This window comes from Mytilus trossulus, chromosome 8, assembly GCF_036588685.1.
Source record: "Mytilus trossulus isolate FHL-02 chromosome 8, PNRI_Mtr1.1.1.hap1, whole genome shotgun sequence".
NCBI classification, from domain to species: domain Eukaryota; kingdom Metazoa; phylum Mollusca; class Bivalvia; order Mytilida; family Mytilidae; genus Mytilus; species Mytilus trossulus.
In genome coordinates, this window is record NC_086380.1 from 59,490,131 (window position 1) to 59,562,219 (window position 72,089).

The window sequence follows — 72,089 nt, forward strand, 5'->3', positions numbered from 1 at the left end:
ACCTCTTAATTATTTAATTTTACCTTAGATCACCTTAAAATAAAATCTTACTTGTAATCGTCGTGAAAGCCACAGCCAAAACTAGCAGTGCAATGTTTGACATTCTGATACAAATGCTACTTATCTGACAGTTTTCAAAGAATGATCTAAACGACTTGGTTTATACCATAAAAGTGTGGAAATCTGTATGACAGTGGGCGAATTCAGATGATGTGGTTTTCGATGGTGTTTCATTGGTCTTCGAATCAACGAAGTGTACGTTGCATTTTATTTATATTGTTAAGACGCATTATATCGATTCATTGTGCAAATAAAACTTCCGATTAGCAACATATGTTAAAAACGTTCATAAAGTTAAGCAATACTTTGGAAGATTGCATAAGCTGTTTTTACATTAAAATCAAGATATATCCCGCTTTCTATTCAAAGTCAGTATTCGCTACATACACGTTTGCGGGACATTGATCCCTTTAATAAAGAACATACATGTGTATCTATAGAATACGTGTTATGCTGTTGAACCATTGGTGATTGAGCGCTTGTCTGTGCGAGGTTTATTCTGTATGTGCACAACAAGGAGGTGGCTGTCGGTGTTATTTGTCTATCATATTCGTTTATCTAAGATCTCGACAAAAAGATAGACAAAGATAGTTTTACTATTTTGATTTTAATATTAGGGTATACAACATTTTCATACAGACGAGAAACAGTCAATTACATAGTGCCATGTTTTGCTTCTTTGTTACATGTTTTTTTTAGTGTTAAGTATTTTATTACTGTTGACTACTGTTTTATTGAAATTTGTACGTATTCTTTTTTTTCACGTATTGGTGTCAATATAATGGAATTTAATGCGACTGTCAAACAAGTGAGAGGTTTAGTTAGCTAAAAAACAAGGTTCAATACACCATTTAAAAATGGATGTCAGGAATATGAAAGTTATTATCCATTCGTTTGATGTGTTTGAGCTTTTGATTTGCAATTTGAATCGAGACTTTCCGTTTTTAATTTTCCTCGGAGTTCAGTTTTTTGTGACTTTATTTTTATTATAGTAGGAAAAAGTACTTTAAATATTAAATTAAAGTTTTTTTCTATAAAAAGTTCTTTACGAACTGAGATGAATATAATAATGATAATATGAAATCATAAACGAAAATCTTGGAAAATGTGTACCTTTAGAAATATGGCTTTCACCTTTTGTTGGCAAACATTTACCAAATAGATCGTTGCTATTCGCAATGTTCGCCTATTGGACTGTTAGTCCTTGCTGCTTTATGCATAGGGGCCTCGGTTGCCGAGTGGTTCTAGTAGAAACTACTGTAATCACTAGCCAGTCAACACTGAGGTTGTGATTTCAATTCAAACCGTCCTCGTGACTGTACTAGTTTTCCCATCTAAGGTCAGCGGTTTTCTACTGGCACTCCAGATTCCTCAACCGATACAAGATGCCACGCAATTTTCCAAAAGCGGTGCCTAAAGGTAGCGTTGAAACTATATAAAATTTAAATAATTATCTTACGCCTACGCAGATCAACGGAATTTGTCGTCAATAAACTGAACGACGACATTTAAAATATTTGAAACATTTTTTTTAATTTTTTTTTATCAACACGGACTTTTGATAGATAGAAATACATAGATGCAGTATTGGACATACATTTTAGTATTGATTAATATGTTAAAAGTGTATTTACATTACCGTCAGCGTGTATTTGAACCATCTGTCCGGACATCTGAATCAATAGACAAACAATTATCTTGTTAATATGACAATGTTGACAACTTTTAAATCAAATTTTTAATCAATGTTGAATAAACTTGTCAGCCAAATGTTACACATTATAAACTTTCCATTGACGGAATAAACTGTAATATCTTGACTCGACTGGATTAGATTTTCACCTGCTTTAAATAATCAAAGCCTGAAAGGCTGTAAAAGCAATTGATGCCATGTTTATGTTTTTGGGACTTTTTTTTCAACCACATATATTTAAGAATTAAACATGACAGGAGTGTTGTCTAGTGAGAATTAAGAAGGTTTTAACTTTATATCAATTAAAGACTTTAGCAGAAAGTCATTTTTAATATGTTTTATATTTCACAAGGAGACAACACGTTTGCCAGGCTAAAGTTGGGGTCAAATATACATGTGCTGAAACATATAACTCCAAGAGAAATTATTATGGATTATCCCCTAGTAGTGTTTGTAACTGGGCAATAATTTCCTTTATTGATTTAATTTTCATAATTAATATAAATTTAACACTTCAGTTAAAACATTTCAACTTTCCAGACGCAAATGTTGAAAAACGGGAAAGAAACAAAATATTTTACAAGACATAAACATGTAAAAAATAAATATATATTTCAGCTGACTAAAAATATTTTCATAATGTTACTTTGTCATCATTTCTTAAAAACTAAGTCCCAAACATTATTGCTCAGTTGATATGTGTCATCCTCATGCGGTACGAGATAACTATAATTCTCATGCAATCCCGAAAAGAGGGGCCATCACAGACAAACATGACATTAAATCGTCATTATACGAACAAGAACAAACAGCTCTAAATTGCTTTGATATTTATCCAATTTTCAGGAAACATTGTGAAAATGATCTTCAATATTTCGAAAACATGTGAAATAAAATTGCAAACACGGTGGACCGTCGAGGGTCAACAAACGTAGTAGACTCGTCCATTGGAAAGATGAGGATAATGGTTTCATCATTTGTCATGCATACCCAGTTTTGAATATGATATCCAAAAAGGATGTACTTTTTTTAATCTATGAAACTAGAAAATTCCAAATTGTAAATATCTCTTCATCTGGACTTGGCATCTATCACGTTTGGACGGGTCCATTTCATTAGTAAGGTGATCGATAAATCTTACGGAGTTATGACAAAAAAGGAAAACAAACTTATTGTTATGTGTTTTTAACAAGGGTTTCGTTCCTCCAAATTATTTGCGCAAACAAATCAACAAAATAGGTCAGTTAACTTTGTCTATTTTTAGATTACAGGTAATCATTTGACACTACGTATAACCTGATAACCTGTGTAGTGATTTTGATTTTACGATAAATTTATGAATGAACGACAATTTTATGAATGAACAAGAGCACCTGACCTCTTTCTTAAAAAAACACCAATTAAACATATAAAACCCGTATATTATAAAAGATAATTCAGTCAAATTTTCAATACTAAATCAACAACTGAAATGATTCCATATTTTGTTGAAACATCGTACGAACGGAAAACGGAATCGCAGGTATAAAAATGCATTTTTTCACTCGGACGTCTATGTTTTTTGATAGTCAAACGGTTGTCCCCCTAAATACAAAAATACATCTACAAGAACGTATGCTGAAACTTCTTAAATCCACTAACGTTTTTCAAAAGTTTCAAGCTATGTATTGCATTAGAAAACATACATTGGTGTTTAAGAATGACAGACCAGGAGCCTGTTTAACAAAATACTATGGCTTGATCTGGGCGGAGTCTCTGATCTGGGTCACAAAGATGGCCATACGCGACGGCATGAAAGCAATTGCTTTAAAAACCATTCATGCTGACATGGCAGTATGGACTTTGCACATTATCAAAGGTCGCACGGTGACCTATAGTTTTTTATGCCCCATCTACGATAGTAGAGGGGCATTATGTTTTCTGGTCTGTGTATCCTTTCGTCCGTCCGTTCGTTCGTCCGTCCCGCTTCAGGTTAAAGTTTTTGATCAAGGTAGTTTTTGATGGAGCTGATGTTCAATCAACTTGAAACTTAGTACACATGTTCCTTATAAGTTGGAAACAAATGAAAGTAATGATACATACGAATTTTAAATCACAATGCACAAATAAGGAACCGTAGTATTCATTCAATTTATTCGTCTAAATTATAAACAATGGAAATCAACACTGTATATTTATATAAACGAACAATCGTGTAAAACAAAAACAAAATACGTAGACGCGGTGTGTCAGTGTAAGATCATCCCGATGGCCGGAGGCCAGAGGGTGATTTAACACTGACACACCAAGTCCGAGTGGGATAACTATTTTACATCCCAGCTGTTTTAGATTAAACGAAAAAACATTTACAATTCATAAAATCTAGTTTAGAACGCCACACAACCATTATAATATACTTTATATATAACTATGTGATTTATACCCTTTATGACCCCAAAACACGATGTGTAAATATCAAACAATGTCAACTCGCCCCACTGGCCAATCGACCCACACTTTATCGCCCCACTATTGTGTACCGACTCGCACTTCTTTTGAAAAAGTGTAAAATCAAATTGAACAATATTCATTGACAACTCATTTATTAACGAAAAGGGTTTAAAACCCACTGAATAAAGGTCTACCAACTCTCCCCGCTTATAAAGATATCTTATTTCATTTAAGTATGTTAAATTGCTGACAGTTCGTATCCAGTCGTCCTGGTGTAATGGTATGTGTCGTAGCTTGATATGCTAAAGATCTTGAGTTCGTATCCCAGCATATACACTGAATTTTTCTACGTGAATTTTGATAATAGTCATTTCCGTAAAATTGTATATTTAATTATAAGTTTTATAGTGGATTTGACATTCCCTACAAAATGTTACAGAACAAAGAAAAGCATGCATAACAAAGAAACTCAAACTGGGGTGAGCTGTTAGTGGTGATCCGGCTCAGACCAACCCTGTAAGAACAAAGGAGCTGGGATGTAAATAAAAGATTACATAACATGTTTAATTGGTCCAACGGTTATGATTTGAATACAAGACAAATCATAGTTGTCTTTTGTTTGAATGCAAGTACAAATAAGGAGATTTTGTAGTATTGAAAATGCGACAAATATCCATGATAGTAGGTCAGTTTTGTTGAAAATTGCGTTTTATTTCGGGAAACGCAAGAACAATATTTTGTCTAAGTACCAGCTTAGGACGAGAAATTAACGATCCCATACTTGTTTCACCCCGTCATATTTTTTCCTTGTCAAAAAAAAGTCCCAGTAATGACGGGGCTGCTGTATTATATATACACCTATTGACTGGATGTGACGGTAATAGCAAGTTTGTTGTCCCTGAGGCACCAACTATTGCTCGAGGCAAAGCCGAGAGCAATAGTTTGTATGCGAAGGGACAACAAACTTGCCATTACCCGCATAACCAGTCATTATGTGTTTTATTATACTGAACAACACAGTCATTAAGTGTTTTATATATATATATCAAATAACTATTTTTTTAAAAGTCTATAAATATATCCTATATCATCTGAAAGAAAAGAAAAATGTCACATAACTTTATATGCACATGATAAAATATACATTTTTCATAATTCGTTTTGTATTTATAATTATTTCATTAATTTCAATCAAGACTGTAAATACTTGTTAAAATTTCTGTGCTAATAATAAATTCTAGCTAAAGTACACCACACGCAAATTCACAGGATCTGTGCTTCTTGTGCGGATTTCCATATGTATATTTGTAACGATGTCATAAGAAATGCTGATGAAATGTTGCTTCGCATGGTGGTAACTTGGCCAGTCTTGCTTCTTTTAGCGTTGTCCGGCGAACTCTTACTTTATTGAGACTGGAGAAATATGTTCGCAATTTCGTTTTGACGAAAAGACTGACAACAAACTCTCTAGCAACAGACAAAAAATCTTCGACGTTACCATCACCAAATTGAACAAAATCACCTAGAATCTTAAAGACTGTTTTCCCTATACAAAACAGTGATGTTGTATCACATTTCAATTATGCATGTGCAACTGGTAAAATTTGACAAAGAACAGGGTTCAAAGAGTTCACTATTTCATGTACTGGAATAAAGCTAAATCCCTTAAAGGTATACTTGAATCTGTCTGAAACCACAGTTCTGAAGTATGTTTGAGGGATTAAAAGAAACGTACAGCAAGCAAAAGAACAACTGTGTCAGGGGACCTAATGATTATTCGACCTCTAATATGTTTATTACAATTTTTTTTATCAGCATGCGTTGCATGAAAGATCATTCTTGTATCAGCTTCTTCATGGGAACAATGAAGGCATTCAGTGCCTTCACATTCTGATACCCCATTGGTAGATATTCCCTTTACCCACAATGGATCAGAGAAGATGCAAGCAAGGTAAAGTTCGTCACCATTCGAAATAGACCTAAAAAACTCACCACGATTTGAACAATAAAGTCGCCAATAAAACGAAACAATGCTTGTTTGTTTTTCGTAACACTCATTAAAGTCTTCCAGTCTCGAATAGATCGGCCTTCTATAACCTGGAAAAAAATTGTAGCGTTCGCAGTAAGAGATCTGTTCAGTAGCTTTGATGGACAGTTTACCATTATATCGGTCAAATACGTCAATAATGAAACAGTTACTTGGAAAACAAGATAACTGTGACTGAACGAAACTTGTTGCCAAATCTGCGAATGTACGGCAGATATTGACATGCATTGACTGTAGTAATGCCATTCCATCTCGTATAAGGACAGTTGTTGATCTATAAAATTGTTCCAGAAAATGTCGAATTTGGGACCTCACACTCAAGTTGGAGACATAAATCTGCTTCACAAATCTGCCGCATAGCAGCGTCATCGTGAAATAACGATATGTGAACAGGACCAAAAGGAAACGAAAGAACTTCCAACACCATCGTGACTGTTAGCAAGAAACATAGCATGCCTTAACACAACCTCATGATTTATGTTAACATTCATAGTTTCGCCTGAACGACATGTTAGGGTTTTCTCCTTTGTCATGTCTTCGAAGGATTTATTTTCAACGCGGTAAAGGACTATAAAAGTGACCATTGTTACTAGCTTGGAGTGTATTCTTGATAAATGTACTTCATACCATCGAAAAAAGAATGCCAACCGCAGTGCACTTAACTTTAAAAGCAAGCATCAAACCTCTTACTCCTCGGTAAATCTGTTTCCTGGCTAACATTGGTCAGTGGTGGCAGATGAATAACAGATGAATCAATTTGTAGATCACTAAGTCCAGCATCACCCCAGAGTTTCCCGATGGATTATATGAAATAAGACTAAATGTATAAAAAGCCAACCAAGCGAAGTAGGTGAGTTTTAAAGTATTCAGGCCTGGCTTACTCGACTTGTTAGGCAATTACATACAACTGCTGGTCAAGATTGTGTATAGAATGGGACTGGCCTAGAGCTGAAGTCATGTCAGAGCATTTTTCATGGCATTGAAAACGGTTGTCATGTCACTTGTTTTGGCGTCAATAATTTGTGCGTAAGATACTACAGTAAATATAGGAAACAGTAGTGTACCGCTGTTCAAAAGTCATAATTTGATAAAGAGAAAACACATTCGTGAAACAAATTAAATCCCAGGAAAACACGCAAGTCACAAAAACACCAAAAAAACAACAAAGAATTACAACTTACACACATATACACTCTTGTTTTAAATATGACGAAATGCTATTATAACCAGTCCAAAATATAATATGTTGGTCCGTTTGTAATTGAATTGTAGGACGAATTATACCTCGTGACAAACATCTCAACAAAATCCAGAGAATTTCGGACTCATTGTTTACCTTTCTAGCACAATCAAGTATTTTCACAGCTGCATTGGGAACACGTTTTGGTGTACACCTTTCCTTTGGTTTTTGGAATGGTAAACAGCTTGACAACCGTGAAGCACTCTTTGTAATTTCAAGAGACATGTCTTGACATCATTAGACTCTCATTAGACGACGGCACGACTCAACAGACGTACAAGGAATCTGAAAAACTGCTCTTGTTATTGAATGGAAGGTATCTGTATCATCAATAGTCTCAGTGTTTAGATCTATGTTATCGGCACCTCCCTGAATGAACCATCGCGTTCACTTAAAGGGATAATTCCATCTGATACCTAGTTGGTTCGTGTTGTGCGATGCTGGTAATGCAGCCACAGACTTCCTCGTATGACACGTAGTTAGAATATAAAGTATCAACCCAGAGCCTTGAATCAAACTCATGACAAAGCTGATCAGCATACCTGTGAAAGAATGGTGCAACTGCTTTTGAAATTAAATCATTAGAATCAGAATAAGGGTGTAAAATTTCCGCCTATTAAAGCATTTTATGAGAGAGGAAACAATTGCATTTATCTGTTAGTACCTATGATATTAAACTTAGCACGAGTATTTAGACTAACATAAAGTAACATCAGAAATTGTTAAAATGCACATTACAACGCAAAACAATTGCTACAAGAGAAAAATTGTCCTTTTTGTTTAAAAATAGGGGGTATTTTGAGAGTTTATATATATATAAAATAAAACGAGAATTTTCTATTCAATTCGATCTATTAACTCAACTTAATGCCTATTTGATTATGAAGATTTTTTAATCAATAAACGACCAAGCGTAATAGATGTGAAATTTTAGTTTACTCAGTAGTTTTCTACACATTTTCCAAACAGCAGATTATAGAATGCGAGCTGAACTGGCAGCTTATTTGAGGTAAGTGAAGTATAATTGATATTATATGTCTTATATACACTCTGAAACCAAAATGTCAATGACTTGTGTGAGTATTGTCATTGACCTGATTTTCAGACGAACGGGATGAATGCCGGAGCCCGCGGAAACATGCATGTAATATTTGAGTTTGTTGAAATTTCTTTTATCATTTCGGTTTATGTTTTTTTTAATTTTACACTGGCTTTCTGAAATTCCATTACTGTTTTAGTGTGATTATGTGTTCCTTTTGGTCACATTTCAGACTTAATCTTGCTCAATGTCAATGCACGAGTAAACAGATTTTTTTTTCACATGACAGTTTGTTACGAGTATAGTGAATCCACCCGTCTGATAAACCATATTTAACTTCTGTATTTCATTTAAATAATACTAGAAAACACCCGCGAAATCGCGGGCATATACAGCTTGTGAACTGTTGTAGGATGATTTTTTGTAAAAGATATTATGTATTGAGAATTACATAAAAGGTATCTCCCTTTGTCCAAAGTCCGATATTTGTTTCCTTTCTGTTAAATTCAATTATATTCGTGTTTCTGGTTTCTTCTCCTTTGTCACAATGCTTCTTTTGGTAAAAGTCAAATCAAATTAAAAATTTGCACCGTTTCAAACATGAAATAAATGTAACTGCTTATATAAAGACCATTATTAGTCTAAAAGATATGCTTCTATGACAATCCATCAGTGCTTTTTTTTAGAGCCTTATTAATATGCCAATGGTAGGATTTGAATCATGTATAAATGACTAATCATCTGACTAAGGCTAATTTGAGGGGTTGTCGATCGGAGGGGTCCTGATCCCGAAATCCCGGGCTTAAAACCATGAAATCCCGAGATGCAGAATTTAAAGAAATTCATATCCCGAAATCGAAAAATATATTCCCGGATCCCGTAAGGATCAATCCCCAAATCCCGAGCTTAAAAACACCCGATCCTGACGCCCCGAAAAAGGTCCTGCCTCCCTCTAATCTCTACCTTACTTTCATTTTTGTCACATCACTATTTTCACTTTTAACAATAAATTATATATAGAAATTCCCTGACAGAATACAGAGTCTCTATATATTAAAGTAGTATAATCGTAGTTTACATGTAGATAAACGCAAAAAATATTTGAGGATATCTAAACACCGTGATATGGAGAACGCTCTACGATTGGTTGTACTTGTGAAACATGTTTTACTAATTTTAAAATAAATGCAACTGGTATGACCCCCTGAATAGTAAACATTTAAGAAAAAACATTAGACAGAATACAGAGATTCTCTATAAATTAAAGAAGTATAATCGTAGTTTACATGTAGATAAACGCGAACAAAAATTGTCCTCTCTAAGGAGGTATAATAGTTGTGGTTCTTGCAATCTAAACACCATGAAATGGAGAACGCTCTGATTGGCTTATCTATTTTTCTTTTTTGTTATCTATCATACGATTGGTTATATTTGTGCATTTTTCAAACAGGAAGTCTTATCTATGACTAAAAGTCAGTCTGATGACGGAATCATTTCCGGACTCCTTTTTTGTCGTTTTTCTTCCAAAATAACTCAATCTGAATAATCATAAGAATGGATGACAAATGCGACTATGCATGTTACCTATAGGACACAGAGGCATGATGATTGATTTATTGTGGAAGGAAGAGAAGCGACACCAAAAATGAGGTCTTCTCGTTTAATAGTATTGTCCTCTCCAAGGAGGTATAATAGTTGTGGTTCTTGCAATCTAAACACCATGAAATGGAGAACGCTCTGATTGGCTTATCTATTTTTCTTTTTTGTTATCTATCATACGATTGGTTATATTTGTGCATTTTTCAAACAGGAAGTCTTATCTATGACTAAAAGTCAGTCTGATGACGGAATCATTTCCGGACTCCTTTTTTGTCGTTTTTCTTCCAAAATAACTCAATCTGAATAATCATAAGAATGGATGACAAATGCGACTATGCATGTTACCTATAGGACACAGAGGCATGATGGTTGATTTATTGTGGAAGGAAGAGAAGCGACACCAAAAATGAGGTCTTCTCGTTTAATAGTATTGTCCTCTCTAAGGAGGTATAATAGTTGTGGTTCTTGCAATCTAAACACCATGAAATGGAGAACGCTCTGATTGGCTTATCTATTTTTCTTTTTTGTTATCTATCATACGATTGGTTATATTTGTGCATTTTTCAAACAGGAAGTCTTATCTATGACTAAAAGTCAGTCTGATGACGGAATCATTTCCGGACTCCTTTTTTGTCGTATTTCTTCCAAAATAACTCAATCTGAAGAATCATAAGAATGGATGACAAATGCGACTATGCATGTTACCTATAGGACACAGAGGCATGATGATTGATTTATTGTGGAAGGAAGAGAAGCGACACCAAAAATGAGGTCTTCTCGTTTAATAGTATAGATATGATACAGGATAACACATAATATGTTTGTTATTGTTGATCAGTATAATCACTAAAAAATATATGAAAACTGAGTCAACTGGTGTATATAATTTGCTTTCGACTCATTACCGCCACAAACCAGGCTGACCTTAGTTGACTCAGCCATACATATCATTACTTTAAAAAGGTAGTAGTCATATAACGGAATAGTGTAAGTTGCTGATTGTATTAACTGTTTAAAATACTATGAGCATACATAAAAAAAATGTACATATACATAATAATAATACTAATGTTTTGGTTTTTTTTATTCTCAGGAATGAAAAGAAGGAGGGTTAAGCAGTCTTGATATAACATTGTAAAAAAATCAAAATATAATTGAAGAAAATCAACCCAGCATGTCAAGTGGATTGTTTCTTGTTGGAAAAGGGAACTATTCAGTTAAGAATATTAACAGAGAATTAAAAGGAACCTTGTGGATGGTTTTTTTTGGAATAAATAGCGATTCATAAGAATAGTGAGGTAAAATATTTCGTGAATTGGCTTGCTTTTTAAAGTGGTAATTCAGACTGAAAGTTTTCATCTGCGACATTTCTACTTGCAAAGAGGAGTACATATTTCTACAATACATGTACTAACCACTGACATAATCACATCGAAATTGGTGAGTCTTATGTAATGTTTCAACATAATTACAAGAAGTATAGAATAGACGAAATGCTTAGTATTCAGATGGATTCGTGACTTACTATGACATCATATACCGAAAATAACGTCTTACATGTATATCGGAATTGGCTACTGCACATGACCGAAAGTCACGTGGTCGGAAGTGGATTCAAGTGTCTTTGTCTTAAATCAACTGCATACAAATTCCTGTTGCAACATTTTTTGTAGTTGGTTCAGTTTCGAATTCACTGTTTCAACTTTTATAGTTGTAGCAGTCGGGTTAAAACTGTTACAAATTTTTGAACCGTTGTTGCAGTTGATTTAAGACAAAGACAAAGGTTTTAAGGGTTGTGACGGGTCCATAGTAAGTGGCTCAACGAAAAACAGTCATCACAAGTCTTATAATGTCTGTTACTGGTATGAACAGTTTTTTTGTCAGTAGTGACAGTTCTCCTGGCAGATTCTGACAGAGTTCTAGAGAGTTGTAATTGATCCCTATAATCTTGAATATAATGAATCCAATCTATACCTAGATATATATAATTCATTAAAGACAATAATCTTCAGAGATGCCAGGCTTATAATAGTATATGTCTAGCGCGTTTCGAATACAAACACTGCAGATTTTTACTACATTTATACTGTCTCAGACTTAAGTTTTTTATGTTGTGTTTTGTGTACTGTTGTTTGTCTGTTTCTTTTTTTGCCATTGCTTTGTCAGTTTATTTTTTAACTTATGAGTTTGAATGTCCCTTTAGTGTCTTTCGCCCCTCTTATAGACTTTTCCTTAAAGTTATTCCTTGTTAATCATGCATGTTAATCATATGTGAATATGTAGTAAAAAAATTGCAGTGCATACAACTTTATTATATTTAAGTCTTTACTGTCCTTCCACGGGGTTCCTTGGTGACGTGTGAGTGTTTACCCTTTAATTGCGCTGAGTTATTATTAGATTATAGGTAATAAAATTCCCATATTCTATTTGTACATTTCCGAGTCACTGGACTGCTTTTAAAAGGTATTGAACATTTTCATTTAATTCTGCCGGTTGGTTTTTTTTTATGATAAAGACAAACCAACTTGACCAAATTCGTACACAATGCCAGGTAAGAAAGATATCATTCGAAACTTATTATTTTTTTTAAATTCCTTAACGTTATGCCTTGGTCCACGAATCTGATCATGGTTCACATTATATTACAAAATAACTGGAAAATAAAAGTCTTTCAATCGCAAATATTATAGGCTATTTATTTAGCTAAATGTTCAAAGTGGTGGTTTCCGAAATTATAGACCTGTGGATATTCCACTTTTTTCTGTACTCAACTTTAAATCAGAGTCATAATATTTTCTTATGTTCATAACCAGTGTCCTTTTTCGCTTATTTAAACAAGTACCAAGTAAAGTTTTTATAATAAATTGCTTTTATACTATTCAAAACAACAACCTGAACACACTTATCCATTTTGTCATGCTAGTTGCAAGTTTTAACGAATAAGAAAAACATACAATTTTTGGACACTGTTATGCACAAATATTTGTTCACAAAACTTATCATTATGTTCCCTGTGTGAAAGATCAAATACTGCAATCAGTTCCAAGTTGAAGTAATTGCGTCAAATTATATCACACAACAGCTTTAAGACATGGCAGATATCTTTAAATGAATAAAATCATGAATACAGGCAACATAAAATAAACGTTCATAATAATATATCAAAGTTTGGCGTCCATTGTTATGAACAAAGATTTCCTCAAATTCAAATCAATTAAACTTTACAGATTTCAGGCAATTTAAACAACTTTTGATGTTACAATGATACAACTGAAATTTTCCTGAATTTTATTAATTAATTTATGAATTTATTGCTTAGAATTACAAATGAGAAACTAAATTATCATTGTTCATAACGACGGACACAGAAATATTGGGACACCGTTATGAACAGTGATGATACAAATATTGAAAATCTACCGTAACTGCCAAAAGTATAATTTATGTGTGACATAATAAAAATAAATCATAATTTGAAATGTTTGAGATTTTGTTGAAAAGGTGCTTTTGTAATCCATTAAAAAGTATATTAAACGTTTATTACATTTGTTCATACCATCCTGGACCATTCTGGTGTCTGAGTTATGAACGCCATAATCCACCTGTTCAAATGAAGTTTATTGTCTTTGAACAAGTTTGATTTCTTTGAAATGTAAAAAAAATATTTTGTTCATAACTATAGACACCGTGCTAATTTCTACCACATCGGGATAAAAAAGAGAGTTTGTGTGTTTTGCAAAGATGACAACCCATCAAATCACATTAATTTTATTAAATAAATACTATGCTTTGCTATGATCACTAAATGGCATGCATCCTTTTTATTAAAATCTTGTAAATTACAAAAAACTAGCTACTCTATCTTTTCTTCCGTTCATAACTTTTGGTGGACACCGTTGGGGTGCACGTGATCACAGCTCAGTGTGTAGTCATATGTAAAAGAAAACTGCATCATAATTTTGTGTGTACCGGAATGTTCCATTTCATATTTAGGGGAGTACATGTACATTGAATTCCTAAGAAAAAAGTTATCACTCTTTTTTACGTTCATAACAACTGGACACCTCAAAACCTGTTGTAGACAATTATGTTCAGGAATGCTTGTCTTCACGTACATGTGTAATTCAAGCTGCCAGATAGATTTATAATCATTTCTAAAAGACAATACAGTGGTTGTAGCTCCTTTAAAATTTATACAAATGATGAAATTATTGACTTTTTTCTTTCAACTTTTGATGGACACCATAGGTTATGAACAAATTGTATTTTTTGACGAAGGTTTCTGATTAACATGTACGTTGGTATAGGAAATTTATACTTTAATTTGTTATTCTTAAGTCAGTTGTGTTTATTTCCCTCAAAAGATGTGCATTATTTAATTGAGTACAGAGCCATTTCAATATCAGCGATGATAGAATGTAACATTTCCGGTCTGTATTTTAGCCATTTTTTTGGGGAAAATTTTAAAATTTAATATAAACCGATGTTTCACATCTCACATCTCTGGTAATAGTAGGTTCCTTGTTTAATCATCTGTAATGTAATCATACAGTAGTTAGTGTAATAACGTAGCAACAAATAGAAATTTAGATTTTTTTTAGTCACTGGTAAAAATGTACCCATGATCAGATTCGTGCACCTTGTTAATCACATGTGAGGGGGGCAAGGGGTATAACTGTTATGCTGTTATGGGCCAATTTGAATCTTTGTTATCTGTTATTCTGTAGAAAAAAAAATGCTGTTATCTGTTATTGACTATTTCTGTTGCTGTTATAGGACTTTTACTTTTTTTGTTATCTGTTATTGTAAGAATGTATTTTTGTTAACTGTTATTGGACCACCCCCCATGCCCCCCTCATATGTAGTAAAAAAAATTGCAGTGCATACAACTTTATTATATTCAAGTCTTAACTGTCCTTTCACTGGGGTCCTTGGTGACGTGTGAGTGTGTATTAACTAAGTTTACCCTTTAATTGCGCTGAGTTATTATTAGATTATAGGTAATAAAATTTCCATATTCTAATTATACATTTCACTGGACTGTATTTAAAAGGTATCGAGAATTTTCATTTAATTCTGCCGGTTGTTTTCTTATGATAAAGACAAACCAACTTGACCAAATTCGTACACAATGCCAGGTAAGAAAGATATCATTCAAAACTTATTATTTTTTTAATTTCCTTAACGTTGTGCCTTGGTGCACGAATCTGATCATGGGTCACATTATATCACAAAATAACTGGAAAATAAAAGTCTTTCAATCGCAAATATTATAGGCTATTTATTTAGCTAAATGTTCAAAGTGGTGGTTTCCGAAATTATAGACATGTGGATATTCCAGTTTTGTCTGTACTCAACTTTAAATCAGAGTCATAATATTTTCTTATGTTCATAACCAGTGTCCTTTTTCGCTTATTTAAACAAGTACCAATTAAAGTTTTAATAATAAATTGCTTTTATACTATTCAAAACAACAACCTGAACACACTTATCCATTTTGTCATGCTAGTTGCAAGTTTTAACGAATAAGAAAAACATACAATGTTTGGACACTGTTATGAACAAATGTTTGTTCACAAAACTTATCATTATGTTCCCTGTGTGAAAGATCAAATACTTCAATCAGTTCCAAGTTGAAGTAATTGCGTCAAAAAAATCCTACAACAGCTTTAAGACATGGCAGATATCTTTAAATGAATAAAATCATGAATACAGGCAACATAAGAATTAACGTTCATAACAATATATCAAAGTTTGGCGTCCATTGTTATGAACAAAGATTTCCTCAAATTCAAATTAACTAAACTTTACAGATTTCAGGCAATTTAAACAACTTTTGATGTTACAATGACACAACTGAAATTTTTCTGAATTTTATTAATTAATTTATGAATTTATTGCTTAGAATTACAAATGAGAAACTAAATTATCATTGTTCATAACGACGGACACAGAAATATTGGGACACCGTTATGAACAGTGATGATACAAATATTGAAAATCTACCCTAAATGCCAAAAGTATAATTTATGTGTGACATAATAAAAATAAATCATAATTTGAAATGTTTGAGATTTTGTTGAAAAGGTGCTTTTGTAATCCATTAAAAAGTATATTAAACGTTTATTACATTTGTTCATAACATCCTGGACCATCCTGTTGTCTGAGTTATGAACGCCATAATTCACCTGTTCAAATGAAGTTTATTGTACATTTAGAACTTAGTATTTCGACAAAATCTATGTAGTCTTTAATATTAGATATTTTTTCCGATTTTATCGTCTTTAAACAAATTTGATTTCTTTGAAATGTAAAAAAAAATATTTTGTTCATAACTATAGACACCGTGCTCATTTCTACCACATCGGGATAAAATAGAGAGTTTGTGTGTTTTGCAAAGATGACAACCCATAAAATCACATTAATTTTATTAAATAAATACTATGCTTTGCTATGATCATTAAATGGCATGCATCCGTTTCATTAATATCTTGAAAATTACAAAAAACTAGCTACTCTGTCTTTTCTTCCGTTCATTACTTTTGGTGGACACCGTTGGGGTGCACGTGATCACAGCTCAGTGTGTAGTCATATGTAAAAGAAAACTGCATCATAATTTTGTGTGTACCGGAATGTTCCATTTCATATTTAGGGGAGTACATGTACATTGTATTCCTAAGAACAAAGTTATCACTCTTTTTTACGTTCATAACAACTGGACACCTCAAAACCTGTTGTAGACAATTATGTTCAGGAATGCTTGTCTTCACGTACATGTGTAATTCAAGCTGCCAGATAGATTTATAATCATTTCTAAAAGACAATACAGTGGTTGTAGCTCCTTTAAAATTTATACAAATGATGAAATTATTGACTTTTTTCTTTCAACTTTTGATGGACACCATAGGTTATGAACAAATTGTATTTTTTGACGAAGGTTTCTGATTAACATGTACGTTGGTATAGGAAATTTATACTTTAATTTGTTATTCTTAAGTCAGTTGTGTTTATTTCCCTCAAAAGATGTGCATTATTTAATTGAGTACAGAGCCATTTCAATATCAGCGATGACAGAATGTAACATTTCCGGTCTGTATTTTAGCCATTTTTTGGGGGGAAAATTGTAAAATTTAATATAAACCGATGTTTCACATCTCTGGTTATAGTAGGTTCCTTGTTTAATAATCTTTAATGTAATCATACAGTAGTTAGGGTAATAACGTAGCAACAAATAGAAATTTAGATTTTTTTTAGTCACTGGTAGTGATGTACCCATGATCAAATTCGTGCACCTTGTTAATCATTGTGAGGGGGGCAAGGGGTATAACTGTTATACTGTTATGGGCCAATTTGAATCTTTGTTATCTGTTATTCTGTAGAAAAAAATGCTGTTATCTGTTATTGACTATTTCTGTTGCTGTTATAGGACTTTTACTTTTTTTGTTATCTGTTATTGTAAGAATGTTTTTTTTGTTAACTGTTATTGGACCCCCCCCCCTCCCCCCCTTTGCCCCCCTGATATGTAGTAAAAAAATTGCAGTGCATACAACTTTATTATATTCAAGTCTTTACTGTCCTTCCACGGGGTTCCTTGATGACGTGTGAGTGTGTAGTAACTTAGTTTACCCTTTAATTGCGCTAAGTTATTATTAGATTATAGGTAATAAAATTTCCATATTCTAATTATACATTTCACTGGACTGTATTTAAAAGGTTTCTGCCGGTTGTTTTCTTATGATAAAGACAAACCAACTTCACCAAATTCGTACACAATGCCAGGTAAGAAAGATATCATTCGAAACTTATTAATTTTGCACAATGTTTTCTATGTAGATCAGACAATAACAATCAAAACAAAGGATTAAACAAACACTCATAAAACCAAAAGACATTTACAAAAACAGTAAACAAATAAATAAGAAACAACACGAACTCAACTAAATACCTGGAATGAAATCGGGTGCTCCGGAAGGGTAAGCATTTCATGCACCGTATACCGTGCGGCACCCGTCGTGTTGTCACTTTCTTTGTTCAGTCCCGTAATGATGGAAGGTTATTATGACTGAGGAAGAATATCAGATATGATTTCTGACACAATTTTGTCACAATGGAAAATCACCTCATGATGGCGACCGTAAAATTTCTTGAGCGGTGAGTTTAATTTGATTGATTCATAGCCCTGTCCTATAATAAGGTATGGGAACGGTAAATGTGTCAAAGACACAACAACCACAACAAAATGTAAAAAACAGTCCAAATGCAAGGCCACCAATGAGTCTTAAACACAGCGAGATGGTTGCATATGTATATTCGACACATTACAATTGCCCCATATCAGTAAGTCTAGGTGCGATCGGACATGGAATAAATAGCAATATGACCCTACATAACGGTTGTTGATACAGCAATAATGTATTAGAGTAAAGATGACTAGTGCATACTATCAATTGAGATTTCAAAATTAAATTATATTGAAGTGTTACTAATGTACAACCCAATTGCTTTCTATTTCAAATTATACAATATTTAATATAGTAAAGTTATTAACAAGATTTTGAAATAAAAAGGGCATATTTGGCCTTGATATAATATAAGAAGTTTTGTATGGTCCTATCAGTCTTCAGGGAACCAGTATGCTCTTATATGCAATTAAAGGTATGTTGATGTTTTTCAGTACAACCCAAGAAAACGTTTAGTGAACCTTAAATTAACATTCAAAACTGTTTCTCCAGTGATTCTTAGTCGTTAAGTGTGGATTTGATACAAAAAAAAACAATGATTGTACATATTTATAAAGTTGTAGCTCTGCGTAGAAACTATTTCATATAAAATATGTACTTCGTTCTTGTATGTTCTTTCTGACTGGCCCTATAACTAGAGGTTTCATCCCTTATTTGGTAAATACTAAATACCGATACACCTTATCATTATAATACACTATCCAGTAGTCCGATGAGGCGCTAACCTTCGCCCTTAACCTGATACAGCAATATTACATTACAACAAGAAATAACGCACTATAAAATATCTATTAAAAATGGCTTAACCCTATCAAAAATACGAATTACACAAAATACAACCACAAGAACAAACACCTCGCGACAATGCACAAATACAACAGCAAAACGCACGTGCCCATAAAATATAGAGGTTACATTAATAATTATAAAAAGGGCACATGAAGCAACTGTCTTGACAAAATGTCAATAAATCACTTCGAGTTTTAAAAAATAGGTAAATCTAAATATAATAATTTTGGACGGAGACGTGGAAACAAAAATATATTCAAATGTTTTGTTTGCTTACGAAAAGCATTCGCTAAAGTCATACAACATGTATTATGTATAAGCTGCAACTTTGTAATACAATAAATATGACTAAAGAATATTGAAGTCTATGTATACTTATTTGTAAAAGTGGAAGATAACATGACAGATTAATTAACAGCCGATGTTATATCTAATTGTAATTTGTTACATGCAATTGTACTCTTTTGTTTTAGGTGGAATAGGTCCTCTTGCCGGGAACACGACTTCGCCACCACTACCCATACCACCACCACCACCGCCTCCTCCGCCAAATCCTATTGTAATTAAACCACCATCTGGACCGACCGGATTCTGTTAACACTGTTATTAAGGAAAAGACTTTGTCACATCATATATTAAAGAGTGTAAATTGTAGCTTCATTAACCTAACTAATATTTGATAAAAAAAATCATGTGAAATGTGGATAAGATTAAATGACATCACGGTATATATTTTAATATTCACATATATATCTTTAAATTTCATGAATCAATAAAGATTATATTGATATATGATTTCAAATGGAGTCATTGAAATGCTTTGACTGCCCACATATATTTTTGTGGTATGGGTACACGTGTCTAAGATAAACACATAAATACAAATCTTAGGTTGACAAGCTAGTTATTTTATTGCATAAAGATATGAATTGTTACATGTATTAATAAGAAAGACCTTCAGATTTCATTGTGCGATGTTAAATTAAATTACAATGTTACCATTTATAGGCGTACCCCAACGAACAAGTTTTAGGTCTCAAGGTGTAATAGTATATAACATGTGGGTATACACTTATCTATCAAATCACTGACAAATTATTGAAAAATATTACATAATTATCTAGGATGTTTTCAATTTCAAAAGCGTATTGTAGTGTTCCAATGTTGTGCTATATTGTATTATTCAGTTACAGGATACTTTATCAACATATAAACATGATTACAAAACCAACAGTACTTATCTTTTATCAACCATGTCAACGCTTTATTTAAACTTTAAATCTCTGACAAATTTATATTGAAATGAATGTTGTCTATTTATACAAACTTTATAAATTTTCAATGTATCGGACGCCTACTTAGAATCAACGACAAATTATTAAATGAATTTTGCATATTTATAGGAATTTTGCATATTTATAGATATGTTCAATATCTGTAACCAATACAAAAGTATGCTTATGTTTTATTTTTTCTCAAATTATTGAAATGAACGCATATTTATAGATATATGTTCAATATTTCCTCCGCTTAACGTTGTGACAGAATATAAGTTCCGCCATAATATTTGTTCCAAAGAACTTTTGGCATATAACAAAAGTTCCTTTAAGAACTTTCATTATATAATATTTTATCCAATGCTATAAGAAAATTTCCTTCTTAAAGGATAAAATATTACAATAAAATCGTTGTGTTATAAAATGTATAAGACATTACCGAAAAGTTTACTACACGGACCCTTATAACGACAACTACAAATGTGTGCCTATATGGAATAAAAATATAAGGACCGTATCAAAATGTCGAAATATCAAACAACGAATGACATGCACTTAATTCAATAAATCGTTATCATATCCTATCCCAGCACCCAACTCCATAGATCACTAGGTAATTCGAACATCTATTTAGACCAATTAGAATAAACTAAATCACCATGGCCATGTCCATCGCCAGGAGCCCATGCCATTATTGACACTTATATTTAAAGAAATACTGTGTTATATATATGGGGCTCGACAACACGTGATCTACTTGACCGAAATATAAAACATCGAATGACCTGTACATTTTGTAAAACCAGATATTATGTAAAGTTTTATTTAGAAACAGAATCATAACTAGAAACACGAGTTGCTGTCGTCAGCTATTGATTTGTTTACTTGTAAAAAAGTAGATAACACAAATACCGAACTCCGAGGATAATTAAAAAAATGAGGAAATCCATAAACAACTGGCAAAACAAAACGCTCGAACATATAAAAAACAGAACAACTGGAAAACGACAACATATATATGAACTTGAACTTTAATCAGATTGCATAAGAAGCATCAGTGACTTGCGAAAACAAAGTTATCAGGCCAAATGAAGAACGGATATCGTAGATCTTTGAGTACCCAAAATTAAGATTAAATTTTTTTTTACAAAAATAAAAACAAAACGTCATGCAGCGTTGAACTTCATGGATAAGGACGGATGCCGCTACAAACATTGTAGATTCACATCACATTATTTGTCTGTTCCTTATCGTAATACAATATTAAAAATATAACTCATATAGTAAAAATGTAAAACTTATATTTACATTGATATTTGAATCCTACTTTAATCTGTCTCGTTTCTAATAATATCAATTTAATGATCTATCAAAAAAGTCTGTATTATTCTGCCCTAAGGGACATTAGAGTCTAGTGTGTATTTACTAAATTTGATTGCATGTTATAGTATATAAGTATAATAGAGATCTACACGCTATGTAACCAGCATACATAGAAATAGATTAAGTGTCTGCAACATAATGAACGAGCTAGGATTGAAAAGCCTGCAATTACATAATAAGTGAGACTAAAACATGTTCGACCCTGTAGCCACAGAAAAGAACAAAACAACTGCAGATCGAAGCTCCAGTAGAAGTGGTTAGCGTTACCTAGTAGAACAAGCTACCAAAGACTAAAGGAAATGGTTGTTCATTTTAATAATGAAATGTCCATTAGAAGATGCTAGACATTGTTTTTCCCCGAATGTGACCTACCGAATTAGACTTATTACCGGGTTTGTACTAGCATGAGCTACATGACGCAGGTTACACATGTGGAGCAGGATCTGCCTACCCTTCCGGAGCACCTGAGATTATCTTGAGTTTTTGGTGGGGTTCGTGTTTCTCAGTCTTTTAGTTTTCTATGTTAGTTGTGTTTGGTGTACTGTTGTTTGTCTGTTTCTTTTTTAGCCATGGCTTTGTCAGTTTATTTTTTACTTATGCGACTGAACGTCCCTTTGGTATCTTTCGACCCTCTTATATAAAATCATAAAAGACATAATGTGGAAACTATTGTTAACAAACCACACTTTTGTAGCTATCCCTGTTACAATATTGTTAAAATGATGAAGTCAACACCTCCAAATAAGCCTAAATTTTGTGGTTGTTAAATACACCGCTGATTGAACATTTTACTCTGAACCCAGAGGTGTGCCTTAGAAAGGCAGAAGATTCATACAAGACAAGAGAAGACATGGTGAATTTGGGTGTATGCGGAATATTATTCCCCCTTTTCGACGAACGGAATGCATCCGTAATTTAGATGATTTTTGGCAGAGTTACTTCCCTGTTCAGTAGGTGTGACAATCGAAGACGTTACGACTTTTCTCTGCTGCCTAAGGATAAAGATCGAAGTATCCGAGCGACAAAGTGGAATTCCTTCTTTTAAGATTTATTGGTCAACAGAAGAATTAAACAATTTCCAATTATTTCACAAATAAAACCTCGTTTAATTTCATAGAGATGCCAAATGTACAAATTGTAATATGAAGCCAAAACGTAGGGAGTTTTCCGATTTCAACGATCTTCCATAAAAAAAATCTCGATAATGATTTTCTCAAATAAGATTGTTGATAAACAAGAAATAAATCTAGTAAGGTGTTGTTGATGATAAAGATCGACTGTTTTACTGACCAATCATACACTCAAATTGGAATGTCTGAGAGAAAAAGATCATTGATATTTTCGATTAGTTGTAGCCAAAAACCATTCTCTTAGCCAGTATTGACATCACATCATGACCCAAGACTCTATCCAAAAAGGAAACGAGTCCGTTCGGCGATTTAGGATGTATAGATATGCAGTCACGCTAGGTGAATAATGCTCGTTACATTCTGTGACTCGTGTATAGAAAGTGGCATTCACAATATCCCTTCCATTCATTACAATAAATCAATCAAAAGGAAAATGACATGTGTAATGAATGAAACATTGAACCTTCTTAGTATTTGGGTCGACTTGTTTTGGTTTTTTTTTATTTTGCAGAAGATAGTGTGGCCTAATCGTTGCAGTGTTTTGAGAATCGATTCAAGGTCTGGGTTTTTTCAACTGTTTTGTGTTGCCTAAATTGTTGAATGCTGATTTTATGGGGGCCGTTTTGTTTCTGTTTTTATGGGGCCGGGTTAACGGAACATTTTCCTGTCTACGTTAAGCATCTCCCCTATTATTGTTTAAGGATGATTCCAATTTTCCATTGTCTTACTTCATTTAAATACTATTACATAATTTACATTACAGTATGGTAAGTATTATTATTCCATGCAGTAGTTCAGGATCTGTACACAAAATGTATACCAATCTAACTTAAATTCAGATCTATAAAACTCTTACCTAGTACAAACTTTATATGTGTCTCTATGGGTGTGTGGGGGGGTCTATACTAGGAAAACCGAAATACAAAAACACTGAACCTTGGAAAACCAAAAAGGAATTAGTCTCAAAACTGGCAAGAAAAATAATAATTGCTCAGAACTGATTGACTGATAAACAACTGTCATGTTATTGACTGATAAACAACTGTCATGTTATTGACTGATAAACAACTGTCATGTTATTGTCTGATAAACAACTGTCATGTTATTGTCTGATAAACAACTGTCATGTTATTGACTGATAAACAACTGTCATGTTATTGACTGATAAACAACTGTCATGTTATTGACTGATAAACAACTGTCATGTTATTGACCTGCATGGTACATGCATTCTTGCTTTGTAGAACATCTAGGTTAAACCTGGTATTCGTCACTCATGAGTAATACGCGTGTGAAGTAAAGCATTGTCGACTTTTTAAATCATCTGCATTCTATACGTTGGAATACATTGAATCACTTTTAAAAATATCCTTTCAAATTTTTTTCTTTGATCAAATATTAAAGCAGCTGCATCACTCCCTAATTTGAAGATACGTTACTGTTATTTTTTTTTAAACATCTACTTCATGAAAGATCGTTACCAAGGTATTATGAATACAAGTACACATCTATATTACTAAACTAGAGGCTCTAAAGAGCCTGTGTCGCTCACCTTGGTCTATGTGCATATTAAACAAAGGACACAAATGGATTCATGACAAAATTGTATTTTGGTGATGGTGATGTGTTTGAAGTTCTTACTTTACTGAACGATTTTTTGCTTCTTACAATTATATCTATCATGAACTTTGCCCATTAGTAACAGAGAACTATATTTGGTAAAAATTTACATAAATTTACCAAATTAATGAAAATTGTTAAAAATTGACTATAAAGGGCAATAACTCCTTAAGGGGTCAATTGACCATTTAGGTCATGTTGACTTATTTGTAGATCTTACTTTGCTGAACATTATTGCTGTTTACAGTTTATCGCTATCTATAATAGTATTCAAGATAACCAAAAACGGCAAAATTTCTTTAAAAATTACCAATTGGAGGGCAGCAACCCAACAACCAGTTGTCCAATTCATCTGAAAAATTCAGGGCAGATAGATATTGACTTGATTAACAATTTAACTTCTTGTCAGATTTGCTCTAGATGCTTTGGTTTCATAGTTATAAGCAAAAAACTGCATTTTACCCCTATGTTCTATTTTTAGCCGTGGCGGCCATCTTGGTTGAATGGCCAGATCATCGGACACATTTTTCAAACTAGATACCCCAAAGATGATTGTGGCCTAGTAGTTTCAGTGGAGATTTTGTAAAAGATTACTTAGATTTATGAAAAATGGTTAAAGATTGACTATAAAGGGCAATAACTCCTAAAGGGGTCAACTGACCATTTTGGTCATGTTGACTTATTTGTAGATCTTACTTTGCTGAACATTATTGCTATTTACAATTTATCTCTATCTATAATAATATTCAAGATAATAACCAGAAACAGCAAAATTTCCTCAAAATTACCAATTCAGGGGCAGCAACCCAACAACCGATTGACCGATTTATCTGAAAATTTTAGGGCAGATAGTTCTTGACCTGATAAACATTTTTATCCCATGTCAGATTTCCTCAAAATGCTTTGGTTTTTGAGTTATAAGCCAAAAACTGCATTTTACCCCTATGTTCTATTTTTAGCGATAGCGGCCATCTTGGTTGGTTGACCAGGTCACGCCACACATTTTTTAAACTAGATACCCCAAAGATGATTGTGGCCAAGTTTGGATTTATTTGGCCAAGTAGTTTCAGAGGAGAAGATTTTTGTAAAAGATTACTTAGATTTACGAAAAATGGTTAAAAATTGACTATAAAGAGCAATAACTCCTAAACGGGTCAACTGACCATTTTGGTCATGTTGACTTATTTGTAGATCTTACTTTGCTGAACATTATTGCTGTTTACAGTTTATCTCTATCTATAATAGTATTCAAGATAATAACCAAAAACAGCAAAATTTCCTCAAAATTACCAATTCAGGGGCAGCAACCCAATAACCGATTGACCGATTCATCTGAAAATTTTAGGGCAGATAGATCTTGACCTGATAAACATTTTTATTCCATGTCAGATTTCCTCAAAATGCTTTGGTTTTTGAGTTATAAGCCAAAAACTGCATTTTACCCCTTTGTTCTATTTTTAGCCGTGGCGGCCATCTTGGTTGGTTGACCAGGTCACGCCACACATTTTTTAAACTAGATACCCCAAAGATGATTGTGGCCAAGTTTGGATTAATTTGGCCAAGTAGTTTCAGAGGAGAAGATTTTTGTAAAAGATTACTTTAATTAACGAAAAATGGTTAAAAATTGATTATAAAGGGCAATAACTCCTAAACGGGTCAACTGACCATTTTGGTCATGTTGACTTATTTGTAGATCTTACTTTGCTGAACATTATTGCTGTTTACAGTTTATCTCTAACTATAATAATATTCAAGATAATAACCAAAAACAGCAAAATTTCTTCAAAATTACCAATTCAGGGGCAGCAACCCAACAACCGATTGACCGATTCATCTGAAAATTTCAGGGCAGATAGATTTTGACCTGATAAACATTTTTATCCCATGTCAGATTTGCTCTAAATGCTTTGGTTTTTGAGTTATAAGCCAAAAACTGCATTTTACCCCTATGTTCTATTTTTAGCCGTGGCGGTCATATTGGTTGGTTGACCGGGTCACGCCACACAATTTTTAAACTAGATACCCCAATGATGATTGTGGCCAAGTTTGGTTTGATTTGGCCCAGTAGTTTCAGAGGAGAAGATTTTTGTAAAAGTTAACGACGACGGACGACGACGACGACGACGGACGACGACGACGGACGACGACGGACGCCAAGTGATGAGAAAAGCTCAAAAAAGGATGAGCTAAAAAGGATATTTGTATATATTGGTGTCGTTTATACTTCTTTTACGTGAAATAGTCGAATATTCTTGTATTACACAAATAGTTAATGGCCAGTGAAGTTTATCATCACTCAGTCTGAAAATCTTATTTCGGGTATTTTGGTTTAAATGGGCCATAACTCTGCAAAAAATCATCAGACCGGAACAATATATACTTGTTATGGTTATACTATATACCAAATATCAAACCAATATATTCAAGCATTACAGAAAAAAAGTGTGGAAAGCTGATTTGCCGGACGGACAGATTGACGGACAGACGGACTGCAAACCTAAAAAACTTCGTTGGTAGGGGATGAATGCTCAATTTTTCCGAAAATTCAGGATTCTTCATACCTGCGCCTGCATGCATGGGCTACTTTCTAATCTAGTGTGTTTTAAACACAATAACCTCAGTTTGAACACCAACGACTGCCGATGACGACACCTACAAAAGTATAAAGGATAGCTATGTCTCACTTCCCCGACAATGGTCGCATACATGACAACAACTGAAATAAATAACTGAGCCCATAACAAATCATTGAACATGAATAATATGTCTTCCAAGATCAAGGACAACACAGGATTAAGTTGTGAAAGGGGATGAAAACTGTCTAAACCGAACCACTTCGGGACTGTTCAGTTTTTGGCAGATGTTCGATTTAATGAGATTCACAACTCATATCTGTATCTGTTTCTGTATGTATATATCATACAATTGGATATGACTGGACTTGAGCATTTTTGGTTTAGACGGGTTTTCTGTTGATGCATGCAATGTTCGGTTACATTTGTTTTTGTAAGACAGGTATCACTTAAATGCAGTTTAAAACAAGAGTGGACACACTGAAATGTCTCGCCTTTTTAAGTGTTCAAAATTTAATCTATATTGAAAGTTAAATCTTAAGTTTAATATACTACAAGCATTACATTTAATTAACATTTCAATGATCAATGTACATGAGATCATGTTTGGAAACCCTTTCAGACCAAGGAATTGTATATACATATTACAATTCCTTGTTCAGACTGACAATAAGGCGGTATACTTATTCCATAGACCAAATTCAGTTAACCTATTACTTTAAGTATCTAATAAACCAAAAAATGAGGTCAACCCCTGAAAATTATTCAACACACCAGATACATGTATGATTGATTTATCACTCATAATTATAGTATCAATGAAAAAGGTCAAACCTGAGAAATAGACCAACCACAAATACTGAACTTTGACTACTGAGACATGCAATTGAGGTCAATGACAGATTACACTATTAGTCATGTTAGTTGGACGTGTACACCTTATAATCATTCTATACACCAAATTTAGCAGTCCTGAAAAATGAACTTGATCACGATAATTTTACTTTGTTCACTGATCAATATAATGAGGTCTAGGTCAAATGAAAATTGTGTGACAGGCACGAGGACCTTCCAAGGTATGCACTTAAAAATACAGTTATCCTATTACTCTTATTAGAGAGAAAATAACCTTACTAACAATCTAGTTTTTTTCAAGAAGTCACTGAATGATGAAAAAGAGGTCAAGGTCAATGAACATATGACCGACTGAGAGAATGTAACATAAGGCATCTATATTATGCAAGTTATGAAGTATCAGTGTCTGAGCAGAAAGTTGATGTCTCAGCCAGGGTTTTGTTAAAGAACGTCTCGTCCTTTTTTTTAAAAGAGTTCATCGGAAGATACCAAGACCTTGTTGATTATCAACTTCACAAATTATACAGGGTGGTCTTGAAGTATAGATTCTAGGTACTGTAGTTGTTTATTATCTTAATAACATCGAGGACTTATCTATATACGTCCCTGATTAAGTGTCACAGTGTTATTTTTAGTTGTCTGTATAATTCTATCTCTTACTGTTTAGTTCCTTTTTTTTTTATTAATATCGTTTTGGCGTGGCTCGGTATTTATACATCCCGCCTGTGTCCTATTGTGTTAAGGGTAATTTTTACATTTTTGTCTTTCTTTTTTGCTAATATTGTCTATTAAGTGTTTAAGTGTCATTTTGTTCCTTTCTATTAACATATCTGATGGTGTTTTTTTTGGTATTTAAGATTTTAACACAATGTTGACTGCTGTACCCCATTTTTGACATTTTTCACAATTATGTCTTTTTTGTTTTGCTCACACATTGTTTTCAATTTAATGGAATACTATGTGACTGTCATACAAGTGAGAGGGTTAGCTAGCTATAAAACCAGGTTTAATCCACCATTTTCTACATAGGAAAATGCCTGTACCAAGTCAGGAATATGACAGTTGGTCTCCATTCGTTTGGTGTGTTTGAGCCCTACCCCTTTTTTGCCATTTGATTAAGGACTATCCCTTTGGAATTTTCATTGGAGTTCGATATTTTTGTTATTTTACTTTCTACCATATGACTACTTTCTGAAATATTAAGCTTACACCGCCACCACTGCCTAATCACTTTATCTAATCCTGCTTTTTGCAACAGAAATTGCAGGCGAGACAAAAGCCTCAAATTGAAAACATGTAGTTTCAGTTTAAGGCATGCATTTCATCTCCGTGTAGATCCGACTATGCTGAAAATTTTTGTCATTTACACTTTTTCTCTAGCTATCTATATTTTTTCTCCAGAATGTTTTCTCGTATGGCTATAAAGTAGATCAGTATTGTGTTTATATTCTTTATTAAACAAATTATAAGGTTTTATCACCAGTATGTGAAATCATATCGTCTCTAGATCTGTAAATCAGATTGATAACTAAAACTTCACTCTTACATGTATATATCTCTGTAAAGTAGAATTATAACTTTTTTAAAGGCATCAAATGTTTAAGATTTATCTGTTTCATGTTTTCTCATGTGAACATGCATGTTAGATGAACTGCTAAATTTTTTACCACATACATCACACATAAACAATTTTTCTCCAGTATGTGTTATAATATGGTTCTTTAAGTCATGCCTTCGACTAAAACTCTTATTACACAAATTACACATGAAAGGTTTCTCATTAGTATGTGTGATCATATGTATCTTCAAGTTTCTACAGAGTCCAAATCCCTTATCACAGATATCGCATTTATAAGGTTTATCGCCAGTATGTGATCTCATATGTATCTGTAAAGTAGAGCGGAAACCAAATCCTTTATTACAAACATTACATTTATGAGGAACATCGACAGAATGTGTTCTCATATGTTTCTTTAAGAAATTACTCTGTCTAAATTCTTTACTACAAACACCACATTTAAAAGTATAACTTTTGTTTTTACTTGTGTGTTTCTGCAGAGATTTTATATCATCAAATCCCTTACTGCATTCATCAAATTTATGATTACATGTGTGATCACCAGTATGTGTACTCATATGTCTCTTTAAAGAGTAGCCGTAATTAAATCCTTTATCACAAACATGACATTTATATTGTTTGTCACCAGCATGTGATCTCAAATGTTTCTTTAAGAAATTGCTCCTTGTAAATTCTTTAAAACAAACATCACATTTAAAAGATTTACCACTTTTATGTGACCTCATGTGTTTCTGCAGTGTAGACAAGTTATAAAATCCTTTACCGCATTCATCACATTCATGATGATACAAGTAACTGCGAGTATGTGTTCTCATATGTCTCTTAAAAGAAAATGGATAATTAAATCCTCTTTTACAAATTTCACATCTAAGAGGATAATTACCTGTATGTACATTCATATGTTGCTTTAAAATAAAACGATAACTAAATCCTTTGTGACAAACTTCACATTTATAGTATTTATCCGTGTTGTGTCGTCTCCTGTGACAATGCATGTTGGATGAACTACGAAATCCTTTACCACATACATTACACATATAAGATTTTTCTTCAGTATGTGTTACCATGTGTTTCTTTAGGTCATGGCTTCGACTAAATCCTTTATTACACATATTACATATGTATTGTTTCTCATTAGTATGTGTTATCATATGTCTCTTTAAGTTATTACTGAATCCAAATCCTTTATTACAAACTTCACATTTATAAGGGTAATCACCTGTATGTAAACTCATGTGCCCCTGTAAATTAAAGCGGGATCTAAATCCTTTACCACATTCATCACATTTATAAGGATAATTAGCAGTATGTCTTCTAATGTGCAACTGTAAGTTTTTATACCGTCCAAATTCTTTTTTACAAATATCACATTTAAAAACCTTATCGTGTACGCTCATGTGCTTCTGCAGTGTAGACAACTCGAAAAATCCTTTACCACATTGCTGACATTTGTGAGGATATTCTCCTGTATGTGTACTCATGTGTCTCTGTAGTGCATAAGTCAGTCTAAATCCTTTCTCACAAACATCACATTTATAAGGTTTATCGGTGTGTGTTTTCATGTGTGTCTGTAACGTACCACTATACATAAACTCTTTACTACAAATACCACATATATGTGAACTGGTTTTTTTTTCGTGTGTTTTCATGTGTTTCTGTGTTGTTTCACTAGACATAAACGTTTTACTACATATACCACATATGTAACCTGCTTTTCTTCCATGAGTTTTCATGTGTCTCACTAAAATATATCTATAATTAAAGCTTTTATTACAAACTTCACATCTGAAGGGTTTATCATCAGTATCTGTGACTTCTGGTGAACTGGTGGAACTATGTAGTTTAGAGTAAGGATCCAGGCAGAAATTTATAGAACTCTTTTCAATATCTTGATCAACTCGTATCACTTCAAGTCCACGGATGTACATCCTAAACTCACCCTGTCCAAGCGGGACAATTTGAGGTATTTCCATTATGAGATATTTAATGTTTCTATCCTCTGTTGTTCATATATCTTTGAAACTTGTCTTTTATCTGGTTTGAGATGACAACTTTAAGGTGAGTTAGTAACAGCTGAATTGTCTTCAGGTAATTATATTCCCAGACCTACATGTAGGGTAAATAAAAATGAAAATGTTATTAGCTGTAGTTAATCAAAAATTTGAAAGTTAAATTCAATGTATTTGTAATTGCATGAGCATATTTTCAATTACATGTAAATGAAAGTAATTAATCCTGTTGCCTTTTTGTTATTTAATAATGAAGTACTTTTCAATAAAATTTAATTACTTTGAATTACATTTAATATTTACTATTTGATCAAATTCAATTACTTTTGATTACATTTAAATATTTACTATTTGATAAAATTTAAATAATTTTTATTACATTTAAATATTTGCTTTGATATTTTAAGTGCCAGACTGCCTAAAGAATCAGGCAGTGGTGAAAATATGACCCAAAAAAACCCACCCAAGATTACATTGATTTCAGATCATAATATTTAGATGCATGAATGCACTAAAATAACCTTCATATTCATTTTCTGTTCTTGTAATAGATGATATCATGTAATTTGGTTGAAATGCACTAGAAATTATCAGATAAGGGGAAATAACTCTGTAATTTGCTATCATCTAACCAATTTTCTAACCAAGTTATTTATTATTACCAGACACACACAAACAAAAGACTAATCATTTCTAACTCAGGATGATGGTTACTTTTAAATGATCAGCTTGGTGGGTTTTTTTTTCTGACCATGTTTTGATTTTTACCTAAATAACCTGATTATTACAAAGACCCAGACACTTAAAAAAAAAATGTAACATTATGTTTGTCTTTTCTAATAAATTCATACATCATTGTTATAATATCATGTTATATAGGGTAACAGGATTTGGTGAGGTAGACCTTGTCTCAATGGGAGGAAACTTTGGATTTTAAGTTTCATCATAACAAACAGAAAAATATGGCTGTGTTTACATCTAAAAAATTACTAAGAGCAGTCAGATTTAATTTCCTGTAGACATTAAAACATTTTAAAGCCTGGCATCCACTAGAATCTTAACAGTGCTTTTCCACACATGGCAAAAAAAAGCTTAGAGCAGACATTTTTGTTCATATAAAAACAACTTTTTTGTTATTAGGTAGGGATTCCAAACCCTAAACATGCACATATATTATTTTTTTGGCCTTAAGATATAAAATTGGGTTTAAGCAAGACATTTATAAGGTTCGTCAGAATGACCATGATGACAGTCGTTCTTGTAGGAAGGCATCATTAAAAAATTATAAAAAAGCCTTGCAAGACGTCATAATTATTTGGACTAGATTCATCAGAACGACTGTCATTCTGACGAACTTTATAAATGTCTTGCTTAAACCCAATTTCATATCTACATGTAAGGCCAAAAAAATAATATATGTGCATGTTTAGGGTTTGGAATCCCTACCTAATAACCCTATTTTTATATGAACAAAAATGCCTACTCTGAGCTTTTTTTTGCCATGTGTGGAAAAGCACTGTTAAGATTCATCATAACAAACAGACATATATGGCTGTGTTAACATCTAGTTGTAGGAAGGCGTCATTAAAAAATTATAAAAAAGTCTTGCAAGACGTCATAATTATTTGGAATATGATGAACCTAGCTTATAAATAAGGTACTGGCTATGATTACGTTGAAATGAAACAATAACAAAAAAGTTATTGTTACATTGGACACTAATTGCCAGAATGCTAGGCCGGGTTAGGAAATGATTATGAATGTAACAATATTCGTGTCAACTCTTACGTTAGATTTTATATTAAACTTCCACTATAGTTTTGTTGCTTAATTCTTCAATATATGTACTTGACAATAATAATAATAATTTAATAGAAGAAGGTAAATAACTTAATTGATTACAAAAATATGGGACAGTTAACTTAATATTGAGGCAAGCTAAAATATAAATCAACCAGATGCTCCACAGGGCGTAGCTTTATACGACCGCAGAGGTTGAACCCTGAACGGTTGGGGCAAGTATGGACACAACATTCAAGCTGGATTCAGCTCTAAATTTGGATTGTGATTAAAAAGTTGACACAGCATAGGTTTCTGACACAGAATGAATGTGTTCTAATGAACTTAAAATTTTTGTTTTCTCTTAGAGCAATTCACTATGATGTTGAATATTAATCCTCTCAAAAAAATGTTTGAAGAAATTTTCTTTTTATTTATGAAGTTTCAAATGAGAAAAATTGAACCCAATTTTTTAATCACATCCCTCTTTCCCTTATTCCAAAACTAATCTCAATTAAAATATTCTAATGGAGTTTGCAACAATAACTACTCATTTAAATACATCATAAAATATTAAGATGTAAAAAAAACTGCTTGTTATCACTGAATGGTAAAGATCATTTAAATTTATCAGTTGGTAGTAAAAAGTGAATATACATTGAATATTGTATATAACAAAGATTTAAGTTGATTCTGGACAAAGAAAGATAACTCCAATTAAAAAAAATTCTTGCAATAAGATATTTCTTGCTTACTATTCTAGACAAAGAAAGATAACTCTAATTAAAAAAAAAATTTGCTATTTCACAATATTGTGAAATTAGATATTTCTTGCCATTGCACAATACTGTGCAATTGAAAAGATTTGCTATTGCACAATACTTAATATAATAATTTTAGATCCTGATTTTGACCAACTTGAAAACTGGGCCCATAATCAAAAATCTAAGTACATGTATAGATTCAGCATATCAAAGAGGCCCAGGAATTTAATTTTTGTTAAAATCAAACTTAGTTTAATTATGGACCCTTTGGACCTTAATGTAGGCCAATTTGAAAACAGGACCAAAAATGAAGAATCTACATTCACAGTTAGATTTGGCATATCAACGAACCCCATTTATTCAATTTTTGATGAAATCAAATAAAGTTTAATTTTGGACCCAGATTTGGACCAACTTGAAAACTGGGCCAATAATCAAGAATCTAAGTACATTTTTAGATTCAACATATCAAAGAACCCAACCGATTCATTTTTTGTCAAAATCAAACTAAGTTTAATTTTGGACCCTTTGGACCTTAATGTAGACCAATTTGAAAACATGACTAAAAGTTAAGAATCTACATACACAGTTAGATTCGGCATATCAAAGAACCCCAATTATTCAATTTTGATGAAATCAAACAAAGTTTAATTTTGGACCCTTTGGGCCCCTTTTTCCTAAACTGTTGGGACCAAAACTCCCAAAATCAATACCAACCTTCCTTTTATGGTCATAAACTTTGTGTTTAAATTTCATAGATTTCTATTTACTTATACTAACGTTATGGTGCGAAAACCAAGATAATGCTTATTTGGGTCCCTTTTTGGCCCCTAATTCCTCAACTGTTGGGACCTAAACTCCCAAAATCAATACCAACTTTCCTTTTGTGGTCATAAACATTGTGTATAAATTTCATTGATTTCTATTTACTTAAACCAAAGTTATTGTGCGAAAACCAAGAATAATGCTTATTACGGCCCTTTTTTTGCCCCTAATTCCTAAACTGTTGAAACCAAAACTCCCAAAATCAATCCCAACCTTTCTTTTGTGGTCATTAACCTTGTGTCAAAATTTCATAGATTTCGATTAACTTAAACTAAAGTTATAGTGCGAAAACCAAGAAAATGCTTATTTGGGCCCTTTTTGGCCCCTAATTCCGAAAATGTTGGGACCAAAACTCCCAAAATCAATACCAACCTTCCTTTTATGGTCATATACCTTGTGTTAAAATTTCATAGATTTCTATTCACTTTTACTAAAGTTAGAGTGCGAAAACTAAAAGTATTCGGACGCCGACGCCGACGACGAAGCCGACGAAGACGCAGACGACGACGCCAACGTGATTGCAATATACGACGAAATTTTTTTCAAAATTTGCGGTCGTATAAAAACCAGAGTGAAAAAAATATTAATTTAATGGCATTATTAACTGATTTTGTGATTAATTTTATTTAATATTATACTTGACACATGTGACATGCTTGATGAACTGTTCAAAAGAGAATGTAATTTGTCCACAATAAGAACGAAATTACTATCACAAAACATCTGGACTCTGAAAATGAAAATAGTAATGGACTGCAATGAAATTATAATTAAGGCAGTGTCTGTGCAACCCCGAATTCAGGATCAAGTAGCCAAATTGTCTTTCGTAGGCTACGCATCCCCGCTTCCCGTTTTATGATAAAATGTCATCGGATCAGGAATGTAACATGAAAAATACGCAGAAATTATCAGTAATTTGCGGAGTTTTGTTAAGAGAATGGCAACTTATATTTTTTAGTTTGTATTTATTAGTTAAAAATACATAATAAACATTGGAAATTATATGCACACTAAAGAAATAAAACCGTGCAGTTCCTGTAAAAGAAAACATGATAAAAAATAACTAGAGGCTCTTAAGAGCCTGTGTCGCTCACCTTGGTTTATGTGAATATTAAACAAAGGAAGCAGATGGATTCATGACAAAATTGTGTTTTGGTGATGGTGATGTGTTTGTAAATCTTACTGTAATAAACTGTCTTGCTGCTTACAATTATCTCTATCTATAATGAACTTGGCCCAGTAGTTTCAGTGGAAAATGTTAATAAAAATTTACCAATTTTATGAAGTGTTAAAAATTGACTATAAAGGACAATTACTCCTTAGGGGGTCAATTGACCATTTTGGTTATGTTGACTTATTTGTCAATCCTACTTTGCTGAACATTATTGATGTTTACAGTTTATCTCTATCTATAATAATATTCAAGATAATAACAAAAAACAGCAAAATTTCCTTAAAATTACCAATTCAGGGGCAGCAACCCAACAAAGGGTTGTCCGATTCGTCTGAAAATATCAGGGCAGATAGATCTTGACCTGATAAACAATTAAACCCCTGTCAGATTTGCTCTAAATGTTTTGGTTTTTGAGTTATAAGCCAAAAACTGCATTTTACCCCTATGTTCTATTTTTAGCCATGGCGGCCATCTTGGTTGGTTGACCGATTCACGCCACACATTTTTTAAACTAGATACCCCAATAATGATTGTGGCCAAGTTTGGATTAATTTGGCCAAAAGTTTCAGAGGAGAAGATTTTTGTAAAAGATAACTTAGATTTACGAAAAATGGTAAAAAATTGACTATAAAGGGCAATAACTCCTAAAGGGGTCAACTGACCATTTCGGTCTTGTTGACTTATTTGTTAATCTTACTTTGATGAACATTATTGCTGTTTACAGTTTATCTCTATCTATAATAATATTCAAGATAATAACCAAAAACAGCAAAATTTCCTTAAAATTACCAATTCAGGGGCAGCAACCCAACAAAGGGTTGTCTGATTCGTCTGAAAATTTCAGGGCAGATAGATCTTGACCTGATAAACATTTAAACCCCATGTCAGATTTGCTCTAAATGTTTTGGTTTTTGAGTTATAAGCCAAAAACTGCATTTTACCCCTATGTTCTATTTTTAGCCATGGCGGCCATCTTGGTTGGTTGACCGATTCACGCCACACATTTTTTAAACTAGATACCCCAATAATGATTGTGGCCAAGTTTGGATTAATTTGGCCCAAAAGTTTCAGAGGAGAAGATTTTTGTAAAAGATAACTTAGATTTACGAAAAATGGTAAAAAATTGACTATAAAGGGCAATAACTCCTAAAGGGGTCAACTGACCATTTCGGTCATGTTGACTTATTTGTTAATCTTACTTTGATGAACATTATTGCTGTTTATAGTTTATCTCTATCTATAATAATATTCAAGATAATAACCAAAAACAGCAAAATTTCCTTAAAATTACCAATTCAGGGGCAGCAACCCAACAAAGGGTTGTCTGATTCGTCTGAAAATTTCAGGGCAGATAGATCTTGACCTGATAAACAATTAAACCCCTGTCAGATTTGCTCTAAATGCTTTGGTTTTTGAGTTATAAGCCAAAAACTGCATTTTACCCCTATGTTCTATTTTTAGCCGTGGCGGCCATCTTGGTTTGTTGACCGGGTCACGCCACACATTTTTTAAACTAGATACTCCAATTATGATTGTGGCCAAGTTTGGTTTAATTTGGCCCAGTAGTTTCAGAGGAGAAGATTTTTCTAAAAGCTAACGACGCCGGACGACGACGCCGGACGCCAAGTGATGGGAAAAGCTCACTTGGCCCTTCGGGCCAGGTGAGCTAAAAATTAACTGTAAATGGTTATTAAAAGAATAAATCATAAATATGTATAATGCTATTTGAAAATGATTTTCTAATAAAAATACAAAACAGAAACCAAAATTTTAAAATATATCTATATCTAAAATGACTAAAAATAAAACTTGAGTGTATCATGTGTATACATCATGTACATTGAATTAGCAAGTAATTAGATCGAAATCCATATGATTAAAAATAAATGCAAAATGATGATTATACATGTATGTCAAACCAATTTTAAAAGATTTTGAACAATATTTACATATCCCAAGTGCTGGCAATTGGATTGTTTTGACACATATTTTAACCCTGCACATTTTAAATGTTGCCAGTCTAAACAACAATCACACGCCAAAGAGTCCTCATGATCATCTTGTAGGTTTTTTTTTTTTTTTTCATTTGATGCATATCTGTTCACTTACTGTAATAATATTATAAAACTTCTGAGTATTAATCAGTTTATTCACTAATGCTATTATTACTGCGTATATTTCTTGTTTCATTCCCGATCCGATGACATTTTTTTATAAAACCGGAAGCTGGGACGCATAGCCGACCAAAGCCAATTTAGCTACTGGACCATGAATTCGGGGTTGCGCAGACATTGCCTATAAATAAAAGACAACATGAAACAACCTCACATGTTTCCAACAAATATTTTGGGCAAAATATAAACATTTCTAGAGTAATAAAATATTTTTCTCCTGAAGCATGGCAAACATTGAAAGTTTCTATAACTTCAAAAAGGGATATTGCAGAGTGGAATAGTTTAGACTGCAGAACCGACGTGCAGATGCCTGCATCACTCTTGTGATGGCTGCCAAGAGTGGTTTCACAAAAAATGTGTCAGACTGAAACATGCTCCCAAAACAACATAATAGATGTGTAGAAGCTGCCATTGTAAATAAAATAAAATTGTATGCTGCAATATTGGGGTACTTAGATAACCCGAAAACAACCGTTAACAAGCTAAAATCCTGAAAACAAGTTTGTACTTTCCGAAAACAAGTTTAAATGATGTCCCTCATATACTAAATGAATAAAAAGAGCAATTAAAAATGTATGTAGCTCAAAATGTCAATTTTACTTAAGGGAGCTACCTTATTGGGGGGGGGGGGGGGGGGGGGGGGGGGGCGGCTAGGATGAAATTTAATAAATAAAAGGCAGGACAGGAATTTTGAGTTAAAAACATGAAACAAAAAAGGCAGGACAGGAGTTTCGAGAAAAAAAAGGCAGGATTAGCAACTGGGAAAAATCCCAGGATAAACTTGTAAAAAATTAGGCAGGACCAAATATAGTGAAAATAAAAAGGGAGGACTGAGATTACAACAAAAAAAAATGCTGGACAAAATTTTTCATCCTAGCCCCCCATAAAAATCAAATGGTAGTTCCCTAATTTCAACTTCAGAAATGTGTTTTAGAGGACAGATATACCTGGGGGCCAGATCGGCATGATTCCTTATAAAATGTATATCAATATGGCGGACTTAATTATGCAAAAGGCAGATAACTCTGTATTGGATCAAAATTAGTATTTAAATAAACCATGATGCTAAAATAATACCAAGCCAGTATTTTAAAAAAATCTTTGAAGAACAAAATTGAGAAATTTAGTGTTCTTCACTGAAACATGTGAAACAACACCAATCCCATGTAAGAAGTGATATTTTTAGAACGATTAACTAAAACAACACTCATTATACCTTTGATTTAAAACAAATAATATTTTACGATAACCTTTTTGTTTCATATTTAATTTCATTAATTAATTATTTCCTATTTAAGTAGATCTACCTTTGGGGATTTAATTAATAAGTAATTAATATAAAGAGAACAATCTAAGAGATTTTTTTAAAGACATTATAATCTAATCCGTATTCATCATTTTCAAAATAAAATTATGAATGAGCAATCATCGATAAACAAGTTAGAATAACAATGAATCTCACCATCAGTACTTGTTTTCAGGATTTTCGCTTAACTTTTTGGTTGTTTTTCGGATTATCTTGGTTCCACATAATATAGAATTGTCATGTTTATGAATAAAAGTTTTCAAGTTGTATTTTAATATTAATACTTAAGTCCCAGCATACATGTACATTGAAGTGCGTTAACGTAACAATAACACAACGTAACCGTAGACACAGATTATTGCTTCACAGCCAGCTGTGTAACTTTTAGTTTCGGTCGATATTCACACCATTTGAATTTAATACGTATCAGACATCGATTCTGATTAGTTGCCTTATGATGTGGTTCAGATACAGCAAAAGCTATTGGCTAGATTGAGATAAAAAATTGTGGAATTGTCCCGTCTAAGGATAAGACATCAGATGCCGGAAAATTCATTATGAGTGATTTAGTAACGATCAACAGTTATTAATTCGTGTTCGTATTATGATGCATATATTGAGCACTGAAAAATTATTAATATATATTAAAATATGCGTTCCCTTGCTTTGTTAATCTGCAATATGCACAATTTGGTTTGCACTTCATTGTTTACACAAAACACGCATAACCTGTATTGATTATAATGTCTGCCAATCAAGGCACACTTCAAGAGTCAGAAATGAGATATAAATAGATGTGTTCACTGATGTGTTTGCTCATGTACGTCTAATAACAGTTACTGATTATTTCATGTTAGGTTCATATCAATTTAGGTTCGTGTTTTTGATTTGCATTTGTACTCTTGGTCTATCATATATAATACACTGAATCATTACTAAAAAGTACCCCCTATAGCTAACAATAACAAATAAAGTTAAAACAAATTCAATGAAGTGAAATTAATAATCAGCAATCTCTGTCATGTCTGTAAAAATATATAAACATATAAACATAAAAAATCACAATAATTTATAATTTTGTGAAGCATGCAGTCAATACCTTTTTAGAAAGGTAAAACATGTTATTGTTACATTCGTAATTAATCGTTTCTTAACCCAACCTAACATTCCAACGTAATCGTAGCCAATGCCTAAAAATAAATGTTTCGCGCAACCCAAATTATTTTGCGGATTTCAAAATTTTACAGAAATTATATGCACTAGTATAGGAAGGAATACAAACATTAAATCAGTTGTTTGTGTGTGAATTACATATATGTTAAAAAACGTTTACCAAGTTTGTTTGTTTACAATCTGCAAAAAGTGAAATGGAAAAATTATGTGTAAAATATTAAATTTGTACCAAGTTCGTAGGAAACGTACTTTTTCGTTTCTTAACCCACCCTACCATTCCGGCAATTGTTAGTGTACAATGTAACAACAACTTTTTCTTATCATTGTTACATTTCAACGTAACCGTAGCCCATGCCCATAAATAAATGTTTCGCGCAACCCAAATTTTATATTTTGCCGGTTTTCAAAATTTTACAGAACTTGTATATGCACTGGTATAGGAAGGTAGGAAGGAATACAAACATTAAATCAGTGGTTTGTGTGTGAATTACATAATATGTTAAAAAACGTTTACCTAGTTTGTTTGTCTACGATCTGCAAACTACAAAAGTGAACCGGAAAATGTGTAAAATATTAAATCTATACCAAGTTCGTAGGAAACGTACTTTTTCCGGGTTAATTTAGGTATTCAAATGAAAGCTTAATGGTGTAACAAGGAGGTTATATAGGAAGGTAGGAAGGAATACAAACATTAAATCAGTGGTTTGTGTGTGAATTACATAATATGTTAAAAAACGTTTACCTAGTTTGTTTGTCTACGATCTGCAAACTACAAAAGTGAACCGGAAAATGTGTAAAATATTAAATCTATACCAAGTTCGTAGGAAACGTACTTTTTCCGGGTTAATTTAGTTATTCAAATGAAAGCTTAATGATGTACCAAGGAGGTTATATTAGAAAGAGAGTGCACACTCTGCTTGATATAAAATTAGCATCACAGGATAGCAAATCGATCAGAAGAATATGGGGGAAATATAAAGAAACCGACACGATTAACACCCCCTTGTTAGGGCCTCTGGACCAATTATAAAACCATTCCATTTCATAGCCGTCAAGAAATAATCCTTGACGAAAAAAAATTCTTGTACAATGAGTAGTTAAATTTTATACTATCGGCAAACAGGAAGTGGCTGCACCACAGATCTAAAAATTGCTTACACGTTACGACTCAACATGATCAAGATATAGACCAATTATAAAATCATTCCTTTACATAGACGTCAAGAAATCCTTGACGAAAACTTTTCCTTGTACATTGAGTAGTTAAATTTTAGACTATCGACACACAGGAAGTGGTTGAACTGCAGACTTAAAAATGTCTTACAACGTTACAACTCAACATGATCAAGCTCTTGACCAAATATAAAGTAATATATGGTAATATGTATGCAAAACATTAAAAAAAAGAAAAAGTAAAAACCAACTAAAAGATTAAAAATATCTATCAAAACAACTTTTATTCCTTTACAAAATTACATGTATCAAATTTATCGAAACATTTTAGACGTGTTTTCGAAATTTGTTCAAGGCAAGTTGCTACCCTGAGTATTTTTTCCCTACTGTACACAGCCGTACATTTTAAGCATTATTTCGAAAAAATTATAATGTCTTAGTCTTTTACAAATACAGAACTTGGTTTATAAAAGAATACATCCACAGCTATATGTAGTAAAAAGAAAGTTTTATCCAGTAACGAGAAATTGCAAAAACTACTCATTTTGCCAATTATTGATCGTGAACTATTTTGTCCATACAAAATGAGATTCGAACAGTTTATGTGTGACCGTTTATCATATGATATATATGATAGTTTTACTAGAACATCTCTGTTAATTCCATAGAAATTTTATCAGGCTATCTTTTTTAGTCCTTGTTAAATTGTCCTTATGGTTTGGTGTATTGTCTTGTCTTCTCTAGATAACGAGTTAGCATTCCCCTTTTCACTTACCAGTAGAAATTTTCACTTTTACAGGAAACCTTTTGGTATTTGCATCTATTTATTTGACTTATTTCATATGACTTTAATTGTTATGGTGATACATAAAAAAACAATTGATTGAAGAACCACTAGCCTGGCATTATTCCGCCGTACAATATGCTACATCAATTTTGTTCATTATATTCAACATAGAAAATATTTTGTCCATTGTTATAACGAAAATTAAGGGGTCATCCATAATTGTCAACCATTTTCCAAAGTGTAGAGATACATTGTCAGTATCAGCACAAATATTTTTTCTTGAGTTTTCTGTCAAACTGCGCTTGAGCCGATGGAGTCTCAAAAAGGGAAGAAAAATCTTAGTTCTTGTCTTCAAATGAAAAGAAATGAAAAAAGGGTGCAATCAAAATTCATTCAAATCACAATAAAATGAATAAAGTATAAGATTGCTGCAAAAATGGCCAATAATATTTTCATTATGACTGACAATTGTACTTTTTTCCCTTTCATATTTTTTCAAGAAGTATTTTTTCGATGCATATTTCCTTTTTGGCCATCGGTATTCTTACTGATTTTTAACATATAACTATGGTCGACTGTATCACCAATATAAAACAGCTGACATATTAATTTATAAAATCCTTAAAGTCATAAGAAACGAGTGACCGGTGAAAAATAATGTTCTTCCAATTCTTAAACCAATGCATACAAACATCATAAACTTAGTCTTCTGTGCTCGAATTTATCATTTTTTGTGTGTAAATTTCGTATAATCGTCAATTTTTTTTTCAATCGGTCAGTGTTGTTGTGAAAATATGGCAGATAATTAAAGTTCGTGTTTTGAAGCCGAAGTTTAACGATTGTCACCTGTTTGTCAACAATTGACGAAAAATAAACAAAAAAGCATGGAATTTGAGCACGTGTTTAACATGTAAATTCAGATAATAGTTTATTTTAAGGACATCCATGCGTATTGTGGTCAACGGAATTTTACGAGATGGGTCACACTGAGGTCACCTTGCATACGGAAAATATATCGGGGGAATTGCTTGCTGGAAGGAAGCAATTCAAATAAAGTAAACTTCTTCTAAATATGAATAAATTAAAGAATTTTCTTCAGAAAAAAGTATATGTACATAAGTTTTACAATGAAAACTATCCATTGAGTTATAAAAAACATATGCATTATTTTTTTTTGATTTGAGGTTTCTTATGACTTTAACCCCCGACCTCCCATAAATGTGTAGTACATTTGTTTATAGTTTCAGGCTTTTGTCACAATAAGCAGCCTAAAATATGTTAACATACGTCAATAACTTTGCTTGAAATGCAGAAAACAAAATTGTAAAACAATTGCAATTGTTTATTTCAATTAATTGATATCCTTGTGTCAGCTCTGGTACAAAAATTACATGCATTACCCTGTCTTTTATTGATACACAATACAAAGCAGTTAAAGTCTGAAATGACCTATATCTGTACTAGACTGTGCTGATTTTTACTCGACCAGTCTGAGTTGGTCTGAATTTTACTGGATATAACTCGACCCCAATCTTAGCCATACTCGACTGTACTGATTTGTACCCTTATTTTTTTCCATTGAAAAAGTCTTAACTCATACTGGACCAGTCTTAACACATATGCACCATACTCGACCAAAGGTCTGAACCATACGCGATCAAAGTCTGAACAATGCTCGACCAGTCTTAACCATACTAGTGAGTACACTGTGTGAGTGAGTAGGCGATCTATAAATAATTCTGTCCTTAATTTTGAATTGTGTTACACTGGTTATTTGGGGCCCTTTATAGCTTACTGTTCGGTGTGAGCTAATGCTCTGTGTTGAAGGTCGTACTTTGACCTATAATTGTCAACTTTTTATACATTGTGACTTGGATGGAAGTTGTCTCAATGGCACTCATACCACATCTTCTTGTTTATATTGTTACAAAATAGGGGTAAGGTTTAAGGGTGATAAGTATATTTATGTAAAGCTTTATGTAAAGCTACTATTATTCTTTTCTTATTATCCAGACTGCACTTTCTATTTTACTTCGTTCGCGGTCGCTGCCGTTTAAGTCTGGATAATTGTGTGACTGAGATTATATGTACGAACACTATTCTATTTCAGGAATCGTGTCCGAATTATATTATTATTGTATGTATTTATTGTTATATTTATTGGGAATGATAGGATATAGAGTTCGTCTCACTGTTTGTCCAAAGGGGGGTCCCGACATGTTCCCAGCCTTATTTCTCCCCGGGTTATCATTGTCACGCTTTCTCACCTTTATCGTGTATTTATATAAGGGTTATATATTGTAACTGGGCATATCATTTGGTAATGCTAAGCTTCCATCGTCCCCTTTTCCTACATTTTCCCATATTTCTCCTACGTTTACTGGAGGCCGCCATTTATTTATCATTATTGCGCATGTGCTTGCCGTGGGAAAAGAAGACGACACACGACCTATAACCCCGTGGGCAACCAACCAATGAAGTGCCGTAGAATTGCCCACGGCTACCATGGGGATGTGGGTTGTGGGCGCTAGTATAAAAAGGGCATCTTCTGTGGGCTCAGGCCAGAACGTTGTAACCCGATACCAGGGACCTTTAATTGATTTATACCATATATTATACCTACGAAATTACCACCAACAACTGATAAACATCATTACCAGATATTATTGAGTAGGTTTCCCCGTTTTATAATAGACTGGCCTCTGACCTATATTTATACTACTATTACTACGGAATTTACAACCGAGACATTATGCTTGACACTCGACGTTCCACGGGGGGTCTCTGAATCGTTTTTATTCTCTGGTTATTATATTATTTGTATGAAATATTTCTATTATATGTGTATTAAATTGAATAGGACTTGATTTTGACTCTGTTTTCATTTGAAAGTGTTTTATTATATATTTACAAACCAGTGCCTTATAAGCCATGCTACCAATGGTTGAATACCAGTAACCTACTACCAAGGTTGATTTAAAAGTACATAAAATAGTTTGAGGTCTACAGACCCGAACCGTAACATTTGGTGTCCGGCAGTGGGATTTCGAAATTTAAAACCATACCTCAGAGAGAGACTGTGTGAATTTAACCTTTTGATAAAATTTATGCACCAAATAAATTTATTTTCATAGTGTACTTACCAAGTTCAATAAATTTTAACAAATTTTTATAAACTGTAAAATTAAAAACTGAAAATGAATCGGGGTGAAGGGTCAGAAGATGAAATTGAAAGTAGGAGTATTTCTCCATTTAGTGGAAGCTCAAGAGCTACCACACCTGAGATGCTTTCGCCATCACAAGTCAGATTTCAAGGGGATAACTTTTACCAGACAGCTCAGTTTAATGAAATTAAAATACAAGTTGACAAAATAACCAGTCAAGTAAATGTTAATACCAAAAACATAATAATGCTTAAAACAGATATTGGAAGTCTTGACAATAAGTTGGAATACCAGATGACACATATTGATAACAGACTTCATAGTAATGAACAGAATATGAAAAGACAGCTTGATAATCATGAAGAAGCAATGAAGAGACATTTAGAAAGCAATAATAACCTACTTAATAATATTGAAAATATGCTAACTAAAAAGTTTAACACAGAAAATGAGCAAGAAAGCTCTCCCAAATCACCTGTTAGGACAAATACAAATAGTCCAATTGAAACATACAGACAAACCTCTTTAACCATAATACCAGATGGTGGTGATTACAACACTGTGATCTCACAACAAAATTTACCAAGAACTAATACCTTATGTGACCTTGAAAATAGTCCAGCAGTACAACCTACTAGTGTAGTTAACAATAGTGCCTTTGTACCTATTTATACTATACCACAACAAGTACCACACACTGTCAGCAAACCAGCTGCCTCAAACAAACCACATCAGCATAGCTCAAATGTTAATATTGGCTACACCAAACCATTCACATATGACGGCAAGTCAGATTGGGTTGATTATAGGGTCCATTTCGACACAGTTTCAAAACTTAACAATTGGCCCGATGAAATAAAAGTATTAAAACTTATTTCTTGCATGCAAGGGGCTGCTTTAGCCACAGTAGGACATATAGATACTAATAACCCACCAAGTTACAATGATCTTATGCAAACTCTAAATAAAAGGTTCTCTCCTCCTAACCAGTCTGAAATGTATATGACCCAAATTGATGCTAGAATTAGGAGAAGAGGCGAGTCATTACCAGAATTAGCACAAGACATAAAGAGACTTGTACGCCTGGCTAATCCAACAGCCCCACTAGATGTGCAAGATAACCTAGCATACAGAGCATTCCGAAATGCACTTAATGACCAAGAGCTTGAATGGGCTATCGTTCAAACTAGTACTGATACCATTGATGAGGCTCTACACCTTGCCCTCAAATATGAAGCCTATCATTTAAGCCGAAAGAGGCCCTCACTAAGATATCAGACCAATGAACCAAATACCAAAAGTTCCAAAACTTCATATACCAAGGAACAGGATGACCAATCTAACCTTTGTTATTACTGCCATAAACCTGGCCATACTGCTAAAAAGTGCAGAAAGAGGCTTTTTGACCAGAAAAATGTTTTAAATGACGTTCAAAACCTAAACTATTCACAAAGGCAATCACTTGAGGACCCGGAAAACTAATTGGAGCTGAAAGTAAGGGTCAACTTTCAGCCGTAGGGGACGAAAATATCCCTAGACCCGTATTATTTCAACTTAAACAAGATATAAATGAAGGATTATTTATGAGTTTGTCTATTCATAACCATAATGTTAATTGTTTAATGGATACTGGCTCCTCAATGAGTGTTTTAAACACTTCTATATATAATAAGTTTCCACAAAAGGTAAAAGTACATTTACTGCCATATAGATGTAAATTACGAATGGCAAATGGCAGTCATGTGGTACCACTAGGTGTCCTGTCCCTACCAATCAAATTAGGGGATCAGGTTATTCAGCAAGAGATGATTATTGCAGATATAGAAATACCAGCTGTTCTAGGCTATGACTTTATGGTGAAAAATAAATGTGTAATTGACATTGCCAACTGTACATTAAAATTAAACAATCAGACCATTGCTTGTGAATTAGAAAGTCAAATACCAAGTTTATTTAGAATTACAATAGGTCAGAAGGTCACCATACCTCCTCGTAGTGAAATGATGGTTAAAGCCAACATTAATGAGGGTGTAACTAGTAAGGCAAACCTAGTGATTGATTCAACAGCTGAGTTATTACAAGATAGGGGCATTCTTGTTGCCAAAGCGTTGTACAAGGGGGAACAAAGTGAGCTACCTATAAGAGTAATGAATCTGTCTGATAGTCCACAAACCTTAACCAAAAACAGTTGGGCAGCCAATGCTGAGCTGTTACCAGAACAGAATATCATGAATGAAACCACTCATGATGAATCTGAAGGCATACCGCAATTTAAGGAGATTTATGATAGGTGTAAAAATGTTTTAACCCCTGAACAAACCAGTACTTTGAAAAATCTTCTTCACAAAAACCAAAAAGCTTTTTCCATGTCCAAATATGATATAGGTCTTACTGATATTGTTCAGCATAAGATAGATACCAATGGGGCCCGTCCTGTAAAGCATGCTCCTAGGCGTTTACCTATCGCCCAAAGGAAGGAAGTTGAAGTCGAAATTAAAAAAATGTTGGATAATGATATCATACGACCAAGTCAGTCACCTTACAGCAGTCCGCTAGTGATAGTAAGGAAAGCAGACTCCTCTATTCGAGTCTGTTGCGATTTTCGCAGCGTAAATTTAAGTAGTGTAAAAGATTCGTACCCCCTTCCGAGAATTGACGATTCCCTGGATGCTTTAAGAGGTAACTCTTGGTTTAGTACCCTGGATTTGGTCAGCGGATATTACCAAGTTGCCATGGACCCTCAAGATGCTCCGAAAACTGCTTTTGTTACATCACAGGGGCTTTTTGAGTTCAAAAGGATGCCTTTTGGCCTGTGTAATGCAGGGGCAACTTTTGAGAGACTTATGGAATATGTGTTGGCAGGATTACAATGGGAGATCTGTATCGTTTACCTTGACGATATCATTGTGTTTTCAAAATCTTTTGACGAGCACGTTACAAGACTTCAGACTGTTTTTGATAGACTATATACGGCTGGCCTAAAAATAGCTCCCAAAAAGTGTTATCTTTTTCAGAAACAAGTTACCTTTTTAGGTCATGTTGTTAGTAGTGAAGGTATTTCCCCTGACCCGTCAAAGGTTGCTGCTGTAAAGGAATGGCCAACGCCTACTAATATAAAAGAAGTCCGAAGTTTCTTAGGTACCTGTTCCTACTATAGGAAATTTATAAGAGATTTTTCAAAAATTGCTAGTCCATTACATAGATTGACCCAGAAAAATGTTCTTTTTAAATGGACTTCTGAATGTGCCGAAGCATTTCTAATTTTAAAAAATGTTTTGATTACTAGCCCCATACTGATATATCCTACTTTAGATAAGGAATTTATTCTGGATACCGATGCCAGCGGTACAGGAAGTGGAGCAGTTCTTTCTCAAATTGGTGATGACGGCAAAGAACATGTGGTAGCCTATTATAGTAAATCTTTTAGTAAACCTGAAAAGAATTATTGTGTGACTAGACGGGAACTACTGGCAATTATAAATGCAGTAAAGCATTTTCACCATTATTTGTACGGTGTGCATTTCTGTGTTAGAACTGACCATGGCGCATTGACATGGATTACAAATTTTAAGAATCCAGAAGGTCAATTAGCCAGGTGGTTGGAAATTTTGGGCACCTATAATTATACCATAAAATATAGAGCAGGACTTAAACATGGTAATGCTGACGGGTTGTCCAGGAGACCATGCAGTAAGTCTTGTACCCATTGTGAAAAACAGGAAAACCAAAAACAGACTGATGAGAATTCTGATAGTCTTGAACTCATGGAAATAAGAGCTATGAGTGCTGATAACCAAGACCAAGTAGAGTCAAACCCTATTGCTACCAATTGGGTGCAAGGAAAATCACAAAATGAGCTGATGGAGTCTCAAATACAAGACCCTATCATAAAAATTGTTAGGGAATGGAAAGTTAATAGTGATGTTAAACCACAATGGCAAGAAATATCTCACCTTAGTAAAATACATAAGGCATACTGGGCTCAATGGGACAGGCTTGTAGTTGTAGATGGAATTTTATATCGTAAATGGATCAATACCATTACCAATACACAAAGTCTCCAATATATTCTACCCCATACCTTTAGACGTGAAGTGTTAAAACTACTACATGATGACCCTTTAGCTGGACACATGGGCATTAAACGAACTGGTGCTCGTGTGCGCCATAGATTTTATTGGGTAGGCTACCAAACTTTTGTAGACAAGTATTGTCAAAGGTGCATTGAATGCCAAAAACGTAAGGGACCATCAAAGGGTACCAGGGCATCAATGAAAACCTATGTTGTTGGAGAGACCATGGACAGAGTTGCAATTGATTTATTGGGACCTATACCACAAACTTACAATGGCAATAGATATTTAATGGTCATTACAGACTATTTTACTCGTTATGCCGAGGCATATCCAATACCAAATATATTTGCTTCTACTGTGGCTGATAAAATGGTGACCGAATTTATATGCCGTTACGGAGTACCCACTCAAATCCATACAGATCAAGGTTCCCAATTCACTTCAGATCTATTTTTACAATTGTGTAAACTTTTACATATAGACAAAACTAGGAATAGCCCCTTCCACCCACAAAGTTCTGGGTTGGTTGAAAGGTTAAATGGCACAATTGAAGATATGCTGAGCAAAGTAGTCTCTAAGAACCAAAGAGACTGGGATACATATGTTCCATTATTAATGCTGGCTTACAGATCAGCCCCCCATGAAACCTTAGGAGAATCCCCAAATAACATGATGTTTGGTCGTGAAGTTCACATGCCCATTGATTTAATTTATGGTGTTCAATCCCCTGATGGTAAATTATCGAGACCAGAATATATAGACCAATTGACCAGTCGTATGGACAAAGTGCATACTGTAGTCAGGGATAGATTGGTGCATGCCGCTGCTCGGCAGAAACGCAAATATGACCTCACCAGTAAAAATTCTCAATACAAAGTGGGAGACGGAGTAATGTTAAGGGACTCAAAGAAATATAAAGGGCGAAGTCCTAAATTTCAGTTCAAATGGGAGGGACCCTTTACTGTAATTGAACAAATTTCAGACATTTTATACCAAATTCAAGAGGGACCAAAGTCTAAGACAAAAATTATTCATGTCAACCGTCTTAAACCATATAAAGGTTATTTAAAAAGGTGGTACCAACCTCCGGGAGAACCTGCCCTAAATACCAGGGGCCAGACAAAGGACAGGACTGATAAATAACGGACAGACCATGACGAATAATTATTTTGAATATAGTGTTATTACCATGTTTAGTATCAATATGATGTTGTGTTTTTATATTTCAAATGTGACCTCATAATCACATATATGGCATTTGAATCTGAAATAATGTCTTTATGAACAAAAACAAAATATTGAAAGAGATTTTATTGTGTATATATAATTTTGTTTGCAAATCAACTGTGACAGTGTGTAAGTGTTGTCTTATGCTTGCTTAGTATAAGCAGGGCGAGACAATGATTGGCTTTAGTAATTCAAATTAAAGCATATATATTGCATCTGTGAATTTGTTATCAGGTGCTTGTACATGTATATATGATTGAGATATATCTACTCATGAAAGTGTATATATATATATATTATTTTATATCACATAACCAGTGATATTATTTTGTGAGTACCATACCAATGCCTTAAAAGTAGTCGCAAATTATTTAGTTCGAATACCAGAGTTAAAATGTTAGTTACAAAACTAAATTAAGAGAAGTGTATAAAATCTTCTATGATCTGTTGTTGTATATTGCAATGTATTTGTGTTATATTTTTACATTACCAGTAAGAGTACATGTAGTTCGTGTAGGTATCAACTATAATAATAGTTGGACCATTGCAAGTGTTATGATGTTTACACCTGTATGTATATATTTACCTTTTATAAACTAATTCGACACCCTGTAGCTGCCGGGGATTTAACTCATGTTAAATCATTGGAGGATATGAAAAATAATTATCTTAGTACCATGTGACCAATGGATCACTACTTACATTAAATTAGTCTTTAATACTTCTATACTTATGAATTCCTTTCTTTTATTTTATAGACTATGGATGTACCAATATGGAACCATCAGTGTGAGGATTGTGGTAAGAGATTTCCAACCTCAACCAAGTTAAATAAACACAGACGCCATAATCATGGAACTAAAATACAGTGCCGGTACTGCCCCTGGACCTGTAGTGCTGATGATAAGTACCGCCTACGTCAACATGAGACATCCAGACACACTTATCATCAGTTCTATCCAGGGGACACACCAAGACATACAGGCAGCGTGAAGTCCTCAGTGGAAAGGGTGGAAAAGACTTTTCCAACAAGAAGCCAACCAACACATACATATCCACCATCCAGTATCAGTCCTAGACATTCAGAAGCTACAATTCAGCAAATTACTGAATTGCTGGATGAGCAGATGCCTGATTTTGCAGAGCTTCTGAATGAGCCTAGGACACCTTCACCAATGAAGAGGCTGAGAAATGATGAAACGACACCAACCCTATCACCTACACTTTTTATACCATCGGACATTCTTTTCAGCAAGTATCTAGAACCCATTTCACCAGAACCATTTAAAGATAATCCAGTTATGACTTATTCTCCATCGGACCAGCCTTTTATTTCCAGACCATCACCATCACCAGTACCCGTCTTATTATCATTACCTTCACAGTCAGATGAAACACCTATACCCTCATCACCTATATACACACCGATAGATTTAACCAAATCAGTTACACCCATTATTGTAGACCAGACTAATGAGGAACCAATGGACTTATCGATGAGTAGTAAAAATTTGTTACCAACCACCTCCCCTGTACCACTACCACAACCATCACCATTGCCATCACCTGTACCATCATCATCAAATGTACCATCACCATCACCAGTACCCGTATTATTATCATTGCCTTCACAGTCAGATGAAACACCTTTAGACCTATCAAAGAAATCAGACAACAACATCCTTCCAGCTGAAATTGATTGTACTTTACCCACTAACCAGTGGAAGAAGCCGACTGAAATCAAAGTGGATCCTTCAGATAATAATGATGCATCACTCGACCCAAGGCTGTTTTTCGCTGGAGCCCCATCCTCTTATATGAAACACCCCCTAGCTAAAACACTGCAAGAGCAAATCAATCTATGTAGGAAAACTCGTGCCTCTCGGTACCAGAGAAGGCTAATACCAATTGGTACCAGCCGGATAATGAAGGAGGAGAGATGCTACCTGCCAGACGGTACAGTCTTGGAACTTAGGGACACTTGGACGGCCAATTACACTGAGGAATAGGTATATAATTTGTAGGTAGGATTTTGTAAGTAGTATTTCCTTATTATTTTTAGTTCGAGGCGAACTCTTCCCGTGGGTGGGGGTAATGTTACAAAATAGGGGTAAGGTTTAAGGGTGATAAGTATATTTATGTAAAGCTTTATGTAAAGCTACTATTATTCTTTTCTTATTATCCAGACTGCACTTTCTATTTTACTTCGTTCGCGGTCGCTGCCGTTTAAGTCTGGATAATTGTGTGACTGAGATTATATGTACGAACACTATTCTATTTCAGGAATCGTGTCCGAATTATATTATTATTGTATGTATTTATTGTTATATTTATTGGGAATGATAGGATATAGAGTTCGTCTCACTGTTTGTCCAAAGGGGGGTCCCGACATGTTCCCAGCCTTATTTCTCCCCGGGTTATCATTGTCACGCTTTCTCACCTTTATCGTGTATTTATATAAGGGTTATATATTGTAACTGGGCATATCATTTGGTAATGCTAAGCTTCCATCGTCCCCTTTTCCTACATTTTCCCATATTTCTCCTACGTTTACTGGAGGCCGCCATTTATTTATCATTATTGCGCATGTGCTTGCCGTGGGAAAAGAAGACGACACACGACCTATAACCCCGTGGGCAACCAACCAATGAAGTGCCGTAGAATTGCCCACGGCTACCATGGGGATGTGGGTTGTGGGCGCTAGTATAAAAAGGGCATCTTCTGTGGGCTCAGGCCAGAACGTTGTAACCCGATACCAGGGACCTTTAATTGATTTATACCATATATTATACCTACGAAATTACCACCAACAACTGATAAACATCATTACCAGATATTATTGAGTAGGTTTCCCCGTTTTATAATAGACTGGCCTCTGACCTATATTTATACTACTATTACTACGGAATTTACAACCGAGACATTATGCTTGACACTCGACGTTCCACGGGGGGTCTCTGAATCGTTTTTATTCTCTGGTTATTATATTATTTGTATGAAATATTTCTATTATATGTGTATTAAATTGAATAGGACTTGATTTTGACTCTGTTTTCATTTGAAAGTGTTTTATTATATATTTACAAACCAGTGCCTTATAAGCCATGCTACCAATGGTTGAATACCAGTAACCTACTACCAAGGTTGATTTAAAAGTACATAAAATAGTTTGAGGTCTACAGACCCGAACCGTAACAATATAGATCAAATAACCTATACTTTTTCAATAAAAAGTGTTTACCAAGAAGCTGCTTTTTATGATTTAATCTGATACAGATTCATTTATAATACTAGTGTACATCTCCTGTACTACTATAATGACTTTTAAATAGAATAAATTGGACAGAAATGTAGTCTATGGAACGTTCTGAAGCTAAATTTATTGTTAAAATGGATCACTTCCTGTATTTAAACGAGGCACAGTTGTTTAAATAATGACAGAACTATTTATAGATCGCCTACTCATTAATTAATTAACAGTATCTGATACAAGTTATAGCTTTTCTAAAAAGCTTGCTGTATTTTAGCTGATTATATTGAGATCAGTGGTTTGTGAGTAGTTTATTTTTATTGGAATATTGCACTTCAAGCAATATGAAAACATAGCACTTTTTTCTACTAATATGTCATTTTTGTTGTATTATTGGTGGACCCGTGTTATAATGGAAGGAGAATTAATAAAATTGAGAATGGAAATGGGGAATGATATTATAATAAAATGTATTCTGTGTGCATAATCAACTTGACAAAAATAGCATATAATGTAAACATACTTTTGAGGATTACTACTTGACAAAATGGACAATAACAGAAGGCAGTGGTGGATTCAGAGGGGGACGTAGAGGGCGTACGCCCCATTCCCCCCTTTTGCTTGTTTTTTTTAAAATGATTAATCATACTAGATTATGTGAACTTCGCCATTTCCTGTGTACTCTATTATTTAATTTTTATGCGACAATTCTTTACTGGAGAAGATATTTTTCGCCATAATTTACTGATTGTCAAAGTCATGTGATTCGCTATGGTGGAGTTGTTTCGAAAAACGTCGCTCAGTCATTTTGAAATTTAAATTACAGTAACACACTGCTTAAGCTGAGGATGACAATCATGACACCTTCAAAGCGACATAGGATTGAGCAATAACATATTGACTTCTATTTCACTATTCCACCAAACAGGAAGTAATACTCTATAGACTATAACACTCTCATGAAAAAAGTTCCATGGCAATACTATTTACCTACGAAAACATGTTTAACCCCAAACGCCATTGTCATGATTGATATGGACTATAAAATTGCTGTTTGGTGTGAACCCAGCTTTGCGTTGAAGACCAAACTACAACCTTTAATAGTTTACTTTTATAAATTGTGACTTGGTATATGAGATCCAGTAATATCTATCTACAAGATTGAGAGAACATTTGTTTGTTATAAATTTAAAACATATTTAATTCTGTAATGCTTTCGATTAAGGTATAATATATATATAATTAGTGGCTGAAGGGTCATAGCAGTCCATTCCATTATTCAAAATATCAATTTCAAACTCCAAGTCAAATGGACAAATTTATCTTTCTGCTTTAAAATGAATTTTTAATAAGGAAACATTTTTTTTTTAAATCTCAGAATATGATTCAGATTCTTTGATAGAAAGTCATTGAATTTTCATTTCAATATAATGAAGTAATAAAACATCTTCATTCTATACTAGTATATGTATTGCCAACTTCTTTACACAGTCCTAAAACGAGAGCTTACTTTGGAAGTATATTTATAATCGGTTATAGCTATATTAGCAGGGTTGATTTTTTTTCTTCCGTATAATCTCAATTTACTAATTTTTCTTTGTAATATATATACTAGTAGTAACAAGGATATGGTTTCTGGGGGCCTTTATAGTTTGTTGTTCAGTGTAACCAATGCTCCGTGTTGAAGACCGTACTTTGGCCTATGATGGTTTACTTTTAGGAATAGTGACTTAGATAGAGTTTTCTTATTGGCATTCATCACATTTTATTATATTATTCTGCTCATTATTGAAGTCAATGATATGATCTAGTTATTCATGGTGATACATTTTAATATATACAGCCTCCTCTATTAATAACTAATATTTCCTATGAATCTTAAATAAGAAATAAGATAAAACAAAGGTTTGCGTTGTTACGCAAACATTGAAAGAAAAAAAAGAAAAAAAAATGTGTGGCGCTAATACACTTCCGTAGATTTCAAGGAAAAGGAAGTGCGTTTGTTAGTTAAGAATCGGTGCTCACCCATTACATTAAGAATTGAAATATGCCAGATACTCGTTATGTACAGCTGATAGAGTTGAGGATGAGCGTCATTTTTCAATTGAAAATGCAATGCTTGAACTTCATAATGATTTGAGGGAGAAACTGTTTCAGTACATTTCTAGAACATCTCGATGTTAACACAAGAAAACTTGACTAGTATGGTAGATACTGACGATTGTATTGTTAAACAATAGTTCTTTTGAATTATGTAGTACATGTCTTGATACTGACTGTTATTAGATATATATATAGTTGTTTTTATATTTTGTTTTGGCTCCGATTGTGACTGAGGCTTTTGGTGCTATAAAGATAATCATATCATATTATTATTGTTGTAAAGTCTTTAATGTTGATCCACTCATTATACCACCGCTTCAAAAAAGTGATGTATACTGTTTTATCTCTGTCTGTCTGTCCGTCCTTCCAACCATCCAGTTCATCCTCCGTCCCATGAATATTTTCGTTGCATTTTTTTCATTAACTACATTACAAGGATTTCTGAAAGGTTTATTGAAATCGGCTATATCGTGTGATAAGTTTTCAGATTCATTACTCTACCACTTCCTGTTAACACTTTTCACATGACAACCAAGTTAAAAAAAATCGTCATATTTTTCCGAGGAACTACAATACAAAGATTTCTGAAATTTGGTTTCAAGGTTTATATTAGTCAGCTATACTCTGTGATGCATTTTCAGATTCACAACTCAACAACGAAATATTTGGGCGCGGTATAATCAGTAGTTATAGATTTATATGCCATTTATTTTAGATATGTTTGTTTTTAGGATCTCATAACATGGGCTTTCATATTTTATTGTTAATGCTTATATATCTGTATGAATATTTTGTAAAGCGCTTAGGGTATTTTTTGATATTATATAATGCGCTGTTATAAATACTGTATAATAATAATAATAGTTCGCACCATCACTAGTTATTTATGTGCCCTTTATAGACCCTTTAATTTGGAAAAATAAAATATTCTGTTCTGTTTTATTCTATATACAGATTTCGAATTGAGTATATAGAAAGTATTTCGAATTGAGTATATAGAAAGTATTTCGAATTGAGTATATAGAAAGTATTCGAACTACCTAAGCCTTATGTTATGTGCAAGAGTCACGGGTAGTAAGGTCGTCATATCGAGAAGCGTTTAGTACAGGGATTGTCATAGTTTGGATAAGTTTGACATGACGGTGTTAATTGTTTTTGATGACCATCAATGCAAAAATGTAAACATTCGGATATTTTGTAAAAGGAACTTCTGATCAATAATTTAAGCTGGTAAGTACCTTTGTATAAAGAAAATATGTTAGGACATCACAAGTTGTGTCATATAGTTAATGATTTAACATAGAACAAAGCTTTAATTTTAAAATTTTTAGAAAAAAAATAAAGTTGCTAATGGTTTAACGTGCGTCAAAAAAATTTATTTTCTTTCTGTCTGTTACATCACATATTTCTTCGTGATATAATACTGCCGTCAATTATTCTGAAAACACCTACTTTTTCACTCAATTCAAAATAACTGAAATATCTGTGTCATGGTTTGGGTCATTCGTGTCATGGTTTAGTTCATGTTTGACATGGTTCAGTTATGTAATTCGTGTAGTGTATAATGAAGAGTTACTTTCGAAATTAACAACAATTGTTTCATTTGAAACACAAAAGGGCATAAAAACGCACATTCAATGTAGTAATTATATATTTATAAGTAGATGCAATATGATTGCCAATGACACAACTATCCACCTAAGATCAAATGACGTAGATGTTAGCAACTATATGTCATCGAGAGGCCTTCAACATTCAACAGTGAGCAAAACCATTCTTCTCAGCAAGTTATAAAATGCTGCGACAAATTTCATAGTATAGGAATTCCAATAAGATAATCAACAGTCTAATTTCTGTTCAAAATAAATAGCAAAATATGATATACAGTTACAAACGATATTCACGGAATTACAGAAACTTAACTTGAGACAGTATATATATTGCGGGGTTAAACATGTTTGCGGGCTCTCCAACCTCTTCTTAGCCTTAACCATGGCAGATATTGAAGATTTACCAGATCGGTTTTACACAATAAAATCAAGTTGATTTAGTTGGACCTAGTTTCAAACCAATAACAAATTATAAAAAAATCATGATTCCAAGATAGCTTCCTTTTAAATTTCAGGATGGAGTTCTGCTTCCAATATTGTGAGCTGTACATTTAGACATATTTTCCCCATACTAAATCATTACATGAAAAGTAAAATATTTGAAAGAATTAAGTGATACTACACACGATGCATTTATACAATAATACTGCCATTGTATATAAAGTGCGAACCCAGTTTGTTCATTTTCACTGTTATATGCGAGTATGTCTATTGTAGAATAAAGGATGACGGGGAAAAACTGCGTTTGTTTACTTTTTGAAAGTACGAAATAATTGATTTAAATGTATGTTTTAACACAATTAAATAAGAATATAACTTTCTAATGTATATCACAAGATTAAAGTAAAAAAAAAAACCCGTAATTAAAGCCGCTGAATCCATAATATCGTTGACTGGATGCTATTTATTTTAACTATAGTTGCGATGAATAATCACTGAAAGTGCAATCATTTCTGATGTAGAATTTTTGCAGGTGTGATGAATTTTCATTGTTAATTCGACGTGCAGCTATATGATAATTCGACATGCAACAACTGAAAATAGTCTTAAAAAATGACTTTAATACTAATGATATTTAAAAAGCAAGCGTGTCGTAGATGGTCACTTGAATATACACGGGTATAACCAACTTATGGTTGATTTCGGACATTGTGTACTGTTCAGCGATATTTTTTTCTGTACTTAATTTTTTTTCCTTTCGTCATAGTTCTGTACCGCTCGAACATCGAAAACATACTAGTAGTTATGAGAAATTTAAACAAATATCAAGGTGACTCGAATTTTCTTTATTGTATAAGATGCATATAAAATGGCATTACACAAATTATTTTTGCAGCCATCCAGACGTCAAATGTAAAGCAATTGTTTGTGCGAGACCGCAGTGTGGGAACGGAACTCTGCATTTTACTAATAATTTGGTCATTCGAGTGACTGTCAAGCGGGGTTCCGACATTTGCAAAATAACAAGTTGCTTGATGGAAACTTTGATGAACTCTTACAAGACAAAAAGAAAAGGACAGTACAAAATATGTTCATAATCTAATCTAAAATAAAAATGAAAATAATCCTCGTACAAAATAAATATTTATATATACCGAAAGGTGACTAGATGCTCTGGAAGGGTAAATTGCATATTATGAATTTGACTTAGTATATTATTTACCGGCAATTTAAAAAAAATAATAAATACATATTTGAACAATACAACAAAGAATTTTTCGTCACAGGATCGGGATATTGTAACTTGATAAACGAATTCGAATGTGGAATGGTGGTAGCTAATCACTGATCCAAGAATAAAAAAGCATATATCAATAAACATGATATTAAAATAAGAACATGTGGTATACTTTCGAATGAGATGTCTGTTTATTATAAGTTATAGCTACTGGTAGAAAAAGCTCCAGTAAAATTAAATTCTATCAAAGATGGGAGAGGACTTGTTATCTGAAAGACAGAGAAAACACAAAAGCCTTCAACATGATTTTTTTTATATCAATATCACGATTCAGGAACTTTTCAATTTTCCCAACTATAGCATCCGACAAACGAACGGAACAGTTGTTTTATTTTATCAAACCACATGTATATCTTCAACATAAAAATAAGGAGATGTGATATGATTGATGATTTGATTAAGTTAAAAAAAATAAATGGATTTAAGCAATTATAGTCGGCCATAAAAGGTCCCGACATGGAAAATATGAATCAATTTAATACCTTTCGAATTTAACTGACGGCCTGATTCATAATAAAACAATTTACGAAAAACAAATATGACAGATATGAACCATAGAGGGATCCAATGGGGCCCTCGGGGCCCGCCCCCTCTTGTGGGAACATTTTGGCGGTTGATTATATAGGGAATCACTGAAGCATGACCGGAGTGCCCCCCTTAGGTCAGTCAACGGCCCCCCTCCTTGTGAAAAGTTCTGGATCCGCCACTGCGAACCAACGACAACCACTGAACTACGAGCTCTTGACTTGAAACAGGTACATTGTACATAAAGAATTTGGCAGGTTTAAAAATGTCTGTGTGCGCTCATTTCTCCCCAAAGCTGGCACAGCACAAGACCAAACTATTATAAATCAGTTGAATGATCGGATCATCATTTAATACTATCATTGACGATATCAGACCAGGTGCGGATCCCGCCTTTCTGCAAGAGGGGGTCCAAACCACTGAACACCCTAAAACGTCCACACAATTTTAAAAAAATCGAAAAAAATAGGTTTCAACCACCAAAACTCCCTCTCCCCACATACCACATCCGCTTATGCAGACTGCGTCTTTTCAAATAAAAGTTTCAAACATCAGTAACACTTTTAAGTGTGTAATTTATAGGTTTAAAAAAAATTGATAACAATACCAAATAACTAACTGTTATTAAATCGTAACAGAAAAAGGAGAGAACAATCATGCCAGACATATATTGTATTAAGTTTTAATAAATATTTCTGTAACAACAGTATCATGGAAAACATAAACTGATCATGAATTTGGCAGAAGAGATAGTAGTAAGCATTATCTACTTTAGAATTATAATTAGTCATATGCCATTAGAAACTATTACAGCAAAATGCAATGAGTGTGTAAGTAAATGTAATACATTTAACTAGCTTGCTTGCTAGCTGGACCGTGATGTCATAACACGGTAAAGTGGGTTATCCTCCTTTCGGAGTAGTATAGTTTGCCAAACGACGAAAAGAAAAGCTCCAAGCGATTGTACAGGAAGGCTCCGAGTGATATTACAGTAAACTTGCAAACGATTGTACAGTCAATATGAATATATTTGGAATTCTACTAGGACAATGGCTTTGAAACTTTCAGACAGGTAAGAATATATATCAGAAAAGGTACATGTGAAAATTCAGGTAGCAAACATTGATTTTCGATGTTTATTTGACATTTTTGATCGCTGTTGTGTCACTATTTTGATCGTTTTACACGGAGCTCCACCATTCTAAGGAAAACGTTTGGATGCATATATCTTTCTTATTACTTTATTGGTTCATATTTACATAAAAAATGTTTTAGCTATCAAAACTTGAAGCAGAAACGTTATATAGGAACATAAGTCAGAGTACATCAAAGTTTCCATCAAGCAACTTGTTATTTTGTTACCTGCAAATGTCGGAGCCCCGTTTGACAGTGTCCGGAATAACCAAATTATTAGAAAACCGTACAGGTATAAATATGGATTTTGTTATCAGTAGATTAAAAGCTAACTAAATATTACTAGTATTTTATATACATATCCATTTTCATGGATCTACAATCTGTCGATACCTGTAACTTGGCATTGCACAAGGTCATGTTTTTCTCTGGCTGTTTATGACGTCTTTCCACTAAATCCATTGTATGTTGAATGTGTACGGATTGATTGTACTAGTGTGGATCTAGCCGGCGTTAATATTCATGAGGCTAGCCGTCAATAATATTCATGAGATCAAAACCGCGTTCGATGAAATGTTTTGGGTAGTTATAAGATTGTGACAATAAAATAGATTTTGCTGTTAATATCCATTATGGTTATGCTAATTATAGCAATATAAAGTAATTAAGAAATATTAAGCCAAAAGGTGTCTTCTGCAAGGTCCGCGTCATATAAAATGAAAGTAAATGAAAAGTTCAATTGCATTGCCTCACACAACACAAAACAATTATGATCATTAAAATGTTGTTATTATTGAGTCAATGTAAACTATAGTAATTTAAACAAGATGATTAAAAATAGGGTAATTAAATGGAATTAATTAATTGTCATATGGGCATCCAATAATCTGTTCGTTGTCTACAAATATAGTCCAATTCTAAAACTAAAATATACAATACATATGAAAGTATCACACAATTAAAAAGATCAGAAAAACAAGAAACATAGTTAATTGAAGGAATATAATAAACAGAAAAATAGAAACTGTCAATTACTATTTCAATGACATAATTCTTCAAAATTAAGGAGATCAATAAGAGTCTTTAATCTCAACATTACCAGTCCATATTATTGCCTCTAAAATGGCCCATAGCACTTATGCCCTAGACCCGTACGAGTTAGTCAGAAAAGGATAATGGGGGTACCCTGGTATATCACAAATTCGAAAATGAACTATTGCCAGCTGGCCAAACGAAGAGATTCTCCACGTGGGCAATGCTACCAGAGGAAGAGGTACGTATTGCCTTTAAAATGGCTCATAGCACTTATAACCTAGACCCGTACGAGTTTGTCAGTAGAGGGTTCAAAGGGGGGATATGGAATCCCGGATACAACGAATTCGAACTGAACTATTGCCGGCTGGCCAAACTAAGAGCTTCTCCACATCGACCATTATACCAGAGGTAGAGGTTGGTATTGCCTCTAAAATGGCCCATAGCACTTATGCCCTAGACCCGTACGAGTTAGTCAGAAAAGGATAAGGGGGGTACCCTGGTATATTACAAATTCGAAAATGAACTATTGCCGGCTGGCCAAACGAAGAGATTCTCCACGTGGGCACTCATACCAGAGGAAGAAGTACTTATTGCCTTTAAAATGGCCCATAGTACTTATAACCTAGACCCGTACGAGTTTGTCATTAGAGGGTTCAAAGGGGGGATATGGAATCCCGGATACAACGAATTCGAACTGAACTATTGCCGGCTGGCCAAACTAAGAGATTCTCCACATCGACCATTATATCAGAGTTAGAGGTTAGTTTTGCCTCTAAAATGGCCCATAGCACTTATGCTTTAGACCCGTACGAGTTAGTCAGAAAAGGATAAGGGGGGTACCCTGGTATATTAATTATTCGAAAATGAACTACCGGTATTGCCGGCTGGCCAAACGAAGAGATTTTCCACGTGGGCAATGATACCAGAGGAAGAGGTACTTATTGCCCTTTAAAATGGCTAATAGCACTTATACCCTAGACTCGTACGAGTTTGTCAGTACAGGGTTCAAAAGGGGGATATGGAATCCCGGATACAACGAATTCGAACTGAACTATTGCCGGCTGGCCAAACTAAGAGCTTCTCCACATCGACCATTATACCAGAGGTAGAGGTTGGTATTGCCTCTAAAATGGCCAATAGCACTTATGCCCTAGACCCGTACGAGTTAGTCAGAAAAGGATAAGGGGGGTACCCTGGTATATTACAAATGAACTATTGCCGGCTGGCCAAACGAAGAGATTCTCCACGTGGGCAATGATACCAGAGGAAGAGGTACTTATTGCCTTTAAAATGGCTCATAGCACTTTTACCCTAGACCCGTACGAGTTTGTCAGTAGAGGGTTCAAAGGGGGGATATGGAATCCCGGATACAACGAATTCGAACTAAACTATTGCCGGCTGGCCAAACTAAGAGATTCTCCACATCAACCATTATACCAGAGGTAGAGGTTGGTATTGCCTCTAAAATGGTCCATAGCGCTTATGCCCTAGACCCGTACGAGTTAGTCAGAAAAGGATAAGGGGGGGGGGGTACCCTGGTAAATTACAAAATCGAAAATGAACTATTGCCGGCTGGCCAAACGAAGAGATTCTCCAAGTGGGAAATGATACCAGAGGAATAGGTACTTATTGCCTTTAAAATGGCTCATAGAACTTATACCCTAGATCCGTACGAGTTTGTCAGTAGAGGGTTCAAAAGGGGGATATGGAATCCCGGATACAACGAATTCGAACTAAACTATTGCCGGCTGGCCAAACTAAGAGATTCACCACATCGACCATTATACCAGAAGTAGAGGTTGGTATTGCCTCTAAAATGGCCCATAGCGCTTATGCCTTATACCCGTACGAGTTAGTCAGAAAAGGATAAGGGGGTACCCTGGTATATCACAAATTCGAAAATGAACTATTGCCGGCTGGCCAAACAAAGAGATTCTCCACGTGGGCAATGATACCAGAGGAAGAGGTACTTATTGCCTTTAAAATGGCCCATAGCACTTATACCCTAGACCCGTACGAATTTGTCAGTAGAGGGTTCAAAGGGGGGATATGGAATCCCGGATACAACGAATTCGAACTGAACTATTGCCGGCTGGCCAAACTAAGAGATTCTCAACATCGACCATTATACCAGAGGTAGAGGTTGGTATTACCTCTAAAATGGCCCATAGTGCTTATGCCATAGACCCGTACGAGTTAGTCAGAAAAGGATAAGGGGGGTACCCTGGTATATTACAAAATCGAAAATGAACTATTGCCGGCTGGCCAAACGAAGAGATTCTCCAAGTGGGAAATGATACCAGAGGAATAGGTACTTATTGCCTTTAAAATGGCTCATAGAACTTATACCCTAGACCCGTACGAGTTTGTCAGTAGAGGTTTCAAAAGGGGGATATGGAATCCCGGACACAACGAATTCGAACTAAACTATTGCCGGCTGGCCAAACTAAGAGATTCTCCACATCGACCATTATACCAGAGGTAGAGGTTGGTATTGCCCCTAAAATGGCCCATAGCGCTTATGCCCTAGACCCGTACGAGTTAGTCAGAAAAGGATAAGGGGGGTACCCTGGTATATCACAAATTCGAAAATGAACTATTGCCGGCTGGCCAAACAAAGAGATTCTCCACGTGGGCAATGATACCAGAGGAAGAGGTACTTATTGCCTTTAAAATGGCCTATAGCACTTATACCCTAGACCCGTACGAATTTGTCAGTAGAGGGTTCAAAGGGGGGATATGGAATCCCGGATACAACGAATTCGAACTGAACTATTGCCGGCTGGCCAAACTAAGAGATTCTCAACATCGACCATTATACCAGAGGTAGAGGTTGGTATTACCTCTAAAATGGCCCATAGCGCTTATGCCCTAGACCCGTACGAGTTAGTCAGAAAAGGATAAGGGGGGTACCCTGGTATATTACAAAATCGAAAATGAACTATTGCCAGCTGGCCAAACGAAGAGATTCTCCAAGTGGGAAATGATACCAGAGGAATAGGTACTTATTGCCTTTAAAATGGCTCATAGAACTTATACCCTAGACCCGTACGAGTTTGTCAGTAGAGGGTTCGAAAGGGGGATATGGAATCCCGGACACAACGAATTCGAACTAAACTATTGCCGGCTGGCCAAACTAAGAGATTCTCCACATCGACCATTTTACCAGAGGTAGAGGTTGGTATTGCCTCTAAAATGGCCCATAGCACGTATGCCCTAGACCCGTACGAGTTAGTCAGAAAAGGATAAGGGGGGTACCCTGGTATATCAAAAATTCGAAAATGAACTATTGCCGGCTGGCCAAACGAAGAGATTCTCCACGTGGGCAATGATACCAGAGGAAGAGGTACTTATTGCCTTTAAAATGGCCCGTAGCACTTATACCCTAGACCCGTACGAGTTTGTCAGTAGAGGGTTCAAAGGGGGGATATGAAATCCCGGATACAACGAATTCGAACTGAACTATTGCCGGCTGGCCAAACTAAGAGATTATCCACATCGACCATTATACCAGAGGTAGAGGTTGGTATTGCCTCTAAAATGGCCCATAGCGCTTATGCCCTAGACCCGTACGAGCTAGTTGGAAAAGGATAAGGGGGGTACCCTGGTATATTACAAATTCGAAAATGAACTATTGCCGGCTGGCCAAACGAAGAGATTCTCCACGTGGGCAATGATACCAGAGGAAGAGGTACTTATTGCCTTTAAAATGGCCCATAGCACTTATACCCTAGACCCGTACGAATTTGTCAGTTGAGGGTTCAAAAGGGGGATATGGAATCCCGGATACAACGAATTCGAACTGAACTATTGCCGGCTGGCCAAACTAAGAGATTCACCACATCGACCATTATACCAGATGTAGAGGTTGGTATTGCCTCTAAAATGGCCCATAGCACTTATGCCCTAGACCCGTACGAGTTAGTCAGAAAAGGATAAGGGGCACCCTGGTATATCACAACTTCGAAAATGAACTATCTATAGAATAGAATAAGTGCTTTAGAGGATAACTTAATTAGAGCCAAAGCAATATGTTTACTGACCAGCACCGAAATAAACCCAGTTCCTTTACATTTTAATTGAAATAAAGTTGAATTTCAAACTAAAATAATGATATTTTATGTCCGCCAGATTGAATTTAACTGAGAGTATTAATTTTAAAGACATATGTCAAATTTATTTTATCCATTAGCAGCATCAAAGAAAGGTTCCTGAACAATTTAATGATAGTATCAATACGTCAAAACACGTTTCAATTACCCTCCCTAAAAAATAAGCTTATTTTAGTACAATGTCCGCAATGTTGAATTTTACCGAAAGTAGGTTTTTTTATGACATTTATCTATATAATATATCCAAAAGAAGTACATAACAAAGGTTTGTACAAAATGTTATTATAGCAGAATGATAAAATCCGCTTTTCATACACTAGCCTCTGATATTTGGATGATTTAAGTATGATTTAGTATGATGTCGGCCAATTTGAATTTTTACTTGAAGTGAGATATTTTTTTTTCAAATGCCTACATATCTGAAATAAAAGAGTAATAGCTGAGGAATGTCTATGCCATATTTTATTCCTGTAGCAGGATTTGCACAATTTTTCACAAAGCGGTCGTATTAATTTCTGGTACAACCGATCATCGAATCAGCTATCCATAGCATACCAAGTACTTTTGTGTTTTGTCCACATATAGTACTTTTTCCTTCTTAGCTACCTTACGTATATCCACACTGTTTGACGTCCAGGATCGTTGATAGAATCCAGTTCCCTCCATCATTGTTCTCCCTTCCTTATAGTCAGCCCAACCTCATTCTGTAAACTTAACAGAATGTTGTCCACATACAAATCTCTTTCCAACAACGGTGAACAAGTCGCTCCGAACAGAACGGATTTGAACTTCTAAGTCTGTTAATAACTTGATGGGTCGGATGGGTCACTTAGCCAACAGAAAAGTGTAGCATCTCGATCACCCTTTGTTAATCCTACATGTAAAAAAGCTTTATAAATATCCGTTGTTATGGCGACAGGATTGGCTGTATACATGTATCTCATCAGATTTTTTTTCAGGTCGTTTAGCCTCGGCGGTGTATCCAAAAGGCAGTCATTCAAACTTAGTGAATTATGCGACTGTCGACAACTGCAGTCATAAACAATTCTGATAGGCATAGTGCTTGAATCCTTCTGTACAGGATGATAAGGAATGTAGTGATACTTTTCTTATGTTCAGTGGTTTCATCTACCTTCTCTATGAATCCTCTTCGTTCCTGTTCTTTTATAATCTTTTCGTACTTCTCTAACATATCTGAGTTTTGAGTAAGTCTTTGAATGTCGTTTTCTGTCCATCTGTTCGTGACTGTTTAATTTATAAGCAATTCATCACGTTTCCAAGGTAACCTAGCGAAATATTTATTTTCTCCGAACTCAATTGATCTGTCCTGATAGATTTTGATATATTCATTGTCGTCTTCGTCTACCTCCCTACTATTTATTTCTATTGAATCTAAAGTCCAAATTTCTCTAGATTGTATTCTTGAACTTTGTGTGATACCAGAACATCAAACATACTACTCTTCGACGTGTTTGTTTTCTTACTGTATGTAAGTACCGAAAGCATATATTCGATCTTTGATTTCACGGCGGTCGGATCGTTTCCACGTACTATATAATCTTTAACAATGTACCCGTAGTGATATGCGCCTACCATCAACGATACCTCGAACGAATCGTGCTTTTTCACCGTGTGCGCTAACTTTAAACCACGCAAATAACCGTTCTGTGTATCAATGTTACGTATGTGATTCTGTAGAGACATGCCGATCATCTGTACTATCAGTACTTTGATTGAAAAGACGTGTCCTGCATCGATTTTCAGATAGATTGTTGACTTTTCTATGTGTCTCGCGTTTTTCTCTGCACCTCCAAATGCCGATATCTGTAAATTTTATTAAGGTCTGCGTTAAAAAAGATGTTTGTGCTCCTTCGTCAAAAATAATATTCGTATCGATAAAGTACTAATTTGAGCCTACATGTGCTACGGCAGTTTTCAAAAGTACATTTGATCGCAATTCTGTCGATTGAGAATACAAAATAGTAGCATTATGTTCCTTATCGTGAATGTCATTCACGAGTTGAACATTGGTCGAATTTGAAGATATTGGGTTTAACGGGTTACTGCTCTGATTATCTTTTGCGCGAAAATTCGTATGCGCTGAGTAACTACCCTTGTTTCTATGGCTAACCTTATTCCCTTGTTTTATGTTGTTTTTTAGAAGTCCATTACATAAGTTTGTATGGTGTTTCTCATTACAATGTGTACATGTGTGTTTAGATTTACATTCGTTTAGTCTGTGTATTCCAAGGCAGTTAAAGAATAACTAATCTGTTCATACGGGATTCTATGTCGGCTATTTTACTGTAATGAGTTGGTGCATGTATTTCGTGACAGAAAACGCTAGGTCTAGTCTCAATAGTCTTGTAAGATTTAGATTTCACCAATTTTGGGTGTCGACTCTATTGTCCTGTGTCTGGTATAACGATCTCGACTAATATGTGTTTACGGAGGTCCCATAATACCAAGGTTTTTGTTCTATGTTCTCGCGCGAGATATTTTCTGACTTCCACGGGTAATTTGTTAACAATAATGGGATCACGTAGCGTGCCGTATGATTCATGTGTCTGACCCAAAGTTTTTAGACCCTGCCGCTTCCTTCAATTTGATCGTAAAAAACTTCGTAAGCTTGTTAACTGATTTATAGGCAAAGGAGTTTCTAAACCTAGTGCTTCGTGTTCAAGCTCATGAGCTTTCAAGCAGTTACACTTTTGTATATTTGTAAGTGAAAGGTTCGGATGTACGGCAGACTCATATGAGTCCCTTGCCTTGTGGTCATAAAACTTATGAGCCCGGTTTTGTACTCAAGAATCAGCCAATCAAAATACTGGATTTCATGTTTTGATCATGATTTTTGTGCTCCTAGCACTGAGCAAAGTTTTATGGCTTCAGCCCCAGAAGGTTTGCCATTCTAAAATGATGCCTTAGAAAGTTTGAAGCGTAAGTTTTGGTAGGCCGTGACTAATTAATGGCTGCAGGAAATGTACTTTATTGCGTGTTGATTGTGAGACTGGCTTGGGCAAACTGGTTTTCAAACGACTGTGTGTTGTGTTGTTTGGCTATGTTGTGCGTTGAAACAAACGGTATAGTTTCTGGATTTACAGTGTGCGTTCTAGTACTTTAGTATTTGATTCAATATGACGGGACTGCAGGGTTTTGGATATTTTGTATGAACTTCCGTACGTTTCGAATCTTCAATAATCTTATTTACCACATCTTCCGGTTCCGTTTACTTTAGAATTTGTTCATTCAAGTCCTAAAACAGTGTTTGTTTTTTCACAAGTTTTCCGAGTGTTGAAATGACTTCTACTTCATCGAAATTTGTATTCTCCTTTGCTTCATCTAATCTTCGGAATACCTTGAACTATACGTATTTGCGACGGAATATCTGAACAACGGAAACGAAACTACGTTAGTGATTGCGAAAAGCAGATGATCGCAAGTGAAAAACCTTACATAACCGCAACTAGAACTTATGGCCGCAGTTATAGGAACTAGACTAGCTTTTCATGTAAAATCGACCTTTGAATGTAAAAACGTGGTTTTCTGGTTAGATAGCTGTATAGTATTGCACTGGTTAAAATCATCGAAACCGTTTAAACGATTTATTGTGAATCGAGTGCGAGAAATAGCAAAATATACAAATTCAACATTAATGGAGATATTGCCCAAAAGAATGCAACCCAACCGTTCTTAACACAAGGAATTGGCGTCGATCAGTACATCAATAGTGTCATTAAAAAAGACCGAATTAGTTAACGGTATTTACAATTACAGAAGAAAACGAAGACGAGGAATTTCTAAACAATGAAGTTCATATTGATCCCAATGGTAAAATTAACGTTATAGACAATTCGAAATAAGGAACTTTCAGGAAAGCGATACGTGTAACTGCTTACGTTCAGCGGTCCATATCCAACTACTTATATACTGATATACCAAACATCTGAGATAAAAACACAAGAAAATATCCTAGTATTAGACAATTAGGACTCTTCATAGATGACGATAGCGGTGTGAGATGCAATGGAAGGATTCACAACGCAATGATTTCAGAGAATACCAAATTTCCGTATTTTTACCTGCGAATCATTTACTTACCAAACTGATAGTGACAGACGCACACGAGCGTTCACTTCACTTGGACTCCACGCTACGCTTATTTACGTACTACAATCGTATTGGGTACCAATACTTAGACAATTTGTTAAGGAGTAATTGATCAAGTTTCCGCTGCTGTTAATCAGTATTATGTTACCTAAGTGTGACGTGTTACCATTAGAGTCCGAATAGATATACATTCATTCTATTCACTTTTGTTATTGTTAGCTATATAGTTGCCCGATGTATCCTCTTAACGATATTGGTGTCAAGTAACCAGGTTGAATTTGACGATGAAATCGATACTAGCAGAACATAGAAGCGCCGTTTCCTGAATATTCCAGAAATTCGACGAAAATGGGGAGAGCGGAACAGAACTGTTTGATTCCGATGAACGTTCGAATCAGAAATCGTTAACTCTGATGAGTATTTATTTAATTTAGAAACAAAAATAAGTCAAATAGCAAAATTAAAGTACAAACATCAACGCTAAACACAAATGCCACAAGTTCACAACATCACGCAAAAGTACATGAATGTATTATTTTACATGCCTTCATACAAGAGCTTACGTTATTTTTCACGTACATATGTACGTGGTTTAGAATCCGTTGGTCTGACAGAGAATACATATGGCCCATTATGGGTCCCTAATATATTGAAAAAGTTACCAGTGGACGTACGCATTTATCTAACAAGACACCATGAATCAAATAGTTGGCAAATGAATGAACTACTACAAATACTATCTCACGAACTAAACTTTATGGAGGAAGGCAATTACTCGGATCATACAGAAACTTATGCCACTACAGCAGCATTTCACACCAATGCAAAGGTACGTACAAAATAAATCAACAGAAAAATAAACGTAAAACCATGTGTACTTTTGTAACGAATCACATGTGCCCGTTAACGGCACTAAGATAATTGATCACACAGCAAATATTTTTATTGTAAAACGGGATATGTTTTAACTGTCTTTGACCTCCAAATATAGCTGATTGCAAATCACACCAAAGTTGCAGGAAATGTAAAATATGGCACTATACTAATTTATGCAAAGACGAGGTTGAAAAGATGAAAAACAGAGTAACACTAATGTAAATATTAACACAATTCAGGAAACACAAAACAACGCGAAGAAAACGTGTTCATTTCTTAACTCACAGAAAAATCCTAAAATCTGCCTTAGCGCAAGTAAGCTTGGGCATTCCATGTACTAACACAAACACATTATTTAACAAGGTCGCACAGATGACTTTCATCACAGAAAAATAAACTACAGAGCTTGAT

The 72,089-nt window shown here is 34.2% G+C and overlaps 1 protein-coding gene and 1 long non-coding RNA gene across 2 annotated transcripts; one reads left to right on the forward strand and one right to left on the reverse strand.

The window, feature by feature from the left end:
* Nucleotides 1-15,143: 15,143 nt before the first annotated feature.
* Nucleotides 15,144-20,368, forward strand: LOC134681213 (uncharacterized). The gene is made up of 2 exons (XR_010100576.1): nucleotides 15,144-15,246; nucleotides 19,611-20,368. It is a non-coding gene; the product is annotated as an uncharacterized LOC134681213 (long non-coding RNA).
* A 9,043-nt stretch (nucleotides 20,369-29,411) lies between these two features.
* LOC134681214 (zinc finger protein 227-like) lies at nucleotides 29,412-41,332 on the reverse strand. The gene is made up of 2 exons (XM_063540726.1): nucleotides 41,273-41,332; nucleotides 29,412-31,660 (listed from the first exon to the last, which is right to left on the reverse strand). The coding sequence occupies exon 2, from the start codon at nucleotides 31,525-31,527 to the stop codon at nucleotides 29,575-29,577; it is 1,953 nt and encodes a 650-aa protein (XP_063396796.1). The 5' UTR covers nucleotides 31,528-31,660; nucleotides 41,273-41,332; the 3' UTR covers nucleotides 29,412-29,574.
* Between the last annotated feature and the right edge of the window lie 30,757 nt (nucleotides 41,333-72,089).

Excerpts from the sequence above, each read along its gene's own strand:
- LOC134681214 (XM_063540726.1), bottom strand. The coding sequence starts at position 31,527 with ATGGAAATACCTCAAATTGTCCCGCTTGGACAGGGTGAGTTTAGGATG.